Below are 69867 nucleotides of genomic sequence, written 5' to 3'. Positions count from 1 at the left end.
CAGTGCCAAGGAGCCCAAGTGTTTCTCCTACTCCTTCCTTTAGTGTTTTCAGGGTGTCTGTTTTGATTTCGAGATCTTTGATCCATTTGGAATTGATTTGGGTGCAGGGTGATATATAAGGATCTAGTTTTAGTTTGCTGCATGTGTTGAACCAGTTTTGCCAGCACCATTTGTTAAAGAGGCTATCTTTCTTCCAGACTATAGTTTTAGCTCCTTTATCAAAGATTAAGTAGGCGTAGTTCTGTGGGTTCATTTCTGGGTCTTCAATTCTGTTCCATTGGTCTTCAGGCCTGTTCCGGTGCCAATACCAAGCTGTTTTTATTACTATAGCTTTATAACACTGCTTGAAGTTTGGTATTGTAATTCTTCCAGCACCATATTGTCACTTTTTTTCACAGTTGTTTATTTCTACTCTCTTCTTGCCCACCTATCAGAAAACTCCTCCCACCACACAAACGTACACACAGGAACATACATACGTATGCACATATGGACATGTGTGTGCAAATACACAAAGAGAATGCAAACCCTACCCTCCAAGAACTCCCATTTTGCTTCCTCAGTTACACATCTGTTGTTATGTATGTGTGTATACATAAATTTCATATGAAATGCATTTTGTATATAGTTCTGTCCCTTGTCATGGGCAAACGTTTAATTACATTTTAAGTTAACTTAGGCGATCTCCTTGCTAATACTGACCAGATCAACTGCCCTTGAGCAGCCTTTCACTCAGCGTCGTGGGAACCACACGCAGTTTCATGTATGTACAAGAGTCCACGTCCCACCCTGTGTGGGAATTCAGGCTGTTTCTGGGGTCTCATCCACTTCCTGACTTTAGCAGAAGGGGACCTATGAGATAGAAGAAATTCGATGACATTGTTGTCCTCAGAGCACAGGCAGAGACGTGCTGGAATCTGCACACTCCGGGTTCTACCAAGCAGAGGCGTTGGTGCGTTCTCTAGGAGCAAGCTCAGGGCCACCGACTCCCACGGGCTGGCTGGGAGCATGAAGCTCCGAGGGCCCCACGCCAGCCTCCTCCCCAAGCCCGCCCGGGGCTCACCCAGTGAAACTTCCTTCTGTGCTCTGGGCGGCAGGTGCGGCTTCACCAGGGCCTCAGAGTCCACCATGCCAACCGTGGGGTGAAAACCACAGCAGAACCCGGCGTGTCCATCCATCAAACTGCAGGTCCAAGCCTGCGTGGCAGAGGAAACTAAGCCAATGCGTGGTTTTTCCTCCCTCAAAGAAGACCCAGATGGTTTTCTGGAGTCAGGAGGTGGCAGAGTTTCGTGGTTGCTCGAAACAGCTGGCTCAGGGCCTTGTTGGGGGGGAGGGGCATTACCCGGGTCAGAGCAGAGGAGACCATCCTGTCTCCTGAGTCCCAAATCACCTCCCTACAGGGGCTTGGCTTGTGGAGGGGTGACCGCCCCTCATCTGTAGCCCACTACACACCTGTCAATCTTCAAACACACCCTCCTGAGACTGGCATGTGGTCCACTCCGCATAGTCTCTCACTGGGATTTGAAGTAGGCCCACCCCGTCGCGGGGTTGTTCAGGATGCCTCTTTCTCTGTGGGGGTGGCACGGGCTGCTTCTGTCCCTGGCCTGGCCTGGCGCTCCAGGGAGCCGGGAGCTCCTAATGGATGGTATTTGTGAGAACTGGGCTGAGAGTGGAGAGCACCTCAATGAAGAAACGCAGTGCGCTGGTACCAATGGCAGTCAGGTGCACGTTGACTTGCCCATGCTCTATTGCTCTTACATGGGGGCAGGGAGAAAATGGAGGACACCAACCTCAGTGCCAGTCAATGCTGGTTTATCCCCACGAATGGTGCCTTCGTGCGTAGGAGGTGGTAGATTGTGTCATCGGCCATGTGTTTCACCAAAGAAATACTATGCCATGGAGACACTGGCATTCCTCTATATTTACATATCAACAAACCTACCTACCTATTTGTCTTCTTTATAGATGATAAGAAGTTGAAGTCAAGATTCTTATTGCTCCCACATGTATCTTTTTCTACTAATAATGTGTTACCAATAAAAGCAAATTTAAGAAATTAGACCTTTGCCAGTAATTTACTACCAATGGAAACTTGAAGTATAGATTTCCTTTATTCCCAGGTGTACCTATTAGTTATGATTTTAATATTATTATAAACATAAATACTACATAGATACTTAGAAGAATTATCTCATTCATTTAGTTGAACTAGTCCAAAGTCCATGTGTAAGTCCCTATTTGAAAGCAAAACCTCTGCCAAATTTGAGAAGATGCAAATGTTCCCTGCAATATCAGTCTATTATGACCAATCTAGGTGTTTTTTTTAAATGAGTTCCTTTGTGGCAGCTGAAAAACTGAACTTATTTCTCCCAACTATTAAATCAACAATCCGCACCTTTCTTAATGCAATGCCATACCACCGAAACTTTCCTTACCTATCAGTGAGATTGTAAAGGCAATCAGAAAAAAAAAACAAAAAAACAATCTGTTTTCCGGAAGCCAATGGTGAGCTTTCTTTTTATGTGGCTGATTCCTCTGTTATGTCCTCTCATAGATTTAGGTGTTTTTTTTTTTTTTTTAATCTGAGTTTCTTATGAGAATAACTCTAAATATGTTATGAGATGATTGCAGAGGCTTCCAGAAAAATGTATTACGGCAGAGTAATGTAGAACGATCTTGGAAACCTATAGCTGGATGTTTAGCAAATGGGGACCAAGCAGTGAGTCAAATGCATTTCACGACAAGCGCGCCCCCCAACCTACCGGCCAGGTATGATACTGCATGATGTTCCTGTTCAGAGTTTCAGTGCAAGGAGGCCCAGCAAGGCTGCCCAGAGGGGGCAAAAGCAGGAGGCAGCGGAGTCCACGGGCTGGGGAGCTGTTTGCAGAAGGGTCCAGTTAACCAGATGAGGTCTGGGTTCAGGCCGTTGTCCCTAGGTTGAGAAGCATCTTGGCAGCTGCATTAAGAAATGTCGATTATATGTGTAAACAATTAAATGGCATAATGGTCCAGGAGAAGAATGAGAACGAGACATGGTAGGGTAGTCTATGGCTGGAGGAGATTATTTTGAGAAGTCTTTCTAGCGTAGTTAAGAACTAGAGGAGTTTGGATGTGTGGGAAGCAAGTGGGACTCATTAAAGGAATAACAGTGGCTCCATGGTCCCTGCTTCATGGTCTAAGCTATTTTTCCATGTATTATGAAGTCTCTTCCTTGTCCCATTGAAAGAGAGGTCCAGAGGTATCTTAAAAGAATGCAAGAGGCCCCTTGTATCATTGTTACTAAACAGCTCTGTTGGGATTCAAATACAGGCCTGAAGCCCGTGACTAGTGGTCCAGGCCCCAATCTTAGGGACTCATGAGGAGGAAATCTAGAAGACTGCCGCAGAGCCAGCTCAGGCAGAAAGGTTCATGAAACGCCATCTCCAAAATGACCACCAAACAAGCTGGGTGGGGACGACGGCTCAGGTGGTAGATCACTGGGCCACCAAGCAAGGAAGGCCACAGGAAAGAAGACAGGCAGAGATGGATGGATGGGTGGGTGGGTGGGGGGAATGAAGAGAAAGAGAGTGAGAGACAGTGAGACACAGAGAGAAAGACAGAAATAGAAAATACAGGGCTGGGAATATGGCCTAGTGGCAAAAGTGTTTGCCTTGTATACATGAAGCCCTGGGTTCGATTCTCCAGCACCACATATATAGAAAATGGCCAGAAGTTGCGCTGTGGCTCAAGTGGCAGCATGCTAGCCTTGAGCAAAAAGAAGCCAGGGACACTGCTCAAGGCCCTGAGTACAAGGCCCAGGACTGGCAAAAAAAAAAAAAAAAAAGAAGAAGAAGAAGAAATAGAAAATACAAATCTGACAAGCAGAGCACCAAAATTTCCCCAGTACTTGGTATTTTTTTTTTTTTTGCTAGATTAGGACTGATTCAGGAGAACAAGGGTTAAGTTCTACCAAACACTTCCACTTGATTCAGCAGTGGGACCCTGAATAAGGAAGTAAAACTGTAAGATTCCACCTTTGCGCTTCATTCTGAGCTATCTCTTGCAGAGGAACCTGCCCTTCAGCCAGTATTTCATCTCCTGTTCGGCATGGCTGGAAAGACTGCACTCGTGTGTGCACAGGTGGTCATACACACAGGAACCGGGGGAGGGGTTTCCTCCCTGTTCCCTCCCCTTAGTAACGATGACCCAGATTTTAGAAAGGAATCAGCTGCCCACACGGGTCATGCATCCCTCGCACTTTCCTGAACACTTCCTCACAATCTTTTCACCCTGCTACACTTCCTACTCCTTTTTTTTTTTTCTTTAGGGCTACCATTCTGAGTTACTATGGGTAATATAAAAATATCAAATTGTGAGGAGGTTGTGTGTGTGTGCGTGTGCGCATGTGTGTGTGATACATACCAAGTTAGATTACTGGCAATGCTGGAACAATGTCCCACAATTCTGGTAATGCACATTCATTGCCTTGCAGCTGGGGACCTGGAAGTCCAGGCTCAAAGAATGATTCTGGCTGATTCCTTTTGGGGGTTGTAAAGGAAGCATCTTTTCAGGCATCTCACCTGAACTTTTGGACAGTCACTATGTCTTTTCACATTGTTTTTCTTGAGAGTGTGTCCTTGTTTCTAATCTTTCCCTTTTTAAAAGGAAACCAGCTTAACCCCTCCCTAATAATCACTATTTTAAAAATTTAATTTATTGTCAAGGTGATGTACAGAGGGGTCACAGCTATATATGTAAGCTAGTGAGTACATTTCTTGTCAAACTTGTTCCCCTTTCCATTATTGTCCCAACTTCCCTCCTCTCCAATTCTTTCCCCCCACACAAGTTGTACAGTTAATTTCCAACATATTGTCTTTGAGTTGCTGTTGCATTGGTTCACCTGTTGTGCTTTGTCTTACCATTTTGATGTTCCCTTTCCCTTCCCTAATTCAGATAAATCTATATACAATACTCAGGGTACCAAAATCAAATACAGTGACAACAGGGGATAAACCATAGGAAAGAAAAAGAAACAAAGGAATTTTTTACATAGTACATTAAAAATAACAACAAACAAAAACCTCTTGTTTCCATATCTTGGGATTCATTTTGCTTAGCATCCTCTTATATGACCATATGTACATAGGTATTGAGCTATTGTGATCCTCTGCTGTGACTATGCTAGACATATATTAATTATTACCAATGAGGGAAGCCATGTTGTCTATGTTTCTTTGGATCTGGCTCACTTCACTTAATATGGTTTTTTCCCAAGATGTTTAGTCTTTTTAGGAAATAATCATTATTTTGATCCCTTTCTTTCTATAAAGACTCTGTCTCTTGCGTACCACCCAAAGTTCTACTTAGGCGTCTGTAAGCTAAATCTAGCTTCTGCATGTAAGGGAAAACACACATCGTTTGTCTCTCTGGGTGTGACTCACTTCACTTAACATAATGTTTTCCAGGTCTTGCCATTTCTTTAACAGTGATACAGTACCATTCTTTCTACTGGATGACTGAAGTTCCATTGTCTAAAAGTACCACGCTTATCCTACCAAATTAAGAAGCATGAAGAGAGGGGTGGGTTGGGAGGGAGGGGCGAGGATGCTGAAAGTGGTGACATCGATGGAGATATGTTGTATTCATAAACTGCTTTTTACAATCGCAACTCCTTTGTACAGCTACCAAAGATAATAAATAATGAAAAGCAAAGAAAAAAAAGCCTGTCTCCACGTGTGGCCCAATGTGAGGTTCTGATGGTCAGAACTTCAATACATAAGTTTTGGATGAAACAATTGAGCTCATATTTCCATGTTGCACACCACACTGCATAAGCCAAATGGGAAATGTTCACACTCAGCATTGGAAAAAGAACTGTTCTGAAAGCACAACTGCTTTGGACATGTCTATTCTTTGTCTGGTTTTGTCACTCGTGTGCTCTCCACTCCCACATTGCTGTGAATTGTGATGGGGTGTACCTCCTTTGCAGCCAGGTCTTGGTTTCTCCCCCATTGTCTAATCTCAAGCAGAGAGGACAGAGGATGATAAAAAATAACTCAATGAACATCAGACCCAACACTTCCCACTTTGCTTCCCACACAGATCGTGGGCGTACGTACCCCTTACCACGGCCTACAGAGGACTGCTCACCCAGGGAGACTGCATTGTCCTCCTGCTTCCTGCCCTTCTGGTATGTTGTTCACACAACTTCCATGTAATATGTTATTATTTCCTGTGTGTAGTTTTATGAAGACAAATACTATCCTGGCTTTGTAGAGTTAAGGGTTAGACAGTGAAGGACTCAAGAGGCATACGTTGAAGCCAGAAGATGAAGAGCTTCAATGTCGAGCCGGCCTGCCTCCACTCCACATGAGTGTGCATATTCAGTCTACAATTTGGTTCTCGCGAGATTCATGGTGCATGCAGCACAGAAAGGGATGGGGATTTTCGGTTCATACGCCAGTGCCCACTCGCTGGAGCAGCCCTCTTCATCTTGCCAGCCCTGTGGTTGGGAAGGCAAAGGCTCCCCGTACGTTCTGCATCTAACACATTTCTCCACAGACACAAAGCTCTGGGGGTCCTTATGGTGAAATCCACAGCACCCTTCTCTTCAAGGATGGATGGCCTCCACTTTTTACCACAGCCTGGCTGGCTACCTGCCCAGGGTAACAGGGTTTTGCACATGAACTTGAGAGGAAAGGCCTGAAAGAGGCTGACTGCCAGTGGGGGTATTCCACGAATGGCTTGCCTGTTCACTTGCTATGACTTTGAGTAAATCATTTAATTCTGCAATGTAGCCATGTGTGAAATGGAGAGTTAAGTGATTGCCTGGATCACTCTAACTCTTAGATTCAGTTTACACTTCAAATTCAAAGTGTCTGCCTGAAGGCATTAGCACCGGGTTCTATTTTCCAATAAACTACTTTCCAGTAAATAAATAAATCGCCTAAAGCAACTAAATGGCTTCTTCTTCCTCATCCTCTTCCACCACCGCCTTTTCCCTCTCCCTTCCTTCTTCTTTTTCTCCTTCCACACCCTCCTCCTCGATCTTCCTCTTTTTTCCCCTCCACCTTCCTCTTCGCTCTCTCTCCTTTTTCTCTTTCTCCTTCTCCTCCTCCACCTTTTTCCTCTCTCTCCCACCTTCTTTTTTCCTCTTCCTCCTTTTCCTCCTTTACCTTCCTCCTCTCTTTTCCTCCTTCTTTCCCTCCTTCCTCCCCCTCTTTCTCTTCTTCCTCTTCTCCTTTCCTTCCCCTTGCTCTCCTTTCCCTCCTTCTCTTCCTCCACCTTCTCTGTACCCTTTCTTCCCAAGGCCTCCTGTGCAGGGCCTGTGGTTTTCTTGGTTCTGGCTGAGGGCAAACAGAGGTGCCCACCCCTCACTGTGTTGATTGACCTTAGACATCTTTTAAATGTGTTCCTCACCCATCAAGAAGTGGTTTTACAACATTTCTCTTATATTTTGCATGAACAGCATTAACTAGAGCTCACAGTACATATTTTTCCTTACAAAGATGGGCTTTATTTTACTTTTATTTTTGGCCTTGAGGATTTTAATTTTTTTCACCTTTATTGAAATCAATTTTTTGTACAAGGGGGTTTCACTTTAACAAGTCCATTTATGTACACAATGCTGGCAGCTTTTTCTTGTACACATGTATCCACTTAATTTTAAGGAAATCATCACATTAATAAATAGCTAAGGGTCGGGCAGTATTTCAGAGCCTAAGAAGCACCAGTTTTCCAGGAATGAAACAACTTTTCCATTTTCCCTTAGTATATCATTCCTTCTCAGAGTATATGGTAAAGAGGCTTTTTAAAAATCTTTCTCTACATGTTCTATGTGTTATGAGGTTTTGTTCCATTTTGAAAGTGAATCAGCTGTTTTCCTTTCTTCTCTGAAATGACATTTTCATTCTTATCAAGGATGTAGAGTGGCTGGTGAATTATCAACCCAGACTAGGACTTAGCACTGCACTGCCTTCTCTAAAACAGCATTCATTTGTTTGGGAGGCTGTTCATTTAATATTATTATGCAAATAATAATGAAATATTCAAACCACCTTAGACCCAATGCCTACTGGCGATTCGTTGCTTGCTTCTGGAAGATGGTCATTGACACACGACAAAATGACACCATGATTTGAAAGAACTGTTATGCTGAAGCAAATACTGGATTGGCCATAGCTTGCTGTTATAAATCTTATGTGTTGCCTGTTTTCAGCTCTGCAAGAACCACTCAAGTTCTCATAGATTTGCTCAGTTTAGGGGACTTTCTGACAGTTACAAGTATTTCTTTCATTCCCCCCACCCTTCCTCTGTGATTCCAGAACATTTGAGAACTCTGTTGCTTGTTCCTTGTGTTTGGAGAGCCTCTTGTTACCTTCAAGCCATTGGTCTCCAGTGTGATTCCACCATGATCAAAGGGACATAGGCTTTGTGATTTCTATGGTTTCAAGTTGATTGTGCTTTGTTTCCTGCCCAAAGGTTACTAAATGTGTCATAAACCCTTGAAACAATGGGCATCCCACTCTTGTTTGAAGCAGTACAATTAAACTGCAATGTGTTGGTTTGCAACATTACTGTGTGACCATCTTTAATGATTTTCTACTTAATCAACCCATTAGTCAGGACAGGATGAAGTCTTCAACTGAAATAATGAAAATGTTTCTCCTTTTTCCCTGTTGGTGTTTGCTTCTCATACTTTACAGCCATTGTGTTTATTGGTTAAATACTCAATCAGGGCTGGTAGGCTTGTTTCTGTATGGATAAAACACGTTCATTTTCTATCCAAGCCAGTTTTCTTTGCTCTGAAGTTGAGGGAAGCTAATTTTAACAGAATTACCATTGCTTCTTGTCTGTTAATGTCTACCTGGAAGAGCTTTCCTTATTTTAGTTTCAACCCATTCATAACATTATATTTGAAATGAGACACTTGTAAGTCACTTATGTTTGAGTTGGGTTTTACTTCTTTGAGGTATTATTTATTTTAACTTTGATCCCTCCTACCAAGTTCTGAGTTGTAATTAGCATGTTTAGACAGTTCACAAGCAGCTCAGCGATTGCTATATTAGGACACAAGTCTTTCAGCTTATTTTTGATTGAATGCATGTGGTTTTCATACTGCAAAACAGAAGACTAGATTTTGCTTAGGATAAAAGTGCTAGCTCCCATCTTTTACTGAAGAGAGCTGAATCTAATTTAGTTCCTTTGCGGCTGAAGATAGGCTCAATCTCATCTCTGCCTGCTCACACCGGCATCACAGAGTAGTTGAATGTTTGAGTTTTGTGCATTAACATTCAGTGTGCAAGATCTAGAAGCTTCCCACTCACTTTGGTTCCTGTTGTTCCCTTTTATCACTGTTTATAAAGCATTTCACAGAGCAGAACTGGCAGTTGAAGAAGGCTTTCAAAGAAATGCTACTCTATTTATCTAACTTGAAAGACATAAGAAAAGTCAAGCCACACTTTTTGTAATGCTTTAGAGTTGGGGTGTCTTATGGGTTTTAATCCCTGCCTGTGAGATGAAGTAGATTACCATTCTGTTTCTATAGCTACATCTTGAAAAGACTGTTTCAAAATCTTGGTAGTCAAATCAGATTGTTGATATCTCAGGGAACTATATAGTGGTGGTCATAAACATTCCTTGTTGCTGTGCTATAAATATGTAGAGAACAGTCATGTAAAAGAGATGTGAAGCTTGGATCTACATTTGGATTGATGAGCAGAGTACCATGTGTAATGAAAACTTCTTGAATTTAGAGCAATAAGAACCTAAACTTTAGTTTCTAATCATCTATATTTCACTTTGCTTTTCTCAATTAAGCTCTATCAGATGTATTATGGTCTCGTGGGACGATGCAGGTGTCATGACTTTTGCAATTTGAGTGGCTGGGAATAGCACACCTTTGGAGAATACCATGAGTAATTATCTTCCTCATGCTCTCAGTCAACATTTAAAGAAAACAAATATAAAGGACACAGAATTTCAAGAAAGCAAACTTTCATGCTTTCACGACACAGATATTCGACTGGAGAAACATCACATCTATAAGCATGAAGTTGATTCCAGACACTTTCTGCCCAGTACAGCTGTAAACCAAGATTGAACAATCTAAGGCCAGTACAGGACTAGATAGTACAGTGTGAATTCATGTAAACCACACAACCACATAGCACAACACAGTGTCTCTCTTCCCTTTGCATGAAATAAAGATTGTAAGCATTTAGATGTGTGTCTATCACTTTTAACCTAAAATTTGGTAAGCGTTATAATAACCAAAAGGTCTTGGAGCCTTTGGAATCACTTGAAAAATTCCAAACTTAACCCTTTGATTTTATGTGTAGAGAGTAGAAAAATACTCCACTAACAACAACATAACTTACAAACGACTTTCAAAAGCGCACAGTGCAGAGAAAGTAGAACATGTGGATCAACAGCTGTAGAAAATTCATAGCCTGTTTGTTCTAGATTCTTAAAGAAGTGTAAGAGTGACACCTACTGGCGAGAACAAAACAGGCCTTGTTAAAATACACTTAGTTTCAGGAGAGTAACAACCATTCTCCCATCTTTCAAGATTCTGTATGAAAGACTTCATATTTTACAGATCCATCTCTAAAATGGTGTGAACCCTACGTGTAAGCTAACTGTCTGAAGAAGAACAGTTTCCTCTGAAAGGTGAATACAGAAGGCATTTGAACAAACCATACATGGCTAGCTTATCTAAATGGCATGGCTGCTAAAGCAGCCAGCGCACACAGCTAAACTCAGTGGAACATTGTTGTGAGCAGAACAGAAGTTGGGACACCTGTTTCTGTCCTAATAAGGGCAGCTGTTAATTCTAAGTGACTGAAAGTTAACATAAAACTTCCTGAAAATCCTTTCACCCCAACATGGCAAAGCCCATTTAATGCAAACAAATTTGGAATCACTCTGTCTGTAGGATGTTAACATTCACCTTGACCTTCATGGTAGCTCTCTGGCAATTTTACTGGTCAAACATTGATCTGTCTGTATTCTGATTTATTTACCTCAGCAGTGATCACATTCAAAAGGCTGTATTTTTTTTTTTTTTGCCAGTCCTGGGCCTTGGACTCAGGGCCTGAGCACTGTCCCTGGCTTCTTCCCGCTCAAGGCTAGCACTCTGCCACTTGAGCCACAGCGCCACTTCTGGCCGTTTTCTGTATATGTGGTGCTGGGGAATCGAACCTAGGGCCTCGTGTATCCGAGGCAGGCACTCTTGCCACTAGGCTATATCCCCAGCCCAACAGGCTGTATTTTTAAAAATGGAGCAGGTATTGTATTTCAACTCCATGAATCCATTTAATATTGCCTGTTGGACCTTGCAAGAGACACTTGTTCATGGGTCACAAAGATCTAACATAGCGTTGGGCCTTTCTCACTTATCTATACTAAGAAACTTTTCACTATACCATGAACCTTTTCACTCTTTCTTCATAGGAGTCAATAATTTATATATATATATATATAATTTATTAATAAGGATGTCAGAAGACCTTAATGAATGTGATAAGCAAGGTATACTTGAAAACATTAAACAAATCATCAGACAGTCTGAAATGAGATATTAATTGGGACAGAACACAGTGTCCACTGGACACAAACTGTAATGTTTAGGAGCATCGTTTCTGAGGAATTGAAATTCATTGAATTTATCCTGAATGAAATTTGTTTGCATCTCTACATTGAAGAATGATTAGGATGAGGATGGAGGCTCAATGGTAGAACACTTGCTTATTTACCTGATATGCCCAATGCTCTGGTTTTGACCCCCACAGACAGAGGGGGAAATGAAGAAGAAGAAGAGGAGGAGGAGGAGGAGGAGGAGGAGGAGGAGGAGGAGGAGGAGGAGGAGGAGGAGGAGGAGGAACCAGCTTTGCCAGACATGGTAGCACACATCTGTAATACCAGAACTGGGAGCAAGGGGCTTGGGTTTGAGGGAAGCACGGTTACCTCATGAGATCCACTTTCAGAGATAATAAAAATAGTTATCTGTGACTTTTTTTTTTTTTTTTTTTTTTGGCCAGTCCTGGGCCTTGGACTCAGGGCCTGAGCACTGTCCCTGGCTTCTTCCCGCTCAAGGCTAGCACTCTGCCACTTGAGCCACAGCGCCGCTTCTGGCCGTTTTCTGTATATGTGGTGCTGGGGAATCGAACCTAGGGCCTCGTGTATCCGAGGCAGGCACTCTTGCCACTAGGCTATATCCCCAGCCCCTATCTGTGACTTTTGGTCATCTTCAGCTCCGAGAATTAGGAGATCACTCGAAGTCAATGAAACCTATCGGTAGTTCTGACTGTCCACCAACACCCAGATTTCCTTGGGGGCTGGGGGGAATCCCACAAGAATAATTATTTCCATTTCACAGTTTTTTTTTCAGATTCCCGTCTATCAATAATCATCTCTCACCCACCCAGAAAACTACCCTCTCTGTCATAAATGGAAAAAAAATACAAAGCTCAACAACTGGCTTGACCTTATATACATTAGTTATTTAAGGCTGTTTAACAAACTGCTTTCATAGTAATTGCTCCAAACTACACAAGTGCATTCCCTTAGCATCTCCAGGGAGCGGAAGTCTTCCCACCACCGGCTGAGCGGGGTCCCTAGGCTGGTCCAGTCAAGGTTTCATCCGGGTCATGACTCTCATTAACTTGCAAGCTGGGGCACTCAGAGGCACCATTTCCCCCAAGCCCACTGAGCCGCACCTCAGCTCTGCAGGCCCTCCAGGCTCTCTAGTCGTTTCTTCTTCATCCTGTGATGATGTGCAGGCCCCCAAACAGAAAAGAATCTGCCTGGCAGCCTGGGCGAGCTGGACTTCTGGGCCTCGACTATGGAGGTGGCATTCCACCGCCCTTGCCAAAGCCTACGGGTTGGATGCTAGCCGGGAGTGGAGTCTGCACTCGGGTGTGAATAGCAAGACGCAAGAACCATTGGTATCATCTTCCTTCAGTCCCAAGAGGTTGGCCTGAGGGTCAGTACAGTCACAGGAAGAGTGCAAATTAACTATCGAAATCTGTGTTTTACAGCACACAGTCAGGGAACATGGAACCATTTTTAATACCACAGAATTAACGTATGCAAGGAAGTCTGCGTTTGAGACGGCACTGGGTTTGACAACACCTCTATCGCCGGCTCTTCTGAGGTAAGCAGATCAAGGCTGGAGTGCTGGCAGGTAGATTTTACCTGCTAGGATGAATTCTTCTTCTCTCAAGATGTTGGACTACTCCAAGTGACCTTGCCTTTTGAATTATTTTTTTATCTTTAAGTAGTTGTACAAAGGAGGTTCCATTTAACGAAGCAGTTTATGAAGACAATACATCTCAATCAGCGTCACCCCTGTGATACTACCACCCCCTTCCACCCACCCCATTCCTTGCTTTTCTCTCCCCTTCTTTTTTTTTTTTTTTTTTTTTGGCCGGTCCTGTGGCTTGGACTCAGGGCCTGAGCACTGTCCCTGGCTTCTTTTTGCTCAAGGCTAGCACTCTGCCGCTTGAGCCACAGCGCCCCTTCTGGCCATTTTCTGTATATGTGGTGCTGGGGAATTGAACCCAGGGCCTCATGTATACGAGGCAAGCACTCTTGCCACTAGGCCATATCCCCAGCCCCTCTCTCCCCTTCTTGATGCTTCGACCCCTCTCCCCTTGACTCCACCCTCCCTTCCTGCCAGCACCCATTTCCTGGTGCTGATTTTGTTGGCCTTTGATTTAGTCTTTCTAAAAGTTTATACCTTCCATGTGTCTGTTAATTCATTCGTAACCATTTGCATGTCCCTCTGTGTGTTTACTTACTGATTTACAGGCACATCCTAGCTGCTACAATTGAGGGAGAACATGCAACCTTTGTTTTTCCGGGTCTGTCTTACTTTGCTTAATACAATTTCTTCCAGGTCTTTCCATTTCCTTATGAATGGTACAATATTATGCTTTCTAATGCATGACTAAAAATTCCATTGTCTATATATACCACCTTTTCTGGATCCATTCCTCCACTGAGGGGCATCTGAGCTGATTCCACACTCTGGCTATGGTGAATAGTGTGTTGTTGTAATCATAGTTATGCTGGTGGCTTTATTGTCACTTTGTGTTGATGACTTTTTTTTTTACCAGCTATTCATCAGAAAAGAACCTAATATCCAAAATATACTTAGAGCTAAAAAGAAATTAAGCCCAAAGAAATTAAACTCAAAGAAACAACAACCCAATTCATAAATGGACTTACAGTGAGACTTCTCAGGAGAAGTAAGAATGTCCAAAAGACACATGAAGAAATGTTCATCACTGGCCATCAAAGAAATGCAAAGCAAAACAACACTGATATCTTCCCTCACCCACCACAGCGAGAATGGCCATCATCAGGAAATGGAAACCTGCTCAACCACTCTGGAAAGCAGTTGAGAAGTTCCTCAAAACACTAAATATAGAGCTTCCGGATGACCCAGCAACTCCACTTCTGGGCATCTATCTGATAAACCACAAACAAGGTTACACGAGGTGACCTTTCCCACTCGCTGTTTTCAGGACCAGGGCCCTGGAAGCCAAAGCTCGCCAGTGTCTTGGCAGGATTCGCCAGTTCCTAGTTCAGGTTACAACTTGGGCTGTCACCCTCCCTCTCTGTTTTCCTCACTTGTGAAATCATGACTAAATTGATTTTGTATGATCCCTGCTGCTTTTGTATGTCCAGGCCACAAAGTGGGAGAAGGATGTGAGTTAGTGGCTCACGCCTGTCATCCTAGCTTTTCCAGAGGCTGAGATCTTGGGATCTTGGTTCAAAGACAGCCTGAACAGGAAAGTCCATGAGATCCTTGTCTCCAATAAACAACTCAGAAAAAGACATGTCATTGTGGCTCACATGGTAGAGAGCTAGCCTTGAGCAAAATGAAGCTTAGTGACAGAACCAAGGGATAGAGTTCAAGCCCCAGGACCTGGAAGGAAAAAAAAAAAAAAGAAAGCTTCACTCTTTAGCACGATTCTGAGGAATTCACTAGCTTTACTGCTTCTTACCGTTAATTCTAGGCATAGGCCCGATGTTATTCTGAAGTCAATAAATGATCCCCAGTGACAGTGGGCCCGGAGGGAAATTCTCCTTTCTTGAAGACCACTCTCCCTTCTATCTGTAAAGAAAGCAGCTATTTCAAATGAAGTTTTCAGGGTAGAAACAATATTATTGGAATCTAGGGAGGGTTATTTAATATCTTTGGGAAAAACTGGGCCATTGCTGTCCTCTTTAGTGAAGATCAGAGAGAGAAGTCATAAACTGAAATATTTGACATTACTCTTTCTTGATTGAAGGGGACACAGCTAGCTGATGGATGAAGGTCCTGTGTCCCCTCTGGTGCCAGAATTCTATAAAAATTTCAGATCTGAGGGTTTGGGTTTTTTTTTTTGTGAACTGTAGAGTGACCAAGTCATGTGAGTGTGTGTTTGTGTGTGTGTGTGTGTGTGTGTGAGAGAGAGAGAGAGAGAGAGAGAGAGAGGAGAGAGGGAGACTTTGCCACAACCCAGTCACAAAGCATTGTTCCCTCTTGTCGACTAAATGCCAGGGGTCATCACTTAGACCCCTGAAAGCCTTACAAATCTCACCATCCTGGCAGGTTGTATTGTCATGTAAACTCTTCTCACTTCTTGCATAATCCTGTCACACCACCTCTGAGTGATTAGGAAAGGAAAGAAAACCAGCATTTGTTGGGTGATGATATTGATTAGGTGGTGACTACATTGATAAGGTGATGACAGCTTTTGGGTAATCTGCCTCACAAAATAGGCTGACAGTTCCCCAAAGGTTAATCTATAGTTATACAACAACTTAGGAATTCTGTACTTAGTTACATACATCTACATTAATTAGTTCTTTTCCCATTTTAAAATAGAATGATCATAAATAATTTTCTGTGTATCTACAGAAGTTTGTAAGATGAGGTTATACTTTCCTTTCAACTATCAAATCTGATTTATATTTCTATTATATCCGTGTTCCTCTTTATTCCTTTACAGAGACCTTTCTACTTCTTTTGGCATTGGCTTTATGTCTAGCGAACTTCCTCTGCTTCCTTTAAAAGTAGGTCTCCTGATGGCAAGTTCACATAAATCTCCTTGATCTGAGAATCTCTTTGCTTCCTGAGCAGTCCCACAGATTCCGTCAGGTATGGAATTAGTGCTCAGTAGTCCTTTCCTTTCAGAAGTTCAAAATGCTTAGATGAAAATTCTGCTGCTACTACACTTTTTGTTTGACTTTTAGGAACTTAATTAAGATGTACCCCAGTGCTGATTGCTTAACGTTTGTTCTAATTGGAGTTTTTAGCCTTTGACAGTTTATTTCTTTGCCTATATTTGAGGAATTTGCATCCATAATATCTTCAAATGCTTTCTCGTATCTCTCCTTCCTGGGATTTTTTTAAATATAAATGTTAACTCATTTCTCATTGTCCCATAGCCCATTTATTCGCTTTTTTTGTCTACATTAACTCTCCTGTTCAGCTTAGGTAAATTATCTCACCAGCTTCACTGATTCTACAATGCACCTCCGTGGCCCATCTACTGAGATTTTTCATGCTTTATTTCCTACTTCTATAATTTCTACTCCATTCTTTTTTTTTTTTTTTAAAACAACTTCTTTGTCAAGGTGGAGATTCGCATCTTCTCTTTCACTGCAGTAGAATTTCAAATTGTTATGGCATTCTTATGAACGATACTGTGAAATCTCTTCCAGAGAATTCTCACGAGGCTCTGTCCACTATCTTGGTGTTGCCAGCTGTTCACTGTGTTGTTTTCTTCTTCTAGTGTTAATTTTCTGATCCTTGGTGTGCTGAGTTCCTCTACACGGTGTCCAGTATAGTTTGGGCAATGTCTTAGGAGTGTCTGGATCCGGGTGAAGTGTTTTCTGTGTCCGGGGCTGGGTTCACCTCCCGCTGGCCCTGAGGGCGGCCGGGGCCTGCCTGGAACCTGAGCTCCAAGCCAGGGCCGTGGGTGGAGGGCAGCGCAGTACCCACTCAGCGCTTTCAAATGCGGCACCCGCAAGCTCCGCACCCCACTCACCCACCCTGCTGGACCCTTGACTCCAAGGATGGAGCCCAAACTTTGGGGTTCTGGGCCTCCTGTTCCAGTGGACACCCAGCCCAGGCCCTGTCGGAGTTTGGCAGGTGGGATCGGTATTGCTAAAAGCGACTTTCTGTTCGTGGGTCCCCCTTTGGCTAGGAGAACTTGGTTTCTCAGGGGGCTGAGCCGGGTCTTCTCCTGGGGCGATTCTGGAGTAAGTCTTCCCGTCTCACCTGGGATACAAGGGAGGTGGCAAACATTCCAGGGGACCCGAGTTACCATGTTCCTGTCTGTCCTGCCCCCCTCTTTTCTCTCCTCAGATTCCTCCTGCTGTGTGTGGGGAGGGCTTCTTTGTGGTCAGGCAGGGAAACCAGGTGGAGTATCATTAACTCCATCTTTGCTTCAACGACCCAATACGCTCTTGAAACGAAATATTTCTGCCAACTATTGCAAACAAAGTGCAAGTTTTAATAAGCAACCTCTGCTGCTAGCAGGGGAACAAACCACTTGATATCCTGAAGCACAGAGTAACACCGGTTCTTGTAAACACCTTATGAAGCATCTGGAAATACATTGCCTTTGAAAGCAATGATGAGATCTTTCCAGAAGCTTGACAAGCCCATGTCTGTACTCTCTTTGTTTGTTGTCTGTTTGTTTGTTTTCTGGTTCACTTACCGGAAATCTGACTTGGAGCCACGTCTTTGGCTATGACTCCCTTTGAGGCTGAGTGGCTGTCAAACTGCGGAGATGCAAAGGTGTCTGACAACGGGGAAAGGAAAACAAAACCAGAAACCGAAGAGAAAACTTCAGTGCGGTAAAAGATCATCCTCTTCCTCTGGGACAAGTCCTAGTGGCTTCTGAGAGAGTTAGAAAAACCCCATCCATTTCAGAACCTGCAAAGTTTCCTGGCCTCAATACAGCGGCTGCTAGAGAGGCCTCTTTTGTGGGGAAGGTTGAGGGCAGGCACCATTCAGAGAGACTTGGCCCAGGGTCACCCCTGGAGGAGAAGTTGGTACTGTAAGAAGTAGAAGAGCCCGATGGTCATGTCTTAAAAGTGCAGCGGTAGTCTTCAGAGCTGAGGGGGTGCGCCCGGCCCACAGCTGTCACCCTGCCGGGTGTGCAGGGCATATCCAGGGATGGACGTACGGGCTGTACAAGTCACGAAGACGGGGTACGGGTGTGGGAGCATGCGTGCTGCTGGCCGCTTGGCAGCCCGGGCCTCTCTGTGCTTCGGTGTGAGGGCGTGCACGCAGACGGGGGCTCCGATGGCTTGTCGTGTGGTGCGTGCGTGGGCCTAATGGTGTCTGTGTCCCGGAACACTGGCCTGCAGTCACTGAGCTGGGAGGTGACTGGAGTCAAACCAGGCGATGCTCTTCATCCCAGGGACGAAGACAGGGCGGACGGCGATGGGGCCCGGTGATTCCGCTGCTCACCGTGTGGCAGGTCTCCCCAGCCTCGCCCTCCAAGCCACAGCCACTCGTCAGTGTCCTCGAGGACGCGGACCTGTCCAAATGCCATCTCACAACCCGTGGAGATGACTGTGGAACAGAGCCGCGTGTGCCGCAGGCCTGGACCGGGTTGATGGTGCGGTTGCAGGGCAGAGCTGTTTCAGCATCTGGAAGCCTCTGCATGGAAAGTGGCCGCTCTCTGGGTAAGGTCACCACGCTGCCATGTTCGCCACTTCCCCCCCCCCCCCCCCCCCCCGTCCACGTGCAAGCCGGTGGCCTGCGGTGAGCGTCGGTGGCCTGCTCCCCTCCGCCTTGCTTCCTGTCCCATCAGGATGTTGACTGTGACATTCCCAGCCTGGCAGGCCATGTGGGGGCCCCGGTTCTGGGCACACCGGCCCTGCGCCCTGTGCCCATCAATCGTTGCTATTTACATCTGAGGACGGATTGCTTTTGCACCTTCCAAACAGGTTTCCTTTGGAGGGACACAAGGTGTACTTCTCCCTCCCCTCTTCCAGATGACTGGCTCCTGGTGACACGCCCGGCTGACATGTCCGCAAGCCGCCACCAGAGGGGGCGAGTGAATTTCACAGGGACGTCTCGGAAGCAGGGAGGTGTGCGCTGAGAATCACCCGAGGAGTCCACCAAGCCTCCCACTGGATCCCATCCAGTGCATTAACATTCCGAAATGGTGTATCGATTTCTATAAAAATGTGATTAAAGGCTTAAAATAAACGTGTGCGGTGCCCGTGTCTGCCTGGGCCTTGCTTCTGCCTTCAGAAGCAGAGCAGTGGGCTGGGAATGGAGACGAAGGAGGATGGCCACACATGCAAGTCCTTCCGCCTGCCACACCTCCCCCGCCCTCGCCTCAGGACACTGGTCAGAGAAGAAGAAAAAAAAAAAGAATTAAATGAGATGCAATATTAATTGCAGCCAATACCTTGACATCCTGTTTCCAAGTCAGATTAAAAACATTTGCTGGGCTTTCCGTTGGTAGATGCGTTCACTTACGGTTTCCCTCCAAACATCCATCCCGTTTGCAGTGGACTTGGTGCTTCTGAGGACAGGCCTGTGAGGGCGGAGCAGAGAGCTTGCAAGCTGCTGCTGAGAGCTGTACCTGTTCATGCAGATGGGGGGGAGGGGGGAGGGAGGGGGAGGTGTGTACTTGCTCTAGGGGTCTGTGCTGTCTGCACAGAGATAAGCAGGCTGGGTCTCGGGGGTGTCAGCCTCTTGAATACTTCCTGGAGAGTTGAAGGCAACAATCTGAGAAGTTCGTCGGAGCTCATGGAGATGTCTTCCCAATGTATTCCCTTTGGACCACATCCTTCCTCGTGTTTATTGTGTCTGTTGGATGTACTTGTTGTGACACGGGCCCCGGTGCTGGTGGAGTTCCCTGCGGACGTCAGAATGTCTGCCTCCTTGGATCATTCGTAAGCCGATCCAGGGATGGGCTTGTTTCTTTAACCCAGTGTTGGCAGTCACGAGAGGACTGTCTGAACTGTGTATTACAATTAGCTATACTCTCATAAGGCCAGCTGGACACTTGGGAACATCTCGAGTTGGTAGATCTGATGGAATTCATTGAGCTAAAGTGTGAAGAGATGTAAGGGTGCGCGTTTATATTCCCAGGGACGCCCTAAGCACAGCATTGTGACTTTCTTTGACTTGAGGTCGGACCCGGACACTTCCCTCCCCATCTCCCTCCAGGAGTGGGCTTCGGTCCGCAGCCTCCCTGGAGTTTTTGTGTTCCACTTGGCTAACCCCATGCTGGGGGAGTGAGATTGAATTTCCTTTGTACACCAGTGCCCAGCTGCCATCACTGGCTGTGGTCACCAGAGGATTCTTGGTGGACTGTCTCAGCACCATGCTACCCCGTGACAGCCACAAGCCCTCAGCCCTTCCCCATCAGTGACGGAGCTGTTGGCGTCTCAAAGCCGACAGTGACGAGTCAGAGGTGCAAGATTTCAAGCTCCCAAACGGGACAGGTGGGAGGCGAGGACACGGTGCTCGTGGCTGTGCAGACGCTCGTGTGTGGCTCTCCTCCTCCTTTCCGTTACCGACCTTAAGTCCTTGCCAAGGTCCAGAAGGGGAGGTCGAGGGCACACCCGAGGATCTTGTGATTTTTCTCCTCAATTCTGGAAGGGTTTTTGGTTCTTCCCCAGAAGACAGGATGCTTACGAAATCACTCTGCATAATAACTGACTGTAATACTAACTTTTTTTTTTTTCCAGTCCTGGGGCTTGGACTCAGGGCCTGAGCACTGTCCCTGGCTTCTTTTTTTCTCAAGGCTAGCACTCTGCCACTTGAGCCACAGCGCCACTTCTGGCTTTTTCTGCTTATGTGGTGCTGAGGAATCGAACCCAGGGCTTCGTGCATGCTAGGCAAGCACTCTACCCCTAAGCCACATTCCCAGCCCCTGTACCAATAACTTTATAACAACGGAGTCTACTAATAACTTTGGATGCTCTCTGTTTCTGTCTCTCCCTCTTCTGTATTCAAGTCCCTCTATCCTCCCCCAGAGAAATTCAGGCTTTAAATGGCTATCTTCCCTATTATGAATTTTTCAATGCATCTTTTGAAAGTCAAAGATCGGCAACTATAGATTCCCACTAAGTCGCCACCCGCCTTCCTTTCAAAACACCCATAGGTCTTCCAGGATCTGTGGAAAATGTCAAAACAACTAAATTTAATGGAGTAAAAGAAAATCTGGAAAATAGTACCAAGGCATTATTTTTCATATAAAATAGTAAGGATAAGAAAAGGACTATCATGATATAGACACAAGCTGTGAAAAAAAAAATAACCCAGAAAGAAGTGAGATGTGATTTCCTCTTTTTATTCTTCTCAGCTAGAGTAATGAATCAAAAGGGATGACAGGAGAAATATAAATTAAATTTCCCATGATACATAAAATGGCTTTTATTGTTTCCTTGGCTTTATTCTTTATCTAAAATGTATTCGTGTAGGGCTAACTAAACATAATGAGCAAAAAAATAAACATAAAATAATGAACCCAGAGCGATGAGGGCATCCAGGGCTTTGAAGTCTTTCTGTTTCCATTTGAATATTGCAGCTTTCAGGGCTCTTCGGGTCCTCTGCCTCTGGGGTAGGGGCTGCATGAGCTTCCGTTCTCTGCACAGAGGGCGGAGCCATGGGAAGCTCTGGGGAGCCATGGGAAGCAGCAGTGAGACATCTGGAACGTTCCATCACGGTTTCATCCTAACGGGCCTGGATGTCACCCTGTTACTTGTAATGAGCCAGAATCCCAAGAACAGGTGTTGTCTGTGTCCTCTAATGCAAGGAATTTGGGGAGGAGAAGACATGAACAAATGGAGAAGAAGAGGGATCCCTGAGAAGGATCTAAGCCGGGGATAAGAGAGGCTGGGGACTACCTGGCACTGGTGAACGTAGCCAGCTGAGGAAGACAAGCTTTGGCTCTTCCTGCCATGTTCTGAACTGACGGAGAGCATGCTTGTTGTGACTCTGGCACAAAGCACCCCTTCCTTGATTCCTTTGGGCTCGGTGTCTCTCCCCAATGGGATCCAATGCCCACGGAGAGGGAGGGAGGAACAAAGGCCGGCCAGAAGGAACGCCCTGGCTTCGGTTCACCACGGCATCTTCTTCGTAGTATCTGTTTAACTTCCCCGCCCGATGGCTGGATTCCAGGCTTCTGAGGCCTACTTTAGTTCCTCTGAAATGCTCGAGTTTGGATCCCCCGAAAGACCACCAGAGACCAAGACCAATGCAAGCAGCAAAAAGGGCGTTTATTTCGGGCTAGCTCGGTCCTCTGCGCACTCAGCAGGCTGGTGACGCTAAGAGGCCCTGAGCCTAGGGCTCCCAGCTGTTTTACACGTTCTTTGGGGAAGACAGGGTTTCGATTAGATACTCACAATTAGATACTGGAAATCACACTCACAATCCGATATGGTCTTTACCGGGAAGCGAAGGGTGGGGGGCGGGTAGGGCTTACAGTAAGGTCAGTCAGGTACAGAATGGGGTCTTAGTACAATATGGAGTTACTCTGGTCCTTCACTCTGTCTCTACAGAGAGCAATCATTTGATGTAAAAGTCAAGTGCTAGTCCTATCAGTAGCGAAACTGATGATTGGAAAGAATACGAAACAAATGACTATACAGGTAAACTTAAACCTTGTTACCTTTTCAGATGATCTAAATGTGGAATTAGTAGTATATGGCACCAGTTCATGGATATGTCAAAATCCTCTAATGTTTTCTTTTTTTTGCCAGTCCTGGGGCTTGAACTCAGGGCCTGGGCACTGTCCCTGGCTTCTTTTTGCTCAAGGCTAGCACTCTACCACCTAAGCCACAGTGCTGAGGAATCGAACCCAGGGCTTCATCTATGCTAGGCAAGCGCCCTACCACTAGGCCACATTCCCAGCCCCTCCCTGTTAGGTTTATTAAAGTCGGTAGCCAGTAAAGAAGAACACCATGCGGCATTCAGGCAGGCCTGTGGCTGAGATGATGCATAGCCCTAGTGAAGGGAGAACAGGGAGAGAAGGGTGACCCCCCTCCCCACCACCCAGCCCTGCCTTACCTAGGTCAGGGGCAGGGGGGTGTGTGGCCAGGTGGATTAAGATGTGACCTCAGGGAGGGAGGAAGTAACCACCTCCGGGTATGCAGGTTACCCAGGTAAACTGGGTGGAGACCCAGGTGGGGGCATCTACATGTACCTTAGGCTCTGCTGCGGAGATTCCCTAGGCTCTGGAAGAAGAAAAGTTGTGCTAACCCGCTCCCCGAGTCTCCGGCCTTGATTAGGGGCTGCTGAACTTGGCTGTCAGGGGTTGCAGTGTACCTGGCCAAGGCCACGTCCCCGTGGCCGGTCCAGAACTACAATTCCCAGGGTCCTCTGCGCGCACTTCCGCTCTTTTCCCGTGACCCCCTGGGGGAGTCCCGCGGCGGGGCCGGAGCACTTCCTGTGAGGCGGAGGCTTTCAGCAGCGGTGGCGGGGAGTGCGGCCTGGCCGCCATGCGGGTCTACTCCGCATCTCCGCTCGTGGGCCGGGCGCTCCCAACCGCCCACCACGGCCGTGCTCCCCACGTCATCATCGGCTCCGTCTCCCGAGACCTTGCACCTCCCCAACAAGAGCACCCACGAGAGCGGGAAGATGGCCACGGGACCCCCCCCCCCCCCATGAGCCGCCAAAGAGGTGAGGATGAACCCGAGACTCCATCTTGCCCTCTAGAGACTGCCTTTCCTTGGGTTGGCTGTTGCCTACCGGATACCCCCCCCCCCCGCCCCAGTGGGCCTCGAACCCACAGAAATAGTCACCAGCGCTTCGCCTATCGGGCTAGGAGTCTTTGTTCAGCGGTGCACAGCGTCCGCTCGCCACCAGCAGGATGGTGACAAACAACACCGGGGCCCAATGGGGCTGGGCTTTTAAGGGCAAAGATCACACGTCCCACTCTGCAGGTGGTCATGGGGTAAGAATCACGTGGGGAGTGGGGAGGGGGGGGCTGGGAATATGGCCTAGTAGCAAGAGTGCTTGCCTCATAGACATGAAGAAGCCCCGAGTTCGATTTCCCCAGCACCACGTATATAGAAAAACGGCCAGAAGTGGCAGAGTGCTAGCCTTGAGCAAAAAGAAGCCAGGGACAGTTCAAGGCCCAGGACTGGCCCCCCCAAAAATAATCGCATTTACCACACACAGGTGGGTGGTCATGGGGTGAGAATCACAGTTACCACACACAGGTGGCCTGGCAAGTTAGGCAAAGCAAGGAAGCAGAATTACTATTAGTTATTACACTTCCAGTAAACCCCAGCAATCAAAGCAAATAGGATTTCGGTAAACTCCAGTGAAGAAGGCAAAGCAATACAATTTTAGTCAACTCTGATAAGGCGATCAAAGCAATACAATTCCTGGTTCTAGGTGTGACTACTCTTAGCCTTAAGTTTTCTCTTCCTAGAACTTCCTCTAAACTGAGTGGTCTTCCTCATTCCTTTCTTTTGCCTATGCCCAGCTGCTTTGGGCTCCTGCTTTTTGACTTAGGTTTGCCCCTCCCCAGGCCCACTACTTTTGTCTAAGCCTGCTGTTCCTAGGGACTCAAAGAAGGGGGTTCCCTTACACCTTTCACTTGGTTTCCACATTGGCCAAGTCCATTCCTGGGCCTGGAAGAGTGGCCAGTCTTTTATGGTGTCTGCTCATAGCCTCCTCTTTCGCCCTATTCATATCTCAGCCATCCATGAAGTCGTTAATGGTGCACAACATTCACAGAGCAGGGTTTTATTTTTATTATTCATTTATGTTACAAACTGTCCCGAGCCTCTTCTTCCACTGCATCTGGGTGCAGGGCCAGGAGCAAAGCAATGATGGCGGACATGAAGCCCTAGGTTTGATTCCTCAGCACCACATATACAGAAAAAGGCAGTGGTAGAGTGCTAGCCTTGATCTGAAATGAGGGGTGGGAGGTAGGGCTTACAGTAAGGTCAGTCAGGTACAGAATGGGGTCTTAGTACAATATGGAGTTACTCTGGTCCTTCACTCTGGCTCTACACCTCTAACCCAGCAGGCAGCATGGCTGCAGACCCCAAGCTCCTCCCCAACACATTAGACACCAGCAGGCATTTGCATTCGAAAGAAGGACAAGAGATGCCACTGTGCTCTCCTCACTGTAAAACCAGAGTAAATAAGTGATCTTTCCAAACCAAACTTCTGAGCAAAAGACTTAGCAAAGGCATCTGGTCCTGCAGACACAGTCATTTCATAGGACGAGGAAATAATCCAGCGGGTAGACATTTTCTCTCTTGCCTTCTGGATATTTAATGTTGAGATGATGCATACATGGTCACACTTCCCACCATAAATGTTCTCTGATTCATTAGCTACCTCTGTAGGAAGAAATAAGGATCCATTGAGAGAGATGTGCAGAATGACCCTGGCATTGGTGAGCCAGCCCCTAACTGCTGAGCATGCCGCCCTTGTGGGCGTGTAACTGGAAATCATTGCATGCCCCCAGCCTGAGAAGGATGTTTGTGGCTTTGCGGCTACCAGGCCTGGGCTGCCCCCAGGAAACACAGGGTGAAGTGTGCAGATTGTCTGACTATGGAGCCAGCAGAGCTCCAATAGATAGGCCACCAGCTGTTGTCATTCAGAGTCCACGCCAGGGGCCCCGGTGCGTCACAAAGAAGAGCAAAGCCCATTACAGCTTCATTTCTTAAGCAGATCCCCAGGAATGCTGGTACCCAATTATCCCAGGATCCAAGGCCCAGAAGTGGCAAACTTGTAATTGTTCCTCCAAAGCAAGCAGCCACTCAAACAGCAAAATCAATTCTGAAGCAGTTGCTCTTCCTGTGGGTAACCCTCTCCACTTTATTTTTTAATTTTAAACAATACTTGAACTTTAGGTGGGCTGCAAGATTTGAAGTCCAGTATCAAAACAATGCTGGTTTTCAAAAATGATTCTAAGCAAATGTAGGCTCTCTCTCCTGGGAAAGCCATGCTACAAGTGGAAAGAGGAATTGTTTTCAGTGGTGTGTGTTTGTAGTTAATTTAAGTATGTATTTTTGTGACAAGCATGGGTGTCGCTGCTAGATCAGAGAGAAAGAAGTGGCAGACAGGAGGAGCCAGGTGGTCAAAATGTCACCTGTATAGCTCAGTGAGATGCAGAGTTTATTGGCTTGACTCAGATTTCCCATAAATATAAAAGTAAATTGGCACAATATATGGCAATGTGCTACAACACCAAACTCATCCCTTGGCTCAAAATTCTATAAAGTGTCCATGGTGGTAACACAAGCCACCACCACTGAATGGTGGCTTGAGAAACTCACAGATTTAGGAGCACACCCAGTCGCTTTTCTTGGGCAGACTTTTAGTCATCGTTCTCCATCCTTGTTAATACAGCCCTATGGGAATCCCATTTTCCCACCCACTGCACACAATTGGAAAAAAAAATACAAGGAGCAAGAGAATGAAGAGAAAGGGGAGGAATGCAGCCATGGAATTGAAAACAAATTTTTTTTGTCTTTTCTTTTTTGGTACTGGGGATCGAACCCAGGACGTTGCACTTGCTAGGCAAGCGCTTTGCCACGGAGCTACATCCCAGCCCGAAAACAAAATTGAACTCACCACTTGGCCTAAACGTACCTCTCTGGCTGAATGGAAAAACAAGGATGGAGGTGCAGAGACAGAGTTGGTCCTGATCGTTGAACACACGCATCTCTCTTACCAAGGCCTCATTTTAACCACCCTGCAGAGTCTCCATGATGAGAATGGTGGATCCCCTGCTGTTTTCCTGTACCTTCAATACCTGACTGTGTAGTTAGCACTGCCGAGTAAGGTCCTTGCCACTTGGGTTCCAATTCAGGAGCATGATGCCTTTTTACCCAAACTAGCTGTCTGGGCAATGAAATAGTGGGTGTAGTGTTTTTTTTTCAGGGGTCAGTGGGCCTCGGCTTCAGCATTTAGGGTTCTCAAATTGTCTTTAAAGTTGATTAGAGAAGGAATAAATCAGTGTGATCAAAGGTGAACATTTGTTATTTTGAGTTCATCACAATAGAAGATCACTGGGTGCTTGTGGCTAACACAGATATTCCTAGCTACTTAGGAAACAGAGATGATGACTATAGCTTAAGGTCAACCTGGTACAAACTTTCACAAGACTTCATTTCATCCAACAGCTCGCTGAGTGCATTGGTGCTTGCCTCCCACTCCAGGATCATGGGAATCTCAGAACCCAAGGTTCATTATTCCAGGACAGTATGGGTGGAGGTTAGCAAAACTCCACAGGCAAAGCTGGGCAGAATGGGGTATGCCTGTCTTTGCAGCTACATTATAATCAAGAATAGGAGGAAGGCTTTTGATGCTGCCCCGGGCCTAAAGAAAGACTGCATGTGAAAAACAATCCAAAGGCTAGGGATGTAAATCAAGTCCTGAAATGTCTGCCTAAGGAGCACAAAGCCCCGAGCTCATAGCCCTAGAATACTCAAATGCAAAAATTTAAAAATTAAGAAGATAAAATAGAACTAAAACAGTTGTGTCATCTCTTCCATTGCTGCTGGACCATGTCCTCCCACATGGCACTCTCCCTCCTCAGGTACTTGGCAGAGTTGTCCCGTTCTGACCTCATGGTCTTCACCAGCCTTCTCAGGTTGTCCACTTGCCTTTTGAGCACTGCCCGCTCCTCTGCTGCTTGTTGAAGCTTCTGAATTCTGCTCTTCATGTTGAGCTTTTGGCTCCAGAGGACTTCCAGCTTCCTTTGCAAATTGCTCTTGTTTTCCTCCAAATCATAACTCCTGCTCTTTTCCTGGTCTTGGATGAGCTGTAGATTCTTCTTTTGAGTGGCATGCTGTTGGGTGGTGACTGGGAACAAGGCTATCTCTTGCTCTCTAACGTGCTGCTGTGCAGCCTGCCAGCAGCTGATGAGACCTTCCGGCTCCCTTATCCTCTTATTAACCACCTGCTGGATGCGAGCCAGGGCAGAGTGTAAGTTGCGTTCTTCTGAAACCAACATCTGTACGGCTACCTTGTGGGCTTCCAAGTCTCCTTGCAGTGCTTCTTGCTCACTGGCTCTCCTCCAATTCTCTTTTCGTTGTTCATGCTGTAGGTGTCTCTTTTCCTTCTTCAGTTGGTGGATCTCACTGGAGAGCTGTTGGTTTCTTAACTTGCTGGAGTGCAGGGCAAGCACCAGGTATTGGTAGTGCCTCTGCAGATCCTCGGTGTTATTGGGACCTGTGAGACTCTCCACCCTGGAAACTCTCCAGCTGCTCGAAGGCAGGGCAGGCTCAGGGGAGGCGTGCTCTTTGGCAGTATGCGCAGTTGATTGACCATACCCATTGGTGTTTCTCTTGGGATGATCACCCTTGATAGGTTTCTTCTTTGTATTAGGTTGTGCAGGTCCACTTGCAGGACAGTTCTGCTGGTATTCTTGCCGTAGTTGATTTGCTGCAGCTGTTTCATTTTGGCTGGTTTGTTCAGACCTCTGAGCCCTGGGGCAGCAGGGAAGACAGAGTCGCCACATTCCCGGGCAGTCTGAAATCACTTCTACAATCACTAACAATGTCTATTTCTCACTATACCTCTTAACTCACTGATTATTGTCGGGCTCGGTTCGCCTCCCTTGGCGTGGGGATCAAGGCTCAGCTACGCTTCTCACAACTCCCTTTCTCACCCTCTCCCCAGGTCACCCGGCCCGCAGGTAAGGCCAGGATGGGGCGGGGGAGCCAGCACTGACCTCACGTGCACATGGCCGGACGAGAACGCTTACCCACCTCCTTACCAGTAAAGAAAGCCAGGCATACGCGGGTCTCAGAGAAGCTTCAAGAGCTATCTGATTTATTAAGGCGGGGGCAAGGACTAATGATAGCAAGAGAAGGCGATCGGCCAGGACGCTGATAGGCTGGGAGCTTGTCACATGACCCCCTCATGAGCTAACGTCACTCGAAAGTACCGCGCCAGGGAGAGACTGGGGGCGCCTGGGCTGGCGAGAAAGTTGGGGGCTATTGGCAAAGCCGGTTCCTCTGGTTCCGGACCCAGAGAACCGTGGCCTGCTTCCGCATTCCCCAGGGCTGGGGGGAAGGGCAGCGTCTCAGGGGCGCTCTCTAATGCCCTTCACCCTGAAGTCCATAAAGCTGGACCCCAACAATTATCACCTCCACCTCCCTCAATGGCTGAGAGAGGTGTAAGCCAACTGAGGGTATACCAGTGCTACTAGGCAGAGAGGATGTGGGCGTGGCCCCATGTCTCCCATCCCATTGGTCAGAGAGAAGTGTGAAATAATAGAGGGTGTGGCCAGAACCTTGTGATCCAGGCAGAATGGGTGGAGTCCTGATGACAACTGCTCCTGCAGCCCTATCCACATCTAACTGTCCAGTGTAGTTGTTGGTGAGAGTGGGACTTGCTACAGCTGGATAGGTGCTCAGTTTTACCTGTACCTTTCCTGGCTTCCCTCACACTACTATTGTGGCCACCCAGGCTTTCAGTTGTCTTCCAGGAAGTGGCACCAAGAAACACAGCCTCTCTGCCCATGTCCAAAGTATTCCTGTTCTCATTCTATGCAGAAGTAGCTCTATTCTAACCACATTTGGTGACACTTTTATTCTGATCAGGGAGTCACTGAGTTTGCTGAATTCTTGATATAACCTGCTGTTGCCATCCCTGCGGGACTGGACAGCTCAGGGCCATCACAGGTCCAGGGCTCCTCTGCATGAGTGTTGCCCATGTTGCTTACTCAGGCCTTGCCTAGTACATCACACGTGGTCTAGTGATCTCAGAGGAATCAGAAAGACAATTGGGAGAAATGAGAATGTCCTGCTTCTGTCAAGGAGTATGTGAAATCTACACCAACACCAAGAGTAATGTGCACATGACTGAAAACAAATCTTCTAACCCAGCCACTTCCTAATGAGGTTGTGAGCATGAAAACCCATAGAGGCACGGCTAAAGGGGGCAAAGGAGTTTTATTTAAGAACCCCCAAACCAGAAGGAGAACAGCCTCCACCTCCAAACCTGGGCCTGTGGCTGACTACCTTGTCCTGGGCTAACTACCCAGAACTCAGAACTGAGAACCAAGAGCAGCCTCTACGTCCAAAGTCCAACAAGCTCAACCACCAAACTTCCGTAACACCAAAGGGGCTAGCTCCTTCCATTTTCTCTTTCCTGCTTGTCTGGCCTCTTCTCATGCCTCTCCCCTCTCTGCAGGCCTACTGGAAGCCTCAAGGCTTCTCTGCAGGCTTCCTTGAGGCCTTAAGGCCTTTCTCAGACAGGCTTCTCCCCATAGGCCTGTTGGCAGGCTCAGGCACCGCTCTGCCCAGCTCCTCTGCTGCACTCCTGTGGCAGACACCTCTTGCTGCTTCCTTGCGTCCTTCTTCACCCCACACAAACCACCTCTGTTCCTCTCTTCATACACACTGCCCACCCCCATGGCCACCTCTCCACATATCCACCCACATACACATACACACAATGCCTGCCTCCCCTTGAATGCACGCCCAATAAATAGACCTCCACATCTTGCTCCAGTGCCTCTAATGGCCCCACCTCAAGCTGCTTATCACATTCCCCACTGGTTTTCATGTCCAATTAAATCATTAATTTGATTCTTTTTGGGCCAGTGGGGGCCTCCCAATCCCAGTCAAACAGGAAAGGTACAGCAAGTCCAGCAGATAGTATCAGGCTGCCTGTACAAAGGTCTGGGCAGAAAAGCTACATTAACACATTAAGAACAAGGAGGGGTAATCATAAGAAAAAATCATGTCCCTGTTGACCACATTAATTAATACTGGGTAGTCCTTTCTTTAGGAGATTTTCTGAATATCTCTGAGGAGTCCATCTTGAACCACCTGTTGGACATTGTCCCACTGCCTTTTTCCCATGAGAATGGTGGATCCCCTGCTGTTTTCCTGTACCTTCAATGCCTGACTGTGTAGTTAGCACTGCCGAGTAAGGTCCTTGCCACTTGGGTTCCAATTCAGGAGCATGATGCCCTTTTACCCAAACTAGCTGTCCAGGCAAGAAATAGTGGGTGGAGTTTTTTTTCAGGGGTCATTGGGCCCTCGGCATCAGCCTACATGGATATCAAATTGTCTTTAAAGTGGATTAGAGAAGGAATAAATCAGTGTGACCAAAGATGAACATTTGTTATTTTGAGTTCATCACAAAACAAGATCACTGGGTGCTTGTGGCTAACACAAATATCCCTAGATACATGGGAAGCAGAGATGATGACTATAGCTTAAAGCCAAGGACCTGCCGTCCTTCCACTGTGCGCAGAGCAAAGCACGCTTCAGCCTGCAGACCCAGCTGCACATCCACCAGCACAGGCACAGAGACCCCAGGCGCTGCAGCGAGTTCAGCCTTGCCTTCCCCCTGAGGTGCCACCTCCAGGAGCACCCGGGCCTGCACAGCGGGGAGATGCCCTTCCAGTGCCCCAAGGGCCCCAAGAGCTTCCTCCTCAAGGGCGCCCTGCAGGATCACCAGCACAGGACAGTGACCAGAAGCCCTTCCCCTGCGGACAGTGCAGCAAGAGCCTCATCCAGCGGGACTTGCTGACCCAGCACCTGCGCCTACACAGTGGGGAGAGGCACGTCCAGTGTTCCGTCTGTAGCAAGAGCTTCCAGGCCAGGGCCGACATGAAGATGTACCAGCTGCTGCACAGAGCAGAGATGCCATTCGCCTGCAAGTGCGGCAAGGGCTTTGCCCAGCGCTTCAAGCTGGTGGTACACATCAGGACTCACATCAGCAAGAGCAGCCTTTCCAGTGTAATAAGTGCAAGAAACCTTTCTAGTGTCCCAAGTGCAACAAGGCTTTCCACTTGAAGGCATAGCTGCTCGGCCACGAGCGGGTACACACTGGGGAGAGACCTAAGTCCAAACTCGCTGCCCATGTCAGAGTGCACACAAAATCCTGCCCTGCTCCGAGGGACCCTAAGCCTGATCCTGAAATTAAGAAAAGGCTAAGCCTGCCATTTACAGTGATAGAAGCCGACTGGAGCTGAGGCAGGTGGACAGTCAACACAGCAAGTGAGTGAAGGAATGAGATGCCCCTGGTTCTTCAGAAACGGCCCAAGCCCACGAGAAGGCAGATGGGGAGAATGGAAGGGAAAAAAGACAATAGCTTAAGGTCAACCTGGTGCAAACTTTGACAAGACTTCATCTCATCCAACAGCTCACTGGGTGCGTTGGTGTTTGCCTACCATTCCAGGTTCACAGGAATCTCAGAACCCAAGGTTCATCATTCCAGGCCAGTCCGGGTAGAAGTCAGTAAAACTCCACAGGCAAAGCTGGGCAGAATGTGGTATGCCTGTCTTTACAGCTACATTATAATCGAGAATAGGAGGAAGGCTTTCAAGACTGGCCAGGACCCAAAGCAAAACTGCATGTGAAAAACAATCCAAAGGCTAGGGATGTAGATCAAGTACTGAAATGTCTGCCTAAGAAGCACAAAGCCCCGAGCTCATAGCCCTAGAATACTCACACAAAAATTTAAAATTTAAGAGGATAAAATAGAACTAAAACATAAGAACTATTTGTGACTCGTGAATATATCATCATACAACCATGTTTTAAAACACGGAAGAAATCTGATCAAGAGAAAAGGCAAAGTCCCCCTTTTTGAAAAGCAACAACACAGCAGAACATTAAGAGCTTAAAATGGTTTTCTGTACAGTAGCTCTATTTGCTGATATGAACATAAGGGTGCATATATATATGTGAATTCATATATACATTCTCATTTGTTTCTTTTATTGAAAAATATAATCAGGCACACAGCAGAATAATGTGTTTTCACTTAATAGTATTTGATAGACATAATTTGTTATGTAAATTAGTAATATGACAAAAATTTTCTAGTTTTTGCATAATATATTTACTAACCACAAAATATGTGGTGTTATGCTGATGATCATCAAATACTTTTCACATTTCACTATTTAGCTATAAGTGTGCTTATATATTTTTACCTAGTCGTGATTAGAATTGTGAAACATTTCTCTCAATTACTGATATCCAATTATGATAATTTTGTTCGACTTTCCTTTTCTATGATTTACTTATTCAAATATTTGCCAATTTTCATTGACTTTTTTATACCCACAGTACTCTTTTGCTCAATAGCAGGCGGCAGTTTGAGAAGTTCACATTCAGTGGTTTCACTGTTGAATGTGTAACACTGATGTTCTTACACAAACCTAGATATGGCAGGTCACTTGCCCTCTCAGGAGTCTCACTGTTACCACAAGCTGCAACACAAGGTGGTGAAACTGCAGATTGACACCAAAGCTCATTTTCCAGGAGCAAGGACAATGGACCCTAAAAACTATCAAAAGGGGAAAATAGGACCTGTATAAATGAGTATAATAGCCGTTTATTATCAATTCTCACAGACCTTATTACATGTGCTATAATTTTATACCACCAACAGTAGAGTAGGTTTGTTTATACAGCAAAACTACAGACATTGAACAATGGATTGCACTACATTGCGATGATTGCTTAAAAAATCAAAAGGTAAGAGGGAATTTGGGGGTCTATTAGCATTTTATGGTATTATCATAATTGAAAATATGCTGATGATTAATCCTTCTCTCAGTCTATATTTGTAAGCCAATCGTCGATTAAGTTTTCACATAGATATTACCATGTACTGGTTAGGATCTTCAAATTGTGGTAGTCTTCAAGCAAGTTAATGTATTCTAATAGAAGAAAAGTGTCTGCATTTGCTTGGAGTACTCATGGCCTAAACTTTATCTAAGCTTTTTTGGCTTTTAGTTCACTGGCCCTCTAAAGATCCTCCTCACCCCAGGTACATAGAAATATATCATTATACTTTATACTATATTTTAAGGTAGAAATTTTATTAACACATCTATCATTCAGTCCTAATTAAAATCTCAAGAATGTGACAGTGTCAGAGAGTGGGAAAATTATCCAAAAGAATGTGTGTAACACACTTGTAATTATTCGCGTCCTTCCTGAGAGTAATTATTTAAAATTCATCATTTTTCTCAGTTTGGACCAGAACGTGATGGGGCGTTCGTTGCCCATGCCCCCAAGCTGTGTGGTGGAGTCCTCTAGGGGGCATGGCACCCCAGCCTCTACTGCGGAAGGTTCTACGTCACCATCCTCGCTACTATCGTCCTCCTCGCTGGATTCAGTCTTCATGGGGCCTGCCAAGTCTGAAGTGGTGTCAGCAGCAGGGGGCTCAGTGTCTGCCTGCATCTTGTCCTGGCTACATTCAATCTTCATGGGGCCTGCCATGTCTGAAGTGGTGTCAGCAGCAGGGGCCTTGGTGTCGACCTGCATCTTGTCCTGGCACGTCACGCCTTCACCTGCAAGACGCAACAGCAGCTCCTGCAGCTCCTGCTTCTTCTGCTGCTTCTCCTGGGACATCAGGTCGACGTGCTCATCTTTCTCCTGATGCAGGGTCTCCAGGGTTTCTATCTGCTCTTTGCAAGCAACGATGGACTTTTCGATGGCTGTAATGAGCTCTGACAGCCAGCTGCATCGCTGTTGCAGGTCATCTGCTGCACTCTGGAAGTCCACCTTGTCAGGCAGGTTGGGGATGAAGCAGATTTGCAGCTCCCTCTTGGGCACCTGTGTGTCCCGCTTCCTCTTCCCAAACAGGCCATGGGTCCTCGTCCTGGGGAAGAGGCCCTCTTGCTCCAGCTTGGTCTGGCACTGGGCTCCCAGGTTGGCCAGGCACCTGCAGCGGGCCTGCTGCTCCTGCATCTGCTTAATGAGTTTTACCTTTTTGGCTTCAGCAGCTGATAGTGCATCCTGGTAAAAATCCCTCATGACTTGAGGGCTGTCCACATCGTCAGGGACAGTCACGTCAAGTGGGGTTGCCTCCTCGCCCCTTTCTTCCCCGTTACTTACTCCTTGGCCTTCTGGAGGGAAAACCAGGATACTCAGCTGGGCCTGCAGTTGCTCCTTCTGTTGCCTTGCTGCTTCTAGGCACTTGAGAGTGTCCTGTAACTGTTCGCTATACGTCTGGGCCAGCAACTTGCTCTTTAGTTGCTCCTGCTTCAGCTGCTCCAGCAGCTGGTTCTGCCTCTGCAGGTGCTGCTGCAGGGCCTCCTTCTCTGAGCTCAGCTGCTGATTGGAGGCTGTGTACTGATCACAGGTGGCTCTGAGTTCCTGCAGCTGGGTCCGGTACTGGTCATGCAGCTCCTGCAGCTCCTGAGCTTCTTGGCTCGCTCTCTCAGCCATGTCTTTCCATTTGTCCAAATCCTTCTCTTGCTGCTCCAGCTTCTCCTGCAGATGTTTCTTCAGGTGCTGCTCTGAGCTCAGGTCGCTGGCGAGCTCCTCCTCAGCGATCAGCCTGTGGAAGGCGTCCTGCAGCTGGGCCAGCGGATCTTTGATCTCTCTATCTTGCCCATGTGTGCATCTCGCTGTCTCCGTTATCTTGTGCTGATCCTCGGCAGGCCTAGGAATGGGTTCCTCGGCTGCCTGTTCCAGTCTACACAGCCGCTCCTGTTGCTCCAGGTTCTGGAGTCGGAAGCTGTGGTTTTCCTGTACCTGAAATTGAAGCTGTTGCTTCAGGTCCTTTAATTCCTCCTGCATCTGGAAGGCTTGGGCCTGCAGCTGCTGCTCAGCCTGAGCTGGTCCTGCAGGGGGCTGCAGTTCTGTCAGTTGTTTTCTAACTTCCTCCAGGTTGACCTCCAGCTCCAGCACCTGCCTCTACCCTTGCTCTCTCTCCTAGTTGTTTAATCTCCTCGGATTGCTGCTGGACCATGTCCTCCCACATGGTGCTCTCCCTTCTCAGGGACATGGCAAAGCTGTCCCTTTCTGACCTCATGGTCTTCACCAGCCTTCTCAGGTTGTCCACTTGCCTTTTGAGCACTGCCCGCTCCTCTGCTGCTTGTTGAAGCTTCTGAATTCTGCTCTTCATGTTGAGCTTTTGGCTCCAGAGGACTTCCAGCTTCCCTTGCAAATCGCTGTTGATTGCCTCCAAATCATAACTCCTGCTCTTTTCCTGGTCTTGGATGAGCTGTAGATTCTTCTTTTGAGTGGCATGCTGTTGGGTGGTGACTGGGAACAAGGCTATCTCTTGCTCTCCAATGTGCTGCTGCGCAGCCTGCCGGTGGCTGGTGGGACCTTCCTGCTCCTTTATCCTCTTATTAACCACCTGCTGGATGCGAGCCAGGGCAGAGTGTAAATTGCGTTCTTCTGAAACCAACATCTGTACGGCTACCTTGTGGGCTTCCAAGTCTCCTTGCAGTGCTTCTTGCTCACGGGCTCTCCTCCAATTCTCTTTTCGTTGTTCATGCTGTAGGTGTCTCTTTTCCTTCTTCAGTTGGTGGATCTCACTGGAGAGCTGTTGGTTTCTTAACTTGCTGGAGTGCAGGGCAAGCACCAGGTATTGGTAGTGCCTCTGCAGATCCTCGGTGTTATTGGGACCTGTGAGATTCTCCACCCTGGAAACTCTCCAGCTGCGCGAAGGCAGGGCAGGCTCAGGGGAGGCGTGCTCTTTGGCAGTATGCGCAGTTGATTGACCATACCCATTGGTGTTTCTCTTGGGATGATCACCCTTGATAGGTTTCTTCTTTGTATTAGGTTGTGCAGGTCCACTTGCAGGACAGTTCTGCTGGTATTCTTGCCATAGTTGATTTGCTGCAGCTGTTTCATTTTGGCTGGTTTTTTCAGACCTTTGAGCCCTGGGGCTGCAGGGAAGACAGACTCGCCACATTTACAGGTGGTCTCCAATACGTCTATAATCACTAACAATATCTATTTCTCACTATACCTCTTAACTCACTGATTATCACTGTCACCACTCGGCCACTTCCACCTTCCTCAAAGGCTGGGAGTGGTGTAAGCCCACAGAGGGAATACCAGTGCTACTAGGCAGCAGAGGATGTGGGCATGGCCCCAAGTCTCCCATTCCATTGGTCAGAGAGAAGTGTGAAATAATAGAGTGTGTGGCCAGAACCTTGTGATCCAGGCAGAATGGGTGGAGTCCTGATGACAGCTGCTCCTGCAGCCCTATCCACATCTAACTGTCCAGTGTAGTTGTTGGTGAGAGTGGGACTTGCTACAGCTGGATAGGTGCTCAGTTTTACCTGTACCTTTCCTGGCTTCCCTCCCACAACATCTGTGGCCACCCAGGCTTTCAGTTGTCTTCCAGGAAGTAGCACCAAGAAACACAGCCTCTCTGCTCATGTCCAAAGTATTCCTGTTCTCATTCTATGCAGAAGTAGCTCTGTTCTAACCACATTTGGTGACACTTCTATTCTGATCAGGGAGTCACTGAGTTTGCTGAATTCTTGATATAACCTGTTCTTGCATTCCCTAAGGGACTGGATAGCTCAGGGCCATCACAGGTCCAGGGCTCCTCTGCATGAGTGTTGCCCATGTTGCTTACTCAGGCCTTGCCTAGTGCAGCACACATGGTCTAGTGATCTCAGGGGAACAGAAAGACAATTGGGAGAAATGAGAATGTCCTGCTTCTGTCAAGGAGTATGTGAAATCTACACCAACACCAAGAGTAATGTGCACAAGACTGAAAACAAATCTTCTAACCAAGAGTCAACTACCCAGCCACTTCCTAATGATGTTGTGTCCACAATCCAGTGTAATGCCTTGAGAGCACGAAAATCCATGGAGGCACGGCTAAAGGGGGCAAAGGAGTTTTGTTTAAGAACCCCCAAACCAGAAGGAGAACAGCCTGCACCTCCAAACCTGGGCCTGTGGCTGACTACCTTGTCCTGGGCTAACTACCCAGAACTCAGAACCGAGAACCAAGGGTGGCCTCTACCTCCAAACTCGAACATGCTCAACCTAGGACTGCGCGGCTGAAGTCTCCAGCTCTCCCCCACAACCCTGGCCTGTGCAGAACCAGGGCTCTGCAACCCGCCCTGCTCAGCCTGGGTCAGACTGCAGCAAGAGCAACTTCAGCAAGATGCTCTACAAAGTTCCATCCTTCAGCCAGTGAATTCAGCTATGTCAGTCATCCGTCCTCCTGACATTTCAGAGGCCTTGCCTTCAGGTCAAAGACAACTTATTTTGTCTATGTATCATCAAAATATACAGCCCTGTGTTGAGGTAATTTGTATTAAGCAGATCTAAATCAGACTAGTAGTAACAAATTATTCTTTTGTTCCCTTCTCACTGGAGTTGTGTTGTCAGGGGGTAGCATTCTCAGGGCATGCTCCTTTGTAGTAGGAGAGAGATTGCAAACAGAGATTTTCTTGTTCAGTGTAGATGTGACACTGACAAAGGTAGTTTAGCTGGATATGTGAGATCTGCTCAACTACGAGGACAACCATATTCATGACAGGAATTTATCTGCCTATAGAAGCAGTACACATGTGTTTTAGAATTAATGACATTGAGTAGGGACCCAAGGTGACAGCCTTGTCCTTTTTCATTCTGGAAGGAAGCAGTTTCAAACAAGATGCTTTGAAAAAAGTGTGCAATTGTGCCTGGTACATTTGAGGTATGCTGCTTTCTACCTATCATCTCTTTCATTCCAATTGTTTGGGACACACATATAATGGCTAGAAATTTTGGCTGCACCTTGTGCCATGAACAGATCAGACCGAAGGAAACAGATTCAGAGTGTGAACCAAGCAATCACAGCCTGGTTCTTAGAACAAAGGGGAACTCCATTAGCCACAGAGGGTAAACATTAAGATGTGAGCTATTTCTCCCCTGTGTCACCACTGTCCGTATTCCACTGTTTCATCAGATGCAGCAGGATTTAAGTCCACTAAGTCCTGGCTCTCTCCTCAATTTTCTCCATACTAGGTGTGAAAGGGCAGTGTATATGCCACTCGCACCCAATCCCATTCACAGTCGCCTAGAGTCTTTGCCTATTCATCTATTTTACCTATTCTAGCTATTCCACTGTGGTACTCCTTTCCTGAAAGCCTCCCTGGCTTTACCTTCCCCTCACCCCACCCACCACATCCCTGCCAGAAACATTCATCTCCATACAAACACACCATCCCATGAGGTAGAGCATGACTCGTACCTGGGCTAGCAAATGGTCTTTGGGAACTAATTCTCCAAGAAGAAGATGAGATCAAGGAAGAAAGGAGGAAGGAGCGGAAGAGAAGGAGAGGAGAAAGAGGTAGAAGATAAAGAATAAGAGGAAATGGAGGAAGGGAAAAAAACACGAAAGGTACTGTATAGTTTAACTTCATGAATCGAATGTTCTGTCTCTATGTTAAAATCTCTAGCCCAAGTAAAGGAAATACTAACAAGCAGAGAAAGAAAAGATTTAAAGCAAAGTAAAGAAAGGAACAGAGGATGTGGATTTGGATCTTTCTGATATTTTGGCTTTGGCTTTTTATTAGGTTTGTTTTAGATGAGTCTCTAATTTTGGAGTTTCTGCTCCCTGATTTTCTGAGGTCTTAGAGCAGCTCGGGGCTAGTTGCTCTGCTCTTCTGCACTGAGAACACAGAGCTGAACACTGCACTTCTTTCCTCCCACAGGTAATGGCAGAATTCAAGCCAAATCCAGATTATTCTACCCCTGTACCAGACTCTCTTGTGGAAATTTGGGAGATGTTAATCACTTGGACCCAGTTACATTATGAGCACTTTACTTGTGAAATGGGCCCAAATACTGAAAGAGAGAAAAAGCTTAACTTGGCAAAAGCTGTGTATTCACTTTTAGGCGGTACGTGTCCTAGGCCTGGCATGGTCACCACAAGCTAGTCATCCCCAAGCTAGAGCAGGGGACTTCAAATGGGTCAGAGTTTCACACTTGTGTGATGACAGAGCAGAAGTGGAAGTTGAAAGTTATTGAAAAGGCGTTTTCTTACACACACGGTGGAAACCACCCAGACATCCAGGAACTGACGACTGAACACTAACACCCTATGTGTGTGGCCTGGTTGTCCCGTGGCATGTGATTCCTACTGGAGGGCATGACGCTACAACTTTGGAGGAAGGATGCTAGACAAAGGAGACCCTGGCGTGTGTGATTCTCTTTCTCAGAGGTGTTGGACGGAGTCAGGCGGCCTGCGTTGGAGGCGGAGGAGGTTGGTGGCCGAACAGGCTGGGTCCTGGGGCAGGCCTGCGGGCAGCCATGAGCTGTGCACAATCCTTTGGGGGGGGGGTTGAGAACAGGAGATCACCCCCCTTGGAAGACGGCATCGAGTGGGATGTACATTATTTCCCAGGAAAGATGTCAACAAACGGGGGAAAAGTAGAAGATACTCTCAGTTAGTGCACTATCTGCCTCCTAAAACAAACATCCCTTTTCTTCTTTCCAAATATGGCCATGGATCACGCCTTGCAGTGTGAAGTCTGTGTCCGGTAGACCTAGGGTAGTGACCCAGCCTGGCACATGCAGTCATTTACCTCAACCTGCTGACTCCGTGCACTGCACCACTTGACCGCCATCTTGTTGCTGAGGCCAGCAAATCCACTCTCAACGCATTTCTGCTCAATTTAATGGATGCCTCTCAAAGGGTTAAGGACCCAAACTTGAATTAACCTAAATTGTGCATGAGGTAGCACAAAATGGAAATATATTTATGTAAGTTATGCATGAATTATTCAGTGTGCAGACACCAATCTGATTCTGCATTAAATTGCATTGATAGAGGCTACCAGATCTGTCAGATGAAGCCTGCGCAGAGGCCCGCCTGGGCTTCCTCGCCCTCAAAGGCCGACGAGGGGATGGCCCTCATTATGCACGGCTGTTCTTTCCATCTTCCCACAAATGGTGGGTAGTAAATCCTGCTGGACACCATTACATTGGAGAAAACCAAAAGAAGGCAGTGATACATGCACGCAAGACACTTTTCTGGCACAGTGAGCCCTGCAAACAAATCAAAAGCTCCTGCCTTTGAGGACCTTCACTTCTCCTTGGAGAGAGGTTCTTGACCGATGGGCAGAATCAAAGCCCTATCCGAGAGCCGCCTCCCAGACGAAAAGTAGGTGAGTGTAGAAGGCAACTGGATGCTTATTATGAGCGCTGGAAGTTGGTGACAGGCGTTAAGTTAGACTGTCCTGTAAGAGGGTAGTGCAATCAATACTCAGTTGTGCACAGTTCCTGACAATTGCAACAAACCACACCTGCAAGGGGTTTTATTTTATTTTTTTCCTTTCTGTCTTTCTATTGTATCTGCACATTTTAAATCTGTGTGGTTGCTCTCTGGGTCCCAAGGAGTAGGAGAATCATTGTGGAGGGTATTTCAACTTCTTTCCGCTGGGAGACTTTTGACACCCTTTCATCCGGGCTGTTCACCCCACGTTTGGTCTCATAAAGAATATTTTATAGGGCACAGCTAAGAAGCCGGCCATGTAGTCTAGTCCGAACACAGACTTTCAGGACATATGAGATTTGTGCACTCATTTGCCTAGCTGGGGGTCGTGTTGTCTCTTTATGCTTCTTTCTGGTCCTGGCATAAGCTCGCCAGCTTGCCACCGTGTTTCTGGTAGCATTTCCTCGGCCCACACGAAGCAGGGGGCTACTTCAGGAGAAATGCTCTAGGTCACTTGGGTTATTTCTGAGATAGGGTCAGACGTAGCCCAGCCTGAACTGTGATCCTCCTGTTACGTGCCTCTCATTATAGCAGAGATGACAAGAGCGTGAGTCTAGCCTCGTGCTCATGAGATGGCATCTTTCAATATTTCATTTTGTTATTTTATTTCTTTTTCCAGGGGTTGGTCTAGATCTACAATTCTCCCAGTCTCTGTCTCCCGTATATTTCAGACATGCATTTGACCCATTGGTTGAGGTGGAATGGTGTGGACTTTTTTTTTTTGCCAAAGGTGGCCCTTGAACTGAGATCCTTTTGATTTTCCTCTTCTGAGAAGCTAGGATTGCAGACATAAAGCACTGACCATGGCCTTAAGTTAAAAAAGTTTTAAATATATAGCTCAGTCTTTCCCTCAGAAATCTTAGAGGATGTCCCAGTTTTTCTCTCTTCCTTCTTGTTTTGACAATGTAAGATCTACTAAAGCTACTTTGGTTTCAAAGATTATAAAAAATAATAAAACTTAAACACTTAAAAAAAAAAAACCTCCTGATATTTCCTGGAAATTTAATGGACTGAATCAATGCATGAGCTAACTCTCTGGGTAAGAAACCTTGGGACGTGAAGGCAATCGTGTGACCCCACACTGTGAGAAACATGCGGATCTCTGTGATTTTTGTGTCACATTAGAACACAGGGCATGAATCCGAAGCCTAGAGGACGTGGACAGGGGTGTGCGGCGTGGCTCTGTGTGAAGGAGCTGGACTTCCCTGAACTTGGGAGCTGGTTCTGCACGTGGCTCCAGTCCTTCAGGCACCATCTTTGGGCATGCCCCAGGACCTGCCAGGCCTCTACAGCTGCTTCTCCCTGAGCTATTGTCCCCTAAAGACACGGAAAGTGAGAACGAGTAAGACAGAGGGGCAAACAAACAGAAGCAGGAGCAGTCAGAGAAGCGGGCGTGGACGCAAAGGCCGCGGGACCCTGCACACCCGTGGACATGCCCAGGTAGTCATCCAGCAAGGGGCATTTTGTCATTTTTCCAGGTAAAACTAGGGGGAGTTTTTGGTGACCTGTCTGAACACTTCTTGGTGGGTGTTGGTTGCTCTTAATATATATTCACTCTCAGAATATTCTGAAATTCAGTGCGTTTGCAAAATCCTTTATGGGCTAACTTAATGCATATTTATTGAATCTATTCTATATGCAAGACATTCCCAGCATATTATAATGTGAATACATCATACCAGTGTCAAAACCCTATTTACATTAAGACATACAGAGGAAATTCAGTATAACTTTTTATATTCTGTATTTGATTAGGCCTCCTCTGTAAGCCTGGTCCTGCCAGTTGCAGGAGACTTTAAGAAGAGTGTTAGTTGCCTGATCTTGACAGTTTCCTACACACAAATAAATTGCAATGGTCTAGGTTTAATTTCTAGTCAGCACAAACAAATCCAAGGCCCAAACTCTTTGTTAAGTACTAAACCATTCCAAGTTCTTTCTCTTTGTCCCCATTGTGGTCTCGTTATATCACAGGAAGGTGATGGTGTGGGTTGTTGGTGTGGGTTGTAGCATGTGATTCATTCATTGGTTCTTCCATACATATTCCTGAGATCTGATAAAGACCAGATAAAGTAGGACCCGCACTGAAGACTGGGTCAGGGCTCCTTGGCCTTTTCCTCTTGTTTTATCCTGGTACAGTTAATGGTGTTTAGTGACAGTGGTCACATGATGTCTGCCTTGCGTTTTGTTTCTCTCTCCTGCTACCTGGTGCCTAGGCAGAATGATTTATGGGAGGCCAGGATCCTTCCTGCTCCACACAGAACTGAATGGTGCAAGGCTTTGCATTTTCTCTGCCCATATAGGTGGCACAATTGTGTACATATGACTGCTGTTTCAATGATGTTCAGTACTGGGACCAGGACCTCCTGCCAAGCTTCCGGATGCGCATGCACCAGTGGTATTTGCACCCTCTGGCTTCTCAGGGTGGGTTTAAAGCACACACACAGCCTCTCTGGTGAGCTCAACCTCTTCCCATGATGCGAATCGAGCGTCGGAACCTTTCTGAAATGAAGTAGTACAAGTTGGCTATGTTTGCACACTCAAAACAAACACTGTTCATTGGATCTGTGGAAGACAACCGAAAGAGTAAAAGAGGCACCTGACAGGCAGACAGACAGAGAGACAGACAGACAAAACAAAGACATGGAAAAGGTGTCAGAGTAGAAGTCACATTAACAGAAATACAGCATTAGGAAAGCAAGAATGCACCTATCTACATCTGAAAGAAGCCCTTGTTCTAAGAGACAAGTAGTGGATGAATCAGTTACTGAGGAATTCTGGTGTTATCGTTTGGGGAGTAATTAAAACTCAGGAAAGGATATATGGGGAAAAGGAGACATGATCAGAATAGTGATTTAGAAATATGACTTCAAGCACATGAAATCCATTGGAGTTCTGAAATTGTTGATGAAGAAAACAGTTTCCGTGTACCTAACACTTGATGCATAGTGCGGCAGATTATAATTGCTGAAGTCATTTTTATTAATCACTTATTAACATTACCATTTATCATTAATAAAAAGAAGGAAGTTGTATTCTTGAAGAAAATGACTATGAATCTGGACTGAGAAGATGAAATTTGACAAGCAGATATTGGAGCTTATAAAAGGGAAGTTGCAAGAGAAGTTTAGAAACAGTATGGTGAAGTCATCATTGAGAACTTCTGTGTGAGTTAGATTAGTGAAAACATTGATCATACTCAAATCCTATATATATATATATATATATATATATGTTAATGTGAAGACCAATTTCTCTCATTTTTTTTCTAAAGAATTTGTACAAGCCAGGCAACGGTGGCTCACACCTGTAATCCTAGCTACTCAAGAGGCTGAGATCTGAGGATCATCATTCAGAGCAAGCCCAGGCAGGAAAATCCATGAGACTCATCTCCAATTAACCACCAGAAAACCAGAAGTGGCACTGTGGCTTAAGTGGTAGAGTGCTAGCCTTGAGCTGAAGAGCTCAAGGACTGTGCCCAGGCCTAGAGTTCAAGCTCCAAGACCAACAACAGCATCAAGAATTTGTACAAGAGTAACAGATTGATACATGGTACGCACTCTACTAGCCAAGTAGCATTTGTGTTTTCATTGAAACACTAAAGCCATGAGTTCAGCAATAATGTGACACCTATATCACAAACCAGGGGATTCAGTTCTGTCACACATCATAAAGTGACAATCCCTTCTCTACCTGATTAAAACTGCATTTTAATTATTTCTCTTTATATTGCTTTAGGTCTTATTAAGTCTGAGGAGAACCAGCAAAGCCTTTAGATCAGGGAATGGCCTATGAATAAGGCTGTGACTAAGGTTGATTCTGCTCTCTCTAGTGCATTTGCCGGATGGATTAGTGACAAAGTCGAAGCTGGAGCCCAATTAAGAGATCCTTGCATGAATTGAGGAACTGAGCCATGATGAATACCACGTGATGAAGAAAATTCCTTACGTTGGTGCAGCCAGGAGTGGAGATCAGTGTTCAGTGGGAAATCAGAGCTAGCTGATGACAATTCACAGCAAACTTCCGGTTAGAACATCTAAAAGAGGAGAAACAGGATGTGATCAGGGAAAATGTAGGAAGAAGGACTGAGGGAAATCAGGAACAATGACTATGGTGATTTTGTACGTGTTTCTCAGTTTAGATTATTATTTGCCATAGTGTTGTGGATGGCTAGGAGCTGACAGGCTGTCGCTAGTGTTTCTTAGCAGAGAGAGAATTATACAGTGCCAAAAACTGCCCCCGAATATCTGCAAATCACCATAAAATGGCCACATTCAATTTATCCATTCAGGCTGCCCGGACAGAGATTTAACTAAAAATCTATTTAACTGTCTTTCCTTTTACCCAACAGAAACATGTAGTCGCAGTTTATTCCCCTCAAGGGAAAAGATCTTCACTGGCTTCATAGCTCAGAAATCTCCTGAATCCACACACACACACACAAAGAATAAAAGTAGCTTCCCTAGCTTGTGTTTATCCAAAATTTAGGAAATATCATCAGGCTAGTTACTGGGTTTAGAATAACTACCTCCAAAAACAGAGGTCCTTAAAGGGGCAAGGCCAGAAAAAAAAAAAAATTCTACTTTGCTGCACTGTCCATTGTTTTTGAGATGTTTGATCTGCAGAAACAGGGAGGGAGGGGGCTGTGTGTGTGTGTGTGTGTGTGTGTGAGAGAGAGAGAGAGAGAGAGTGAGACTTGTGTGAAAGAGGGCTCTGTGTGTTTTTGCTGGTTTGATGAGGACACGGGCATGTGGACAGCTCAGCACAACTAATGAGAAAGTATGGCTTTCTTCTTTTCCCAGAGGGAAATACTCATATTGTTTCCCCAAATAGAAATCTCACTTTCCATTTGAAGCTGTTGTAGGAGATGTCCTTATTCTGGGAGAAAGCTTTCTTGAAACTACATTATTTTTAAGAGTAGATGTCTATACACTGTTATGACAACTTTCTGAATAAATGTCACACTTTGAACCTTCCTAACCAGTGTTCATATTCCCCCAGTCTTCGCAATGTCAGGATATTTCATTTTCATAAACTCTGCATTGTGGCGGATAGAGTGATAAATGTCAGTTTCTTAACTGCATTAAGTGGGCTTCGGCGCTATCTCTGTTGTATTGGAGATGATAGTGGAGTCACTAACTAGGGCCTATCAAGAAGGTGCTGTAATTTGAGTGGCAGCTGAGGATTTTACAAAGAACAGGTGAGTGTAAATTCCTCTTCTCAGTCTGTTTTTCCTGAAGGCTCTGCCTTACCAACTTCTCACTGACTCCTTGATTATCTTCCTCCCAGAGGTAAACTTTCACACTGTACTGACGGCCTCACTCTTCCTAAGTTCAGCCGCCTTCTCATTCTTCTTGAATGCTCCTCCTCCTTTCTTTTTGCTTCTTGATGCACTCAGTGTCACGCCTCCCCCACTTAACCCAAGTCGCCTGTGTTTTGATCATTACATCCTTAATCTATAGTATGCAGCTCCGAACAATTTTTATTGTCATACCCACCATTGTTTCAAATAGACTGGTTCTTCCATGGGGGGAAAAAAAAACTGTCATGAGGAATATCATAGATTGAGAACGGTCATGGCTCAATAATATCATAAGAAAGTGACATCTTGATAAAAACATATCTTCAAATAACAATAAAAATCTTTCTTAAAATGCTTTTTTTAAAAAAGGTTCTGCCAACATCTCAGTGAAATGCATCTGCAGCCATATTTGCAGTTTATGAACCAAATGTAAATAGCTTAAAACAAATGAAAATGGTCACTGTTCCTACCCATTAGCAATAAGATGTTCAATTTAAACAAAATATAGGTAACTCATCAATAAATAAAACTGAGATGATAACATAACACTAAATGTGATCAAAAGTCCAAAGTACATTATTTTTTAATGGAAAACAGAACTGGCATACCTTTTCCTAAATATACTCAAAGAAGTGTTAAAACCCTTCTTCTTGTTGGCTCGGCGTTGATGCTGTAGGATTCTGCTGTAAGGAATTGAAACACATAGCTGCACCACGGCTTGGAAGCAATGGCTCTTGCCATGTTGCTATGCACAGCATTGTCTGGCCAAAGACAACCTTTGCCATACGGCCACTAAAGCTGAGTAGCCAGCACTAGCTCATCCACACAAATAGGCAACAAACACTGCCTTGCCTAAGCGATGCTCACATAATCTGTAATATCACCCTAAATTGGCTAGGGGTGCCACTCAAGGCTCGAGGACATGCTACCTTACGCTCCGTCCCCTGCATGAAGACACAAAACAAAAGCCAAAAACAAAACCTTAACTTTGGAATAAAAATTGTGGACCCTTTGTCTCTATCTGGGCCCAGGAGGCAGCTGACCAGGGACCAAACTGGGGCAAGAGATTGACAGACACAGCCATCGACGTTTTCTAGATATCGAATTAGTGCTGCGAAAATGCATGCAAACATGCAACTCTTCCAGGCTGCTTTGAGGCCACAGTCGTGACGTTTCAGGCCTGTGGTAGGCACAGGAGTCTTAGAGCTACCTGGTTCCTCTCACTCTGCGTGAATTTCATCAAGCCTCAATAGCACCAAAGCACCTCATTGAATACATGCATGCTTGTCTTCAATTCCTCTAAAGATATCTTTGGTTTTACACACACACACACACACACACACACACACACACACACACACACACACACACACACCATAAATGAAAGGTTATAAAGCCCTCCCTTCAGCCCAGTGTAGCATTTTTCCAATAGAAGACACTTACTTGCACACTGACTTTATTGTATGACAAAGCAGTGCCATAATGCATTTCTCAAATTTTTCAAGGCTTAAGTCATTGGCCAGCAATTTCTATGAATAGTGAGTTAGGCTCGGAAGGGAATCTTTAGAATAACACAGTTTCTTGAAATTCCCACGGTCTGGTCTGAGAACCTGTCTGTCGGTACAGTCTGATGAAGAATCATCAGTCATACCAGCATGTGCTAGAGGAACTTCCTGCTCTCCCTCACAGTTCCCAAAATGCCACCGGGTGTTATTGCTGGGGCCCGGTGCTACTTATCCTGGCGTTACTGACAACACTACTGCCAAATGGAACAGTGCTAGTGCGATGACACAAGTCCATACAACTTCAACAGGAAGAGAGCCCAGGATTTCCTGTGGTGTCACTGGAAGACAGCATGGTATACATCACTTGAAAACAAAACAAACCCCCTCTCCAAAAAATTAAAAAAAAAAAAAACCAACTCTGCTAGAATGCCATATTTCAGAGCTGCCTTTTCCTGGGCAAGTCTGAAATAGCTTATGTGGGAAATATCAGATGAGTCACAGGCCAGTTGAAGTTGAGTCATAAGCGTAAGTGTCTGAAGGGTGTACAATGGGTCTTCGAATCCATCTGCAAGTTTAACTGCAAGTCGCTTCGTGGGCAGCTCTCTGTGAAACCAGACAGAAAGGAGAGTCAGTCTGAATTTCCTGCACAACTCTTCAGGTTGGTGGGGATTATCTTCTCATGTTCCACGAGGAATGGATGAAATGGGGAGGGGAAGTGGTAGGTAAAACTTGAGGCTAGAAAGACCTTAGGCATTTAATTCTGGCAGAAGTCTACTCCTATGGACTGGAGTGGATTAAAGGATAATTCTACATGATTTAGAACTAAATGTACCTCACAGTCCTAGGGCACCCATGTTTCTTACCAGCTAGCTTTCCTTTAGAAGGCTCTAGCAGCCATAGATCCCTGTGCCAAACAGAGCACTGGGACCTCAGCTTTTGCTTCTGCACACGTGGATCTTGAGGATTTCTGCCAGCCTTTCTTTCAGGAATGGAAGCTGCACGAGAGAAAGGGCTGTTCTCTCCTGCCAAACGCTGGGTCATCTTGGTGGTGTTCAGGGCTGGAAATTTACATCCACATCGAATTCACGGGATAAAATCTTCCTTCTCAGGTACCAATGTCCCTCCAGGGGAAAAGGAACTGGGACTTGGGCTGTCACAAAGCCGCCCCTATTGTGTTGACAGGGCCACTCTTTCTGTCAACAGTGGCTGTTAACTCAAATGTGACAGGGGACACACGGCTGTCACTTCCCATCCACACCAACCTGTGCCCAGAAAAACCACCAGCTGCCCGGGTGCCAGGGCTGGCCCTGCGCTCAGAAAACAGAACCGGAGTCTCAGGGCTTCACATTTATGGTCGCTAGGTTGATTCCTGAATAATCTGAATTTTCTTGATTTGTCCTTGGGAGCTGCTGATGAGTGGCCATTCCATACCACTGGAGGGCTTGCCTTATTTGTTCTGTCATGTCATCGCTCAACTTTGAAAGGTCTACAAGTATTTAACCTTATCACAAAGGTTCTTGTCCTTGGAAAACACAAATGCACATGAACTATGTAATAAAATAATGTTTTGAAGAATTTCTGACTAAGTTTAAAATTGCACAATAGGAAGAAATGTCCCCTTCTACTCAGCTCCAATCTCTTGATGGCTCCGGTGATTCATTCATAGACGTTAGAGTTTATTGTACTTTCTAAATTAGCATACATTCACAGTACAAGGGGGGAGGTTATTGTGATAATTCTATAGTTACGTGCATACAGTGTACCTTGAACATACTCCTGTTTTCATTAAGTATGGACTATGATCATGGTTTATTCATCTAATGGCATTAATGTTATATATATATATATATTTGTATATATGTTTTCACACACATATGGAGATGAAATTACAGTCTGAAATGTATCAGTAGTAGAAACACTAAAGGCTGTAACATTTCAAGGGAATCTTTGATGTCAGCAATGTGTAAATGTGTATTGTTTCTTTGCAGCAGTCCTGTCAGTAGAAACAATTTCCCTGCAACATGAAAAACCAAGGCACATGTTCCTGTTGGTTGTGTCATAGAATCATAGAGCTTCTCTTAGGCTTTCTGAAGCAGCGTCTTCCCTTGTAGTCCCGACAGAACTTGAACTCTGTGTCCTTCCACCTCAGGCCCCTGCCTGCTAGGATTACATGCCCGAATCGTCATGCCTGGTTCAATTTGAGAGTGGGTTTTGTTGTTGTTTTTATGAATGCCAATTTAGAGAATTTATTTTTAAAAGGATTTTGCCATCCAACTTAGACTTTTGAAAGACAATTAAAAAGAATTCTATTCAGTTGTGAATAATCCTATTTTCTTGCCCTTCTTACACTTGTACATTAGTTTTAAGCTAAATTGGTTGCACTGTTAAATACAATGACCGCCATGCTTTATTAGACATACATACCTATATACATACCTACATACACACAGTATACAACCAGTTGACCTAGTGGAATAACAGGGAAACAGTTATGGAGAAAGCAGCCCAGGTGCTGGTCACCTGACTTTGAAAGGCATTGTCATGACAACAGCCCCACCCTGGCTGAACTGACAGCACATGCCCGAAATGCATTCATTTGCTCATTGGCTGGACCTTCCTTCTGATGAAAGTCAGGGGACCTGTTTCTGAAAGGCTAAGAGTGAATCAACTCTCCTAAGAGCATTTACATTGAATGATTTTGAGACTGCTCAATGCTACCTGAGCCTGGCATTCAACAAGTGTGTTTAACTCACGTAACACTAAATGCTCTCAATTAACTCCTATCACAAAATTTCCAAGTGGGGAACTCCCTATTAACAGATGGTACGTATGAAGCCATTGCACAGAAAAACACGGCGCCAAGCAACTCCACCTCCTCAGAAAACGGCTGCTGGCAAAGGAAAAGGAGGAGAGGAAGTGAGAGAGCTCCTCACCAGTGTAACCAAGGAAGGACCAGACCACTGAGGAAGCGACAGCCACACAGTCGGTTCTTCCCGTTCTGCTAAGCCTGCTTGCCTAACAGCATGGATTTTGCTTTAGGAAAAAGTCTGTCTGTCTTGTAAGGAAATGGAAGGATTTGGGAAAGAATTACATTGAAGTAAGCCAGACCCAAAGAAACACAGGCTACATGGCTTCCCTCATTTGAAATAACGAGTATGTCTAGGACATTCTTAGCAGAGGATCACAGTAGCTCAATAGCTATGTGCATATGACCATATGAAATGATGCTTATCAAAATGAACTCCAAGAAGTGGAAGCAAGAGGGATTTCTTAGTGTACTGTTTGCAGTTATTTCTTTTTTTCCCCTTTGGTTTATTCCCTGTTGCCACTTTTTTTTTCTTTTTCAATTTCTATACCCATTGTCTTGTTTATACATTTATCTGATTTGGGGAAAGGAAGAGGAATCACAGAAATGGTGGTACAAAGGTTGAACCAATGCAACAGTGATACACTAGACACTATGTTGGAAGTGAACTTTATAACTTGGGGGGAGGGCGGGGGATAGGAGTGGCCAAGTGGGAGAAAGTGAGGGAGGGGTGACACTGTTCAGAGAGAATCGCACTCATTACCTTATCTATGTCATTATAACCCTTCTGTCCATCACCTTTACAACAAAACTTATTTCTTATAAAAAGAATATGGGGCAGTTCTAAAAAGCAAAAGTCAGAGAAGAGCATCTGTTGTGGGCCACTTAGCTTTCACTCTCTGTGTCCTATAGCCAATGTGAAAGCATGCATGGATAAGCTATACATTTTTTATTAGAGAATAACTAAAGATTATTACTTTGTAGAAATATCTTATTGCCACAGGAGGCCACTGTGGTTGCAATTATAAATCTCTGATACCAATCTGCCGTGCCAAAGGGTGTAAGACTAAATTTTAGTATTTGGCTTTATCTTCCCTTCCCTGGTTTCCTCGGGCCTTTATTAATAGCACCGTATAACGTGTCTCAAGCTGTTCTAAAATATCCATCCATGTGTGTATCAGTCTCTCATAATGTAAATCCCTCTCACTGCTGCTTCCCTTGTATTCTTTCTGTGCTCCCGGCCCTGACCCACTGTACTGCTGCTGAGAAAACATTACTGAAAACAATATATGCATTGTGATTGGTGCATGGCAATTTAAAAAACAGCTTCAATTCAATTTTCATTTTAACGAATATTCAGGACCTTATCTGATTTATCTAGGTCGGTTCTTTATCACCTATGTCATGGATACTTTTATAAAGTATATGCAAAATAAATGATATTCAATTAGATTATTTTGTATTATTGGCCATAATGATAGCAGGTAAATTTGACTTATTTTAAAAAGTAACTTTTATGTATTCTGGAATCATGAACATAAAGTGTCTATCAAATTATTATCAGTCCTAAGCTCACAGAAAAGCATCTGGTTCATGTTCAGTCAATTATGGTGTGAACACCACACAGTTTTCTTTACAAGTTCTAAGATTAAATTGTTGCCTGTATATGTATATCACACACTTTTATGTAACATTAAATTAAAATTTCTCAAAACCAATATGTTATTTAATTTGTTTCCAAACTAATGTCTTTTTAGTATTTTAATTTAAAGTTCCCGTATGTCATTGAGATCATTCATTTAATCTCAACAACTCACAAACAGAATTGTTTCCCAATTTCATAGTTTTACAATATTTGCTGAACTGTCATTTATAAGAAAGGATAACTTTGCTGGTAAATACCGCAAGTGCCTTTACATGGCTCCAAACACAGCATTACGTCAATTTCACTAAAATGTTGCTGTCTAATTTTTGGAACATTTAAAAGTGTTATATGAAAGCCAAATTAACAAAATTAGAGGATATGGGACATGGAGGTCTCGTATCTTTTAGTGTAGTGGTTGTGAATGCTATAAGCTGATGTATTATAACAGATTAGAATTTATTCTAACCGAGTATTCAGGTACTCAGGTACTCTAATGGGAGTACTCAGGTACTCAGTACTTTGAAAAATGAGCTGATTTCTTCAGATGGGGAAAAACATCTCTAAGGAGAGAAAAAATAATTAGAGACTATCGATAATTAAAGTAACAACTGTTGTTGATTTTGCATACTTAGAAAATGGCAAGCTTTATACTTCTTATCAAAATTACAAAGTGCAACCATATTACCTAACAAATTAGGAAGTTCTCCCAGCACATGCATGCTTGAAGAACCTTCTAGCAGGCAAGCTAGATGCAAATAGAATAGAGACTGGAAGGCTGTGCTGGAATGCTGCCTGACCCGGGTTCCTTCCTTTCTATGCTCTTGAGGAGCTTGAAGATACGTGGCATCCAACGCTGCTAAAAGACTCACCACCAAAGAAAGTCTTGGAACAGGTACTTGGCATAAACACTTGGGACCTAAGAAGTCTTTCCTAAGTTATTGTACCAGAAAATTTAGAAATCCTGTCCGTTGTGTGTTTGTCCTTTTTGTTTTTCTATCTATGCGGGTGATGTAGGATTGATTAGGTGGTAGGGAGCTGGGGACAAATGTCGGCAGAGCCTACCACTGAGAATGGCAGAGGATTGGTGTGTCTATAAAATCCAAGGACACCCGGAAGTGGAGCTTCAGATAGTAAACGATTCTGCGTTGAAACAAATGCTTTCTTGATTGATTTTAGAACTCCAGTTATTTCATCATTATTTTCAGTACTTATACAAAGGAGTTGCCGTTTGACAAAGCAATGTGTCTTGATCGGTGTCATTCCGTTCTGCATTCTTACCCGTGCCTCCCCAACCCGACCCTTCCCTTCCCTCACTCTTTATGAGTTCGTAGAATAAACGCTCGATTCTTGACTGCCTTTTCCCTCTCTTCATTTGTCTACTTCTCAGCCCCCATCCCATCCCTTTTGAGTGCCTGCTTCCTGTTGTTTAATATGCTGAACATTGATTTGGTCCTTCTAAGGAATTAGACTACTGGAGATTTTTTAAGCTGCTTTTTAAGCTGCTATGTTTTCTTTCAGAGGCAAACATATATTGAAAGCAAGTAAGACAAATCATATCCTGGTGGAGGGATGGAGATCTGATCTAAAATCCTTACCCTGTCAGCTGTGATTTATAGGAATGTCTTTGAGGTAATTAAACAGCTTCACTAATTGATTAATTACATGTATCTTTATATATAAATATCACAAGTACTTAGGAAAGAAGTGTTGAGTTATATTAACGTGCTTATTTTGTTATCAAAACTTTAATACGAAAGGACTACTTATATAATTTGATAGTTTTCACTAATTAATTGTAAAGTAGTTTCTAGGGGAAAAAATAAGCTGAGACGATAGAACGATAGAAGTGAAGTAAACAGACTAAATTGAAGCTGGTCTAGTTTTAATTCAGAAAGGAGTATTTCAGTAGCGTAAAAATGATCAACCGGGTGATGTCATTCCCTTAGAATACATCTCTAAATATCTGGAAACTGCTGACTCGAAACCCATCCTCAGCACCTTGCGTAAACCTTCAGTTTGTGTGGGTTTGAACTGAGTTTCTTAAAGGGACTTGTGTTCTCTACGGCTCTATTGCGAGTTGGGTGTTTTGAAGAGGTCTGGTGTGAGCTGATGTGTCAGGACTTTGGAGAGCTGAATTCTGGTGGAGGGTGGGCCCAAGCTTCGAATTCTGTTCTTCCTCCAGACCTACACAAGCCCTTGAGCCACACCACTGTCACATCTATTCCCTGGTGCCATCCGTGACGTGGACGTGAGCAGGTGGACGGTCATCCGCACATCACCTTTCCTAAGTAAGCAGTTCCCCCCAAAAGCACTTTTTGCAATTCAAGTGGATATTTAAAAGAATCTGGGGGTTATTATTATTACAAAGTCAGAAAGAAAAAAAATCACAATAAATCCCTTCCTGGTTGTATTTTCTTTTCTTCCCAAAGAAAAATTACCATGAGTAACATTTGAGTGTATCAATTCTATAAACAAAGGCAAATATAGATCATTTTAGTACATTCAGTTTTTAGTAAACACACATACACACAAATGGGCAGTCTCTCTGATAAGTATGGCTGAAAGCAATCTAATTTCCTTTCTGGAATGTTCAGTCACCAGAAAGCACACCCTACAAAAGTTTTTAGACCCATATATAACCCTTGAATTTCAATAAGAAATGGATAGAATAATATATCAAAGTTAGAATCTGCACCAGATCTAACCAGAAAGATTGGCCAAGGGCAGCTGGCTGTAGTTTTCCATCAAGATGCATACTTTCTTCCTATAGACATTTGATTAAAATAATCTTAAAGCTTATTCTGCATAAGCCAAATAATACTGTTTTCATTAGACTTAGCCTGATTCTTTTATTTTGTCAATTATAAGGCTTCAACTCAGGGTTGGGGTGTTGTGTCTGAGCCTATTTGTGCTTTAAGCTGTCACTCTACCAGTTGAGCCACAATGCCACCCAGCTTTTGAATGGTTGATTGGAGATAAGAGTCTCATGGAGACTTTTCTGCTAGAGCTGGCTTCGAACTATCATCCTCAGATCTCTCAGCCTTCTGAGTATTTAGGATTTACAGACATGAGCTACTGACACCCGACTTAGCCTGATTCTTTATATGAGAGTAGGTAAGAATGATAATTTGTCACACAGACCTTCTCACATCTGCTTTGCTGGAATTTTTAAAATGTATTTACATATAAGGAATCAGATTGGATTAGAAGTCCGGAAGGAAACAGTAGGAATACTACACCGGCAATCTGAGACAGTTACTCTACTCTCAAGTGCCCCAAATACCTTTAGATTCTCATGTTTCACAGTAAGTCACGTCCTTGCCTATCTATCAAACTGGAACCTCACCACCAGATACTAGGTCAGATTTCTGTGAAAGCTTTGTAAGCATTGACCCCACAAAGCCAATCTTGCAGGCGATTAAGAGAATCATTCTCAAATATGACATTCCATTCAGACCTTGGTTGTATAACCAATGCTTCTAATTATGTTCTCTTAACAAGGACATGCAAATAACTGCATTACATAATGTGAATGTATGCAAGTAACTATATTGCTATGAAAATAAGAACATTTAAGAGCTTCAGAATTCTGAAAAAGTCAGGCAGGAAGAAAAAAGACCTCATTTAACAATGTTTCTTCTCAATTGACCCGAGGTAAGTGAATACAAAATGGTCTTGAGGGATAGATAACTTGAGGAGAAATGGGTTACTTATATATCCACAAAACCAGATAATCCATACATTAAGCACATGCTACTGCTATGATCAGTACTTCTTTCCATCTCTTCCCAGGTCCTCTGTCCTTCAATGGCTCTTCCACTTGACCTTGGACAACAGTCTCAGGATCCCATTCAGGGCTCTGCTTGGGTTTTGGAAACTCTGACTCATCCTGACACAGATTAGCTACTTCACGGAGCTTGGAGAAGGTTCTTTCTGCTTGAAGACTATGACCTCTGAACTGCCGTTGATGCCAAGAACATTCAGGGAAATCTTAAAGAAATCCAGTCTGTCTATAAATAATGTCCAAAGACTTACCCTGGTTCACCTCTGGTTGATAGTTTCCCAAACTGCCAGATCTGTACGATGAAACCATATTATAAGAATTTTCAAAGGGCAAGCACATGTAGCCATTCTTGTGCCTTGAAAAAAAGGCACTACAGTCAATCCGGAACTCATCAGACAACAACCATAATAATACAATCTGTCTGGAAACAGGAAGTTGTATGAACTGCCCAACACATGGCTTCCTTCAAGCCGGTGAACTAGAACTCTGTAGACAGAAAAGCTTGTTTTTCTATAAACACGTTTTCACAACTATATCGAAGTTGTATGAAGTTTATGTTTCTGGCAATTTTTGGCAATTTTATGAAGCATCTATTTATCCTCCCCATGTCAATCATGATAGAGCTCTGTTAAAGTATTACAAATCCACCTCAGTAATGCTATTTTAGAAAGGTGTTACCCACATAGTAAGGAAGAAAATGATTTCTGAATTTCAGAAATAGAAACAGACACATCAAGAAATGAAGCTTGAATCCTCAAATTTCAAGCCTGAATTAAAAATAAGTATAGTCACAAAAATAAAAAATAAATTCTTATTCTTCCTTTCCCAGTGGGTACAATTTTTTAATTTACTAGGCTTCAAAATAGTGAAATAAACAAACCAAGAAGATGATCATATTTTACTCCACAGAGAAAAAGATCACAATAAGCCACTAGCCCATTCATAAAGAAAGGCAAAAGATGCCAGCTTCCCTAAACAAGAAAATACTCAAAAAGAATCAAAATCATATACATCCCAAGCCAGCAATGAACACAAATCCAACCCAGAGAAGAGGGAAGAGGACATCTAGGCTCCCTAAATCATTATCATTGGGCCCTACCTATGTCATGGCATCTAAACTGAAAAAGAAATTGTAGGGGAGAATTAACGAAGGGAGACATTCAGAAATGGGCAACATCTCAAGGAAAATGAGGTAGAGCTCAAGTGTCATGTGGGAGATATTCTTGGGGAAACTGAAGCTAAGACTTCCTGCAGTAGACCAAAGCAGAATGGTCCTGATTTGTTGGCCACTTTCTAGAAAGGAAACATTGAAGAATTTTTTAAAATGATAGGCATATTTGTAAATGTTAGTGCCTCCCCACCCCCCAAAACACAGGACTCAGGCAAAGATTATTATCCAAGCTTAAGGGTGATAAAAAGTAAAGGCAACTAAAACATCTAATTCTTCTAGAAAAATTCTGTAGGATTTTTCACATTTAACAGTAACCAGGAAATTTTAGATTCGAAAACAGTCATAAATAAGGGAGGAAGAGAATCAGAAATATGGTAAGAGTTATTCTTGGAAAATATTTAAAATCTATTAGAGTTGCACCTCTATTCAGATGCTAAGGAGATAGTACAGTTGGGGTCTTGGGACAGAGCTACATCATCTGCCTGCTTTCTAGAATCACCAGTTACTTTGTATATCATTTGTCAAAGTTAGAAATTTTTATTAGATCATCAAATAAATCGAATTTGCTTCACTGGCAAATTCTAAGATAACCATGATAAAGAAACAATGAATGGCTTGTGTAGTACAATGTGTATTGTAATGGTTCATTAAAAGCAAGTATCAGTGACAACTCATTCTGGTCCTTTTGCTCCAGGATCTGAGGAGTTCATCTTTCTGATGTTTGTACTCAGACTGGCCAGAATCAGGCCAGTAGCCATGATGGGCAAGGCATAATGTATGCATGTAATATCCTTGTCAGCAATAGCTGTGTCAATTGAGTGGCGTCAGTATGAATGGCATTTATGTTTTTTTCTGAAGCAACTTGTGTTAGCTCAGTGAATTCTAAGTATCAAGAAAAATCACCCAACTCTACAAAAAGAATGACTGTTATAACATACATTTACTGTACAGTAATTTGTCAAAGTCTCAAGTCACTTTACATTTAATTTGGCATTAAATGAGAGTCTTAGCTATTCGGTTGACAACTGAGAATTTCACATACCCTGCATTGTCATGCCAATAGTTTAATTAATGTGAATATGTTATATGAAATATTTACTTTCAAAATCAATCCTTGGCTTCTTCAACTCACACATCCTACCCTGAGATCATCGCAATGGAATGTCTTCTCCTTTTCATTGAATTCGTTTTGTGCTGAAGTCTTTCCACATCCAAAAATACTTCAGACCTTTTTGTAATTCTTGTGTATTAAGTGAAATAATAAGGTCTACTTGAGGATGAGTGAATTACCTAGTGAACTCTCCCTAAATTTTCCTGATATGTACAAGTGTCAAACTATTAAATATAAGAGAAGTGAATCAAAATAACAAGAATTAGCTGGGTGTCATTTAATTCATTTTTATCTTGATAGTTAAGTAAATAATCTTAAAAAAATGGAAATTTTGTGTGTGTGTGTTAGTTCCAGGACTTGATCTCCAGGCATGGTGGGCCTCACTCAACTTTGTTGCTCACTGCTGGTGTTTTACCGCGTGAGCCACAATTCCAGTCTGGGTTTTTCCTGGTTAATTGGAGATGGAGTCTCTATAACTTTTCTTCCTGGACTGGTTTCTAATTGTCATCCTTCATATTTCAGCCTCCTGGGAAGTGAGGATGACCAGGGTGAGCCACAAGTGTCCATCTTATTATTGGGGTTTGAAGTCAGGGCCTTGTGCTTTCTAGGCGGGCGCTCTAGCACCTGGGCCACGTTTCCAGCTTCTTGTTGCCACTGTTGTTAGCTTTTGAATGCATTCTGGCTTTTTGCTGAGAGCAGCCTGGCTTGTGCATCCTCTTCCTGTCTATGACGGCAGACAGGCCTCACTGTGCCGCGCTTCTCACCCATGGAGATGAGAGTCTCCTGAACTCCTGGTATAGGCTGGCCTTGAACCACTATCTTCCCTATCGCTACCTCCCAGCTCTCTTGGATTAAAGATATGAGCCACCGAGCCCAACAAAAATTGTTTTATTGTGGAAAGTAGATGACTTTTCAGCCAAATGCGTGCTTCTGCTAACTTCTGCTAACATGTTGGCCCACCCCCGCGGGTACGGTCTGGCTTTGTGTGCGAAGCGCCTCCCTAATCGTGGCACACGAGACATGGCATCCACCGCAGCCAAGGGAAGAGCTGTAAGCAGGGCTAGAGGAAGTTCTGCAGTAGTGAACACACGACCCCGGAAGCCAACTGCAAATGCCATTGACAGGAAGTAACAGAAGAAATGCTATCTCACAAAAGCACTCCAACCCACGTGGCCGGCCTGGAGACAGACACGATCTTAGGACATGTGTGGAATATGAATCACATACACCGCCGCTTCAAAAACAAAACAAAACTCGATAATGTGATTTTGAAAGGCAAAAGCATATGGGAGTAAATGTCACATTTTGTTTCTAGTGTCATCAAGCCTAGATCTAGGAGGTTTGCACAGAAATACAGCAAGACCTTGATGAGAAAAGGAAGTGTGTTCCTGACCCTGGGCAGGGATCCTGTTCACGCGGGCATTTTCCTGTGTTCGGAAGAAGGTCATGTTACGTTGTTGTGCACAACAACTGATCATGCCGAGCCTTCACTCACACGGGAGAAACAGAGCGGCCAGTGGGATCGCCCAATGATCCTTCAACGCCACTGTGTAGGAAGAAAGTCCACGTGGCAATAATAACTTCAGATAGGACCAATGTTTATTGGAAAAGGGAAAATATGTGTAGAGACACATAGACAGGGACAAGTCTTTGCTTCATTGAATTCAGAGACCTGGTTGGGTGTGATGAGAGCCAGCCCCCAAAGGCAGCCCAGAGGCACAGAACAGATTCTCCCTCGGCATCCCGTCTGGGGAAGGTAGCAGCCTTTCTGCTTTCAGAAACTGTGAAAGAGTTAACTGAGGAGTTAGTTCCACAGAACTGAGAGGCAAGAAGCTGTTAAAACAGCCCCAACAAATCAATACATTCATTCATTCTTGGAGAAAAGAAATTCAACTCTTACCTGAATGGAGGTCAAGAACAGAACAAACAAAATCGTACAGTGTGTCTAATGGGAAAAGAAGAGAGATACAGAGAAACACACAGACTGAGACAGAGAGACAGGAGAGAAAGAGATGGGGAGAGAGAGAGAGAGAGAGAGGAAGAAATGAAGAACAAGAGGAGGAGGAGGAGGAGGAGGAGATGACAGGGGAGGAGGAGATGGGGGAGGAGGAGATGGGGGAGGAAGAGATGGAGGAGGAGGAGGAGAAAAAGAGGAAGAATAAGAGGAAAAGGAGAGCAAGGAAGAAGAGGGAAAGAGAGGGGAGGAGAGGGTAAGAGGAGAGAGGCGAGGAGAAGGGAGAGAGAAGAGGAGAGGAGGGGGTTACGTTAAATGGCCAGAAATTCCTGGCTCTTTCATTCTCCCTGCCTTCACCACCCCAGGAGTAAAAAAAGTCGGAGGTTAAAGTGAAGATTTCTACCATGTTTCAAAAGCTATCAAGGAAAAGAAAAGGTTCTTCTGAAAGATTTCTTTTTTCTAAGATCTGTTTACTAGGAATAAAGCAGTTGCCACATGAATAGTGCTGTGGGAACTGTTATTATAAATTCACAAGGAATAATTCTAACATATTTTTTTTTTTTGCAGTCCTGTAAGCCTCAGAGAGCAGGAAAAACGCACTGATCTTTGGAAGACTCATTTTGGTGAAAACAGATAAGAGGCTTGGAGCCTGTGGAAAGAGTTCAGGGAGTTGGCCTCAAATCTGCTTGTGCTAAATGAGATCCTCTCTGGAAACGAGGCGGCAGCGAGGAAGGTATTGATTCCATGACTGCGAGACCTCGTTAGGGGGGAAAAAAGCTCATAATGCGTTTAATGCTCCCAATAAAAGTGACAGCATGATTAGGGAAATGGAAGGCTGATTGGGGAGGAGGCTACAAACGATGCAATTCAGAAACCCAGTTGAAAGGGAGAGAAAGGACTCAATCCCGTGCTCAGACTCTTAAATTTAGAAGACAGAAAAAGAGATCGTCATTGCTCTGCTAGGTACTATTTTGGTGAACTCTTCATTTTGGGTGACACACTGAAGTGGAATATTACAGAATAAAGAGTTATTAGCATAACATGTCTGAAAGGAAACCATGAAATGTGTTTGGAAGAGGTAGTCTAGAAGCAAAGGGGAAGAGAGCATTTAGACTGTTCTGGTTAGAATAATAATAATAATAATAAAATAAAAGAAATAGCCATAATTATCCCACAATAAAGAAAAGACAATTGCTGTCTTTCACGCTTAGGAAAGATGATGATTGTTTATTGAACAAGAAAGGAAGCCTGGTGCATTTCCAAGCAAGGTACCTCTGCCCTTAAGGATGTCATTTAGGCCAGGCCCAAGGGCTTTCCAAGTTTGCTACAGCCATAGTGAAGTACCACTAGCCACGTGGCTAACACACACACACACACACGCACACACACACACACTCATAGTGCTGATGGGTACACATTTGCAATCAAGGTGTTGTCAGAGGGGTTGGTCCCTTCTGAGGCTCTGGGACTTACACGTGGTCACTTCATCGCTCCCCTATCCTCTGCGTGGGGCCCACCGCCATCCAGGCTGTGCGCTCGGATGAAGCACGCGGTTGGATCCTTGGCCTGGTCTTACCTGCACGCCCCGTAGACAGACTGCGTTTAAGTGGCATCGTATTCAGGCTTCGGTGTGCGTTTGAAGGGACGCAGTCCAAAGCAGGCAGGTGTAATGCGTGCGCGAAGCAGCAGGTGCGTTTCCTCATTTGGGGGGCCCCACTCATTTTGTTTCCTCATCACCTTCAGCAAGCTTGTGCAACGGCTTCTTCCACAGATCCAGAGCGGGGCCTCCACTCCCCCACCCCCCGACCCCCTGATTCCTTCCCCAATGCCACTGAAGCCCTGGACACGCTCTGCACATTTGCCTGAATTGCCACCTGATCAGCCCTGCGTGGGGCCACTGTGTTTCCCTGGGTGAGCAAGCAGACCTCTTCTAGGCTTTGTTTCGTAGGAGCTTTGCACCCGCTTCCGTCCTCACTGGAAGTCATGCCGCCCTCTGACTAACGCCTCTGCGACATCTTCCCCTTTAGACTCGAGACCTGAGGAACAGAGCCAGGAGCAGACTCCATGGTACTTAGAATCATTGCTTCAGATGAGGCTTCTGATTCTCAGCAGGCCCAAATCTACATGTTGGGAATCTAAAGAGGAGGGACAAGTACCTGCCAAGGAAAGTCATGCTGTCATACAGAAGGTATAGGGAACTTATCGTTGGGTATTTGTTACTATTAGGTCAGTCTGTAATTACTCTCCTCCGCACCAATAAAGTAAGGAAATATGTATTGTCGGCCATGGCTCTGGGGGGATTATCACATTAAAATAGTACGATAATAGTGAAGAGGTAGTAGCCAAAATGAAAACAGCGCACTTTGTCCTAGGCTGGAGTTTTCTTTTAAGGCAAGAAAAACATCAGGTAAAACGCATTTGTATCGTATGAAAAAAAAAAAATTCTGAAGACTGTGGAAGGCTTTCTCCTCTGGGAAGAAGTTCAAGGACTCGGTGCCAGGAAAAGCGGCAGTGCCTGAGCTCACTGTGAGTGTGAGCAGTGAGTGTGAGCAGTGAGTGCGTGCCTTCAACACCTGATGGAAAATGACCCAGTGCGTGGTACACTTCAAATACAGTCACATCACAGCCATCCGCATCCCAGGTCGTTTCGCTTTCATGGGTGTAAGGATCTAGTCTCCGTGCACGCTGATTGTAGAGAGGACGGGGGTCAGAGTGGCGTGAGAATTCGAGGCGTGTGGGGTGTGTCTGCGCTCTAGCACTGACTCCCTCAGAGGGAGCACTGCGAGTCGAGCTCCGAACACACGCTTGAGAACGCCCCGAACACGCGATGCGTGTCAACCTGTTTTCCTCCAGGAACCGTGGCAAACGCTCCCTAGGTCCCTGTAGTATTTGATGAGCATGTCGGTGTGATGACACCATTTTCATCAAGGAGAGAAAAAAACAACTTTTTAAAGTCCAAACATGCGCGAATACGAATGTAGTACGTCTGAAAATTATGTATACTGTGCTCTCTCTATGCCTTTGTCCTGAGAAGCAGGAAAACCATTAGTACAAGCCAGTTGGCCTTGATTTCTAAACTTGTCAGTTTTCACAGGAGGTCAGTAAGAAATTCCTGCTTTTGTTTCAGAACCTCGTGCAGCATCTCTGTGAAAGCGGAGAGCACATAGAATTGTGCATTAAACACAAGGGTGTTTAAATGTCACTTTGTACCACAAGAAATGACGTGCACATGCCAAGTGGATGAAGCAATCATAGTCTGCTTGATGGTGAATTAATTTCAATTAAAAAACTTCTTTTGAGAGAGGAAGAACGCAAAGGTGTTAATTCATTGTGAAAGATAGGGTCAAGTGTTTTGATATGACAAGGATCTAATTAGATGCAAAACCAGGTGACATGTCTCTGAAATTTTTTCTCTAATCTGCTGATTTCCTTTTTTTCTATGCCAGGCTGAGGTCTGAGGAATATCATTTTAGCTGTGTATTATAATTAAGTGCATGTCATTTCTCTTGGTCCAGACTGAAAACATCTCTAAAGACAGAATATATCTAATTAACTGTATGTCTCCTAAAACCTAGGATATTCTATTTTACAAAGCTAGCTGATTAGAGGAATAGACAGATATTTAGAAGGACAGATGGATGACAGACAGAGAGGTAAAAAGAAAGATGGATGGATGGATAGATAGAATCATTCACAATAAATATAAAGAAACAGTGATCTGTTGGTGTACATTATTAGTGTACATTATTAAACAACGCTGACCATTAGTCCTCATTAGGTAGAAAATAACTAAGGAATTAGGGCAGATGTTTGAGCCACACACGCAAAGGTAGTGAAGTGTTGCTTTCATAAGAGCAGGAAGCAGGAACTCAGAGTTCTGGAGGTCTCACAAGGATTCTAGTGCTGTCCTGGTGGGCTTTGAACCACACTTAGGGGAAACCAAGTGGCTTATGGATTCTCCCACGTCAGAATTCATCCTTGTAACCGGGTAGAACCGAAGCTGGGAACCAGAAGGCCCACAGCCGACTGCGTACCTGTGAGCAGTGGTGCGAAACCTGATGTAGTAGACTCGGTTCTGCATGTTAGGAAGAACCAGGTTTACTGTTCAGCGATCTGAAGGCCACTTCCTGCCCTAGCTGATAACTCGCTGAGCTCTTAATGTCAGGTTTATTAACCTAGGTAGCCGATAAAGGAGAACACCACGTGGTATTCAGGCAGGAGAAAAAAGTTTATCCCGAACTGCTGGCTTGTGGCCGAGATGATGCATGGCGGGAGAGAAGGGCTGAACCACTGCGGGCCCTGCCTTGTCTAGGGCAGGGGCGGGAGGTATGGCCAGGTGGATTGGATGTGACCTCAGAGAAGGGAGAGGTCACTGACTCTGGGTGTGCCAGTTACCTAGGTAACGCAGGTACTGGGTGCAGTCTTAAACAGGTGCGGGGGTGGGGGGGATCTGCATGGAGCCCTCCCTGGGGGTGGCCTCTTACACTTAAGACATTTTCTGGTTTTGGTTTCTCAATGGAATTTAAATGTTCTATACTTAAGTTTGGACTGTATGACTTGATTTTCTTTGCTGGTCAGTGGCCTAGCCTTGGGGATTTGACACATAGCTCCTGCAGCAAAGGAGAAATGTTCACCTAAAGGAGGTGGTGATGGATGGATGTAAGGAAGGAAGAGACAGATCTTAGAAAAGAAATAACATAGTATTTGTTACCAAAATTTCATGATCTGACCAAGAGAAGAGCAGAAAAAATAATAATGAATGACCAGATTAGCATTTAAAGAGATTCTCCAAAGTCTGTGCTTCACAAATATACAATGGCTGCTTTTACCTGCCAGTTGCAGTATGATGCCCGTTTAGTTATTTAATCTGTAAATCCTTCACAAAGGACAAACAACATAGCTCTCACTTATTCTATTAACATTTACCAAATACAGAAGTCTGGTGAAAAAGCCTAATGGACCTCAAATATTTCATGGCCCCCTTCCTCTGAAAGATGCTTTATCATTGGGGTGCACTGGAGATGCGAATAAGAAAAGCTCTTGTGGCTTCTAAATAGTTCTCCCAAAGTCAGTTGCAAGGAGAACAGGAGTGTAAATAGAAGGAAAACCAAGATAAAGAAGTGACACTGACAGACAGATTTCTCCACCTAGTGTGAAATGTACAGGCATGCAGCATTTCATCTTCCCAGTCGCCTCGAAGGCAAGCTTTATTATGCGGATTTACAGATGGTGGAGTTGCCAAGGCAACCCTGCACGTAGGAAGTGATGTTGTTCTCTAGCTGGCTCTCACATACCCTGTAGTAAGCAGAGCAAAGGTGTGCACGCCCAGGTAAGAGTTCAACATGAAAAGAACCAGGTGGGGATACATGGGCAGAAAATGGAAAGGCAAGAAACAAGACGAACTGTTGGATAGCGAGAACCCCCTACTGGAGGGACCGGGCAGCAGGGTGGAGGGAGAGGGAGGGTAAGGAGGCGACAGGCCCCTCTGTGCTCACGACCAGCTGTTGCTGGTGCCCAGTCTGCGATCCGCCACCCCCCCCTTCTCATCAGTGAGCTGTGTAATCCCAAAACACATCTAAAGTCAGAAATTCTCTAATGACATTTTCCTGGGAATGGAACCGAACTCTGAACGTTAGTTGTGCTGTTGGGGGGGGGGGGGCTGGAAGGATTTCAGAGGGACCTTAGTTGTTACGTATCAAACCCTGGAAGCAAACACCATTAGCAGTCCGCTGACAGCACTGTCCACGTCTTCCGCAGGATCCAGATGAAATGGTGGCTGAAGACCAGAGCGTGTAGAAGTGTACTCACTCCCAGGGTACTGACGGGAGCACCTCTACGGGCACAGAGAGCTCCTCAACGCCCTCTCCCCGCTTCTCACAAGGCCTCTCCTTTATCCTTTCAGGATAACCTTTTTGTTCCCCAGCAGTTCATTTACTAATCAGATGTCTGGCACCTACTTTCCATTTTCCTCTCCTTAGACCTGCCGTAAACTTGGGAGACATACACTTGAGAGAACGCTATGTTGTAGGGAAGCAATACCGTCCATCCCTTGCCTCCCAGCTCCTGAACCCAGCTTTCTTATCCTAATAGCCCCTCCGGGTTAGGCCATGAGCTTTGATGCTTGGAAACATTTTGCTTGTGAAACCTTAAACTCTAATGACATGCTTTGCCATGTAAATGGGATTCAGATTTCCACAGGAATTACTCTCACACCTTAAGCAATTCCTAGGGGCTGGAGCTCCCAAGTTCCTTTACTACCCCTGATCACCATGGAAGCCATATTGAGACTATCTGTGGTTTGAAATTTATCAATTGCTGGACAGTTGGAGTTTCAATTACAGGATGGAAGTTGATTGGTTGTAATCCTTTCTTCCTACAACCACTGCTGAATGCCAACCGCCAATCCTATTTGCTCTTGGCACATTGCTGATAGATTCAGGAGATACATCCTTTCAGCTAGAAATTGGCTGTATATTTTTTTAAAAAAAAGGAAAAAGAAAAAAACAACTTTCAAACAATAGCCCGTCTTTGTTCTTGGCAATGCCACAAAGATAGAGTAATAGATTTTCAAGGGGTATTTGCAGAGAAGTTGAATTATACAGGATGGATATGACAGAAACAATGCTGTACAAGAAATACTTGGTTTTGCTTTGTTTATTATACTTTGTCTTCTCTGACTTCGTCCCTGGGGTATTGCAGATATACACCAGCTGTCTAAGACAAAACTCAATGTCAACTCAATGGACCTGCTTCTCTACTTTTACTTACCTTGACATTGTCTGTTATAAGCTTTATTTCTGTCAATTCAGCCAGAAACCCGGGTACCAGCTCTCCTCTCCCTGTAACTACCTTCCACATTCTGGAGATTGCGTTCCTGCAACACATCTCCAAGGCTTGCTCGTTTGTGTCCCTGCCCTTGGCCATTAGCAAGACTGTTGCCGTTGATAACCTTGCTGTCATTTCTTCCTTCAGTGAACCACACTGCTACCAGATCCCCCCAAATTGAAGCTCTCAGGAGCACAACTGTCCCAGTTTGGCAATTCCACACTGCACGCCGAAGGAAGTGCTCTAGATATGAAGAAGGGGCCAGTCAGCATGTTTCATCCCCCACTTCTGCCCGAGTGGGAGTCTCGGCATGATGGTTTCTGCCTCTCTGACAGCACCGTCCAGTCCGAGGGCCCACAGCGAGCTCCCTGCTGCGCACACAGAGCCGCTCGTGCTTTTCACCACCCTCGTGGCTTTCATTCTGCAGGGCAAGGCTTCTCTTCTCCTCCTGGAATGGAAGAGTCCTTGTTGGTCTTCAGAGATCCAGTCTGAGGTGACAATCTTCACCTTTCTGATCCGCTTACTCTCCAGGGAACAAATCTCCCCTCCAGTGTCCTGGCTTGGTAGGACCTCTGTCCCAACACCATACAACAACTCTGAGGAACCCCCCCTCCTCCCCCCCCACCACACACAGATGCACTGTCACTGGAGCGCAGTGAGTTTCTAGAGCTGAAGAATGACCTTCAGCCTCTGATCAGAGGTCAGATGAGCTTAGAATTTGTTCAGTGAAGCGCATGGGCAGCCGTATGAACATACAGAAAGTCACGGAGGCACTCACCAAAGATTAATCCTATGTTATATGTATCTCACCTCAATCATAATATGTAACATAAAGTAAATGTGACACGATGCTGAAAGGGACACTGCAGTTGGAAACCTGGGAGAGATCAAGGGAAGGGGTGACATTGTCCAAAAAGAAGTGTGCTCTTTACCTGACTGATGTAACTGTAACCCCTGTGTACATCACCTTTATAAGAATAAAAAGTGTTTTTTTTTAAATGTATAGTAAAAGATATTTGCCTTTGTGCTTTCAAAACATTTAGATTGCAAGAGTAACTGAAGCCCAAATTTAGAAAGATGGTGTGTAGCCTTTCACAGGTCAGAATCAACTGACTAGTATGAAACACATGGTTCTCTTTTCAGGTTGTTTGTTTTCTTTTGCTTTGTTGCACTTGTTAGAATTTCCAAAGAATACAGAAACAGATACCCTTGAAAGTTTCAGCTTGGAATAAATGAGAGGACTGGAAACGACTGATTGGATTTATTTAGGATGAGCTAATGTAGCAAATGAACGAGCCATACACTTACTCCTAACTAATGAGCCAGCTTTCATTAGCAGCTATTTATAAACTCTGGTGTCTTGAGAGAAAGCAATGTAACCTTTATGATAATCACTATAGAAACATTAATTGGACTACTGCTTTGGATAAGGTTCAAAGACTGTCATTTACACTAGCCAATATATACTTTTAGGAAAGGTAGACTTCACAAATAGCTGTGTAACTGATGAATTGTAGTCTAAAGGCTTATCTGGATATGACATTATCTTTCCTCTGACTTAATTTTCAGATTGTAGCTCCATTGTGCATGCTCCGTGAGGAGTTATTACTGGTTCCATGTGTGTAAAAGCATTTTGCCAGTGTGACACACCATTTGAATGTAACTAATCACTGTCTCTGAACTCAAACACGAGGAGTGACACGTTCCTTCAAAGAGGAAGCCAGGAGTGTGAGATTAAAAAAACAAAAACATATAGGCAACAAAAGTAGAAATAACAGAGAGAGAGAGAGAGAGAGAGAGAGAGAGAGAGAGAGAGAGAGAAAGAGAGAGAGAAATGTTGACTATAACTTCATCGTCCTTTTTTACTGTAAGTTGTGGGGCTTGAACTCTGGGCCTTGGTGCTGTCTCTCAGCTCTTCTGCTGCTCCAGGCCAGCATTCTACCACTTTGAGGCAAAGCGCCACTTCTGTCTTTCTGGTTGTTAATTGGAGATGAGAGTCTCACAGACTTTCCTGCCTGGACTGGCTTCCAATTGCGATCCTCAGATCTCAACCTCCCGAGTAACTAGGATTAGAGGCCTGAGCCACCAGAACTCTGTGACTTGATAGTCTTTTGCACGAATTATGTTTGTAGCTAAATAGCCTTAATTCATCTTTAGGGAGCTATGGAAAAAGTTGATAGGAACGCCTATATGCAAAGAATAATATATGACTATAATAATATCCCCTTAACTTAAACTGTATTTTATCATGGTAACAACTTTAATTTCTTAGGTGAACAAATCAAAGGAACACTATATCTCAAGCCACATTTTAAATTAAGAGCAGGGCAAATCAATGAAAGTATTTCAGTTTCTATTAGCACTTCCTATACAAAAGACTTTATTTCTTGTCACGTATCATCTTGAAAATATCAACTGATATGTTGAATTTCAATTTTTGATAATATCACCTGATATGCTGAATTGACTTTAGGGAGTTCCCCTATCAATTTAAACAATGGGCAGAGGAATTAAAACCTTGAGTATTTGTAATTCTGCACAAATTTTTAAACCTTCACACAGTACCTGTGATAAACTTTTGAATATCCATGGCATGCTACTTTAATTTCCACATTAAAATGGTCCATCGTTTTCTACCCTGTCACTGGAAGGTGCTTCTGCAGAGACTGCAGCGCTTTAGTGTGGCCGGCTGAACATTTTCACCTCGCATTGAGGATTTTCCTCCTGTACCAGTGCAGAAATAAACGAGAATTGAAATAGCATTTCAACTTGAAACCTCAGAAGTAACACTCCAAAAGACCTGCTTCGCTTCTTTCACGTTGGAGAAGTCTCTTAGATAGTTA

At 44.8% G+C, this 69867-nt stretch overlaps 2 protein-coding genes across 2 annotated transcripts; one reads left to right on the top strand and one right to left on the bottom strand.

Annotated features, from left to right (window-relative positions):
- The first annotated feature begins 29729 nt into the window (after window positions 1–29729).
- LOC125363949 (oocyte zinc finger protein XlCOF6.1-like) lies at window positions 29730–31740 on the top strand. Its single transcript, XM_048363286.1, has 2 exons — window positions 29730–29778; window positions 31394–31740. Exons 1-2 carry the CDS (start codon window positions 29730–29732, stop codon window positions 31738–31740), a joined length of 396 nt encoding a protein of 131 aa, XP_048219243.1.
- A 2166-nt stretch (window positions 31741–33906) lies between these two features.
- LOC125363948 (golgin subfamily A member 2-like) lies at window positions 33907–64280 on the bottom strand. Its single transcript, XM_048363285.1, has 4 exons — window positions 64234–64280; window positions 35599–36356; window positions 34672–35531; window positions 33907–34602 (listed from the first exon to the last, which is right to left on the bottom strand). The coding sequence occupies exons 1-4, from the start codon at window positions 64278–64280 to the stop codon at window positions 33907–33909; spliced, it is 2361 nt and encodes a 786-aa protein (XP_048219242.1).
- Window positions 64281–69867: the final 5587 nt, after the last annotated feature.

This window comes from Perognathus longimembris, chromosome 15, assembly GCF_023159225.1.
Source record: "Perognathus longimembris pacificus isolate PPM17 chromosome 15, ASM2315922v1, whole genome shotgun sequence".
Lineage (NCBI taxonomy): Eukaryota > Metazoa > Chordata > Mammalia > Rodentia > Heteromyidae > Perognathus > Perognathus longimembris.
This window is presented reverse-complemented; position numbering and strand designations above follow the sequence as displayed.

Excerpts from the sequence above, each read along its gene's own strand:
- LOC125363948 (XM_048363285.1), bottom strand. The coding sequence starts at position 64,280 with ATGCAGAACCGAGTCTACTACATCAGGTTTCGCACCACTGCTCACAG. Across the intron at positions 36,357-64,233 it reads TTTCGCACCACTGCTCACAG|CTGGAGAGTTTCCAGGGTGG; the intron begins GTACGCAGTCGG and ends GCCTTCGCGCAG. Across the intron at positions 34,603-34,671 it reads CAGCTGCTGAAGCCAAAAAG|TGCCAGACCAAGCTGGAGCA; the intron begins GTAAAACTCATT and ends CTGGGAGCCCAG.
- LOC125363949 (XM_048363286.1), top strand. The coding sequence starts at position 29,730 with ATGTCCTGCTTCTGTCAAGGAGTATGTGAAATCTACACCAACACCAAG. Across the intron at positions 29,779-31,393 it reads AATCTACACCAACACCAAGA|GATCACCAGCACAGGACAGT; the intron begins GTAATGTGCACA and ends GGCGCCCTGCAG.